Source organism: Staurois parvus, unplaced genomic scaffold, assembly GCF_062004578.1.
Source record: "Staurois parvus isolate SC_StPar_1 unplaced genomic scaffold, SC_StPar_1.0 ptg000154l, whole genome shotgun sequence".
Lineage (NCBI taxonomy): Eukaryota > Metazoa > Chordata > Amphibia > Anura > Ranidae > Staurois > Staurois parvus.
In genome coordinates, this window is record NW_028317950.1 from 6,685,472 (window position 1) to 6,757,560 (window position 72,089).

The 72,089-nt window shown below is 42.3% G+C and overlaps 1 protein-coding gene across 1 annotated transcript; it reads left to right on the plus strand.

Moving 5' to 3' along the window:
• Positions 1-17,131: 17,131 nt before the first annotated feature.
• On the plus strand, positions 17,132-36,604 carry LOC149463451 (CCN family member 1-like). The gene is made up of 5 exons (XM_089674975.1): positions 17,132-17,366; positions 26,027-26,237; positions 28,313-28,684; positions 28,797-28,990; positions 30,555-36,604. The coding sequence occupies exons 1-5, from the start codon at positions 17,307-17,309 to the stop codon at positions 30,855-30,857; spliced, it is 1,140 nt and encodes a 379-aa protein (XP_089531101.1). The 5' UTR covers positions 17,132-17,306; the 3' UTR covers positions 30,858-36,604.
• Positions 36,605-72,089: the final 35,485 nt, after the last annotated feature.

A 72,089-nucleotide genomic window follows, 5' to 3' on the forward strand; every position in this document is an offset into this window, starting at 1 on the left:
ATCAAGTATTTTCTTACTTATACCAAAGCTTTTGTTACATCTGCAGTACCTTATATTTGACAGACCAAAATGAAGTAAATAGTAAACTTTCATTGTTTTATTGTGTTTGTACACACTGTGGAGTACTAATTATTAATATTTGTAGAAGAGTTTGATTGCATGATATTAATTAACACACATATAATTTATATATAGTGAGGGGTCAGAGCTGGCATTGAAATGACAGGCTAGTCACGTCGCAGCATCCACAAGGTTACGCTCAATCTTAACCAACCTGATGAGTGAGATAGCTAAAGATCCATCAACATCATCCGTTCACCACGGATTCTGGAAAAGTAGAATTGGCATGGGTAGTATTTATTGAGTTGAATTGGATACGTGCCATCAGAGAAACGATCAGGGGATGATGATGACGAACTGATGACAGGGAAAAATTTGGACAGCTGCTGACAAGTGGAAGGGATTAAATTAAATTAATTTATTTATAAGTGTGTCAACGAGCATGAGATTTCAGGATGGCCTCTAGTTTAAACACAAAATATAGTCCCGATTGCAAGCCCCTCTTTATGTGTGTCAATTTTTTGTTTAGATGGTGAGAGAAACAATCTTCAAGGATTTTATGGTCTGCAGGACAAAACGAGGCCTCTCTCCAATGACACCCTGCTCCTGTGTCTTCTGGACGACACCAGCCATTGCACAATGCAGTTTTATCCAAATGCCACTGCTCCATTTACAATGTACATTCATTAGTAATCATTCAATCAATCAATCAATGGCAAATCATAATCAGCTGCTGGATAATACTTTGTAACCTTTAGTGCTGGCATTTCTGCAGCAGTAAACAGAGAAGACCACACACTGATCAAAATTCTGCTAAACTGGCTGAGTTTTGATCAGTTTATGGCCTGCTTAACATTTGTCTTTGGATCACCTTATCCAATCTTTATAGCTCAGGGAAACCCATGAAATATTTTTCAGGTCTCAGGGAACGCCTTCTACAATTGATTAACTACTGTAGGGTCAATGGGAAGAATGTCCCCCTTACAGTGGTGGTCAGAATGTCACCCTTAAAGACAGCTAAGAAGATCACTGCTATCATGCCACTGGCTCTGCCAGGTGGTGTTGCATTCAGAATTAAGCAGGCACCATTTAATGGGAGGCCAAACAGCCTCTGCTTAAGGAACCCCTATCAAAACCCTAGGGCTCCATGGAATTTCAGATGAGAATAATTGATCAAGATAGTGTTCTGCATTGCTTAAAAATGAACTCCAGACAATTTTTGTTTCTCCCCCACTTAACTGCTCACTTTATTTTAGGGTAGAGGACAGCTTAGATATACTTACCTGATCCACCGATCCTCCCCACGTAAGACTGGTCTGGCACCACTGCGTTCCAGCGGATTTGCAAATGGACTGTTCCTGACCTCCCCTGGGCCATGGGGAGAACAATTTTCCGGAGGATCAGGTGAGTATAAACTTTGTGAGCACAGCCTGACTGTATGGGGAAAAAAATTGCCTAGAATTGGCCTTTAAGCCAGTCATTCTTCAAGCAAAATTTAGTCAGTTCAGCAGGGACCAATCAACTTCTGTACAACCAGGTTGCTGAATAAATGCCACTCGATCAGCACTGCAGGCTATAGCCAGTAACACTGACCAGTGTATTCTGATGATGGAGAAGTCTCTCCATTGTTAGAACACAATAGCTCAATGAGAGCATTTCCCCCATCCAACCCACTGGTTGAAAGAAAAAAAAAAAAAGAATCTCCTATGGCCAGCTTTACACATCAAGGTGGAGTAGTGTCTCTAAGGAAAATGCTGTATTGTATACTGCTAAAAGAATGTGACTGCCTTTATGTTATATACTATTTAATAGCATGGGGTCTTACCTAGACAAAGCTTTGTGTTATTTACAATACACAAGAATATAGGTTGATTCAGTCTTGATAAGTGCAACCCCAAACATCACCAAACACCCTATATAATATTCAGTGGCTTCAGGAGGTGATCAGAGACTGAAGACATGCTACAGGAGTGCTTGAAGTCAGGGGCCATGTCAGAGATGGTCAGAGAACATGTTACATGAGACTGTTAGAGATCACTGCCATTACATTCTCTTTACAAATCTGAGCTCCTTACAAATCTGTGCTTCCTTTAGCACCTGGTGCCACATTTAATACTCTTCTCTACAAAATCATTAGGGCTACATTGGCGGTTTTGCCCATCAGTGTCAAATGTTGAAGTTTTCAGGTGCCCGATAAGCACATGTGCAGTACCAAGCCAGTGGCCTGTCAGGCTGCAATGCACAGTGGCCGGACACTGTACTAAGTGGTACTCGCATTCAGGAATGTAAGCCCCAAATGCAGAATTCCTGCATTCGGAGCATAGGTCCCTGAACACATATGGCCCTAAAGGGTTGTACTGATCAGTATTGCATCCACCTGCATCAAGCTGTTGCATATATCAGCTGTCAGACTTTGACAGGCTGCTGGCAGCAGGTTTGGACACTACACCTGTGATTCCTGGGTGCCTGAAAATTCCAGGATTTGATGCTGATGGGCCCAACATCTGTATGCATGAGGCTTAAAGGGTCAAAGGAAAACACATACAAAGAAAATGAATGGCTCAGAAAAGTGTTAAAGAAAACATAGCTTTCAACCAACACAATCAGAGCTAAATTATAGGCAAACAGTTACTGTATTGTACATTGTATTGTATTTCTGTCCATCGAGGTCGGAGATTTACACAGTTCTACCATCCAGTACCCCATCTGGTAGCACAGAAGACCTTATTTTTCTTTACTGATTTTAAGTAACACTTGCAGGTCTGGTCCTTCCCCAGCCAGCTGGACAGTGGGAGGAGAGACAACAGACTGATGAGCTCAGCTCCCTGCTCTCTTCTCCTATCCACATATTCCTTTTAAGCACATGAGCAATACAGCACACTTGACTGAATCCTTGTTTTGCTTTCTACTCTTCCACACTGGGTCCTGATGTATGTAGACTGCAATTCAGGTACTTATACAGATTGTGCATTAAACAAATATATGTAATGATGTTGTATTGCCCCTCAAGTTTAGCTAGGGAGCGCTAGTTAGTTTTTTTTGCAGAGGTAGTAGCAGCCTGAGATGAGTCAGCCAGGTTATTCTAGCTCAGGGATGAAGGTTCTGCAGGTCAGTTCCCTGATACCTGCCCCTGCTCTGGAAGCTTGAAAAGTTTCTGGAAGGCAGTGGGTAGCGATGAGGAGGGATTGATCTGCATGCTCAAAAGACTCAACAAGAGGCTTGGCATGCGGTCAGGGTGGACCTTGAGTGTGAGAGAGCCTGATCAGCAGGGGAGTAGCGTGTTGGGTGGAAGATGGAGTGAAGGCTGGAGAGTGGAACCTGGGAGGGGCCACAGGGAGAAGGGCCTTCCTACAGGCAAGAAGTAAAAGGAAAAATTCTCTGCCTCATCGCCCCAAGAGAGAGGACAGCCAGTGGAGCAGGGAAGGAGCTAGCCCAGGGTAAGGCCTAAAGGCAATCACCAACTCACCAAGCTCACAGGAGAGACAGAGTCCGTAATCCTACACTCCCTGGGTCGGATAAGGGGAGAGGGCAGTCAAGTGGAAAACCTAACTAGCTTCTCATCTGGGACTGTTTTGCTAGGCGGCAGTTTCTGGGTCCCCTTACCCAGGGATATCCTCAGGCACCTGGGTGAAGAGGAGTATTCATCTGGAGTCTGAGGAGAGAGCTGGAATGCTCTCAGAGGAGAGACTATTTTGTCTACATCTTTGTGCATATTTGCTAAGCAGTTTGTCCTCAAGTTTGCAGTTCCTTTGGGCATCCAATGCATCCCTCAACTCCATCCAAGTTCAAAACCCCTTAATAAAACATCAAAACCAAGCTTAGGGACTGTTTACTGACTTCAGCGTGCAGGTGTGGCAGAAAATGCGTGTTGCCTGGCCTGTATTAATGATTATAGAACTGCACTGATTAATGTTTGATAGGGCTTAAAGATCGAACAATCAGTACCAAAAAGTGTTAGGCCTCATGAACAGTTAGCCTTTGTTCAGCTCTTCTGAACAACTTTTCCCCTGGCAAAAGAAAAGCAGTATGAAAACGCACCTAAAGTTGCATTTTTCAAATGCATTTAGGCGCATCAGGCGTTTGGGCATTCATTTTTTCTGCCAGAACACTCCTCTCCTGAACAAGCAAGTAATCCTTTTTTCCTTTCTCTAAACGTCCTGCTTCTGTCTGTAAACGTCTATGTATGCATGGACACATGGGCAAACTAAGAGAGGCATTTGAGGCAGAAAAAAAAATCAAGTGCTCTTAAAATTGGCATTTGACACCCAGTGTGCATGAGGCCTTATTATTCTTCAACAGGATAGAAGACTGCATTGTATTTTACAGGAGGAACCTGGCAGAACAATACATTGTATCATATTCATCAAAGTATGGCTGTAGAAAAAAATTGACTTTGTGTACTGTACAGTATCATGGTTATGACCAGGGCTGGATTTATACCTCCTCCTGCCCTGGGACACTTTTCTGATCACTTCCAACCCCAGTTTTAGAATGAAGCTAACAATATTGTATGCCAAGGCACATGGAGACTGGGAGTTCTGAGTCTTAAAGAGGAGGGTTTCCCACTCTGCATCCATACACATACTGTACCTGGGACCAACGGCGAACCTGCACGCTTTTTGCTTATATTACCAATTTTCCAGTCATCAACCTCAGTTCTCTGGCCTTCTGGAAATTGAGAGGAAGATAGCTGTTGGAAGGAGGATTCTACTGTCTCCAGTAACAGCCTACTGTGGGTGAAAGAGAGCAGGAACAGAGGGTACCCGCTGGGGAGTGAGGGTGAGCTGCCAAGAGGTCCACCTCCACTCTCCGTTCCACCATCATGGAACTTGCAGGATGACACTACTATCAGGCACCTTTTGCTGTAGAAATTGCAGTAATATGGAGGAGGATGCAAGCTTGGGACAGGCATGTACACAAAGGAGGGACCATATAAGAAGTGCATGGCAACTAAGAAACTGGGGTGGTAAGAAAGGGTTGTGCCCCAGCCTGTAATGCTCATACCCCACTCTTCAGAACTCTTTTGAACTTCAGAGATGGCCTATCTAGTGATCAATGGTAAGGATTTCCTTGTTCCTCTAGCCTGGTATTCAATGTTATCCTTTCAATTATTATGTATTTCCAGCAGCACTGGTAATCTGCGTTTTTAATTGGAAAGATAAGTACTGAACCTAAGGTGGGAGGCAAAACTCTGCCCAGGGCTCCCCCTACCCCTGAAAACCCCAAAAAGTCCATTGGCCTCCCTACCTACCTCAGAGCTCATAAGCTCCCCCTCCACTCCTACAGCCACACTGGGTCCCCTTTTTTCAGTGCGCCACAAACAGCCCCCCAGTTCCCCTACTTCATTCTACTGACAACAATACCAAGGCAGACCTTTTTGGACTGATGCAGCAGAATTTTTTTCTCTCACTAACACTGATGCAGTCGCAATTTTTCCTTCCACTAACAACAATGCAGCAGGATAGCAAGCAAGGTAAGTAGCAGTGAAGGGTGGTAAGGTAAAGTGGCAGTTTTACTTTAAATAAAATAAAAGTGGGTCTTTTGTTCTCTTATGTACAACTCCACATTATATACCGTTCAATGAATGGATCAAATGCTAGCTCAGTCTCAGTGCCACAGTATTTTCCTAGGTGTGCCTCAACCTATGAATACACGTCTGCACAAACTGCTTTTACATTTCGCAACAATCCACGCACTTCATTTTAGAACATCTTTATATATGACAAATGATCTGTATATAGGAAAAAAAAATCCTTTCATTTTGTTTATAGTAAAGTTTCGCCATGGTTGAAGCAGACCTAGCTGGAAAGTTATTGCACTTTAAAATTATTTTATTAGGCTTGGTTCCCATTTCAGTGATTTTGCCCATGTTGGCAGAAGATTCTCATTTTTAAATGGCGTTGCAGAAAAAATACACAGAGATAAAAATAAACTGTACAATGGAATTTGTGTACTGAACTATCTACTGTATCTATCTATCTATAGATCTATCCCATCTCTTTTTTCTCTCTCTTTCTTTCCCTCCTATTCTCTTTCATTTCTCTCACCTTTGCTCTCCCTTCCCTTTCATATCTCCCTCTGTTTCTATTTCACTTTTCTTGTTGCACGCTCTCTCTTTCGCTGTTATTTCTCTCCTCTCTTCTTTGCTCTCTATCCCTTCCTCTCTTTCTGTTGCAGCCCTCAGTTGCACGCTCTCTCTTTTCATTCCTGTCATCTCTTCATTTTTTTCTCTCTCCTTTCTCCGTCTCTCACTTGTAGCTTTCCTCTTCTAATTTACCTTAGTACTCCCTCTCACCTTCTCTCTGACTATCTCTCCCTTTCTCTCTGTTTTTCCCTACTCTCTGGCTCTTTATCACTTTCTACGGTCTCTCTCTCTCTCTCTCTATCATCTGCCCTCCCATTCTTTCTCCTTTTCTGTCTCTCTCTCTCTTGTAATCTCTCATTTTCTGTCTCTTTCATTTATACCCCTCCATTTCTGTGTCCCCACTCTCTCTTTTTCTCTCAAACACTTTTTTTTATCTCAATCACTTACTCTCCCCATTTTCTTTTCTTTTGTACTTTTTCTCTTCCTTTCTCACGCTCTCTCTATCATCTCTCTCCCTTCTCTTGCTCTTTCTGCATTTTTCTGACTACCACCCCCCACTCTCCATTTCTCAGTCTTTCTCTCTCTCTTTCATCTGCCCCTTTCCCTTTCTCTCTTTTACTCCTTCCATTTCTTTCTCTCTCTCTCTCTCCTCTCTCTCTTATTCTCCCCATTTCACTCTATGTTTCTATCTCTGCATTCTCTCTCCCTCTCTCTCCTCTCCTCTCCTCTCTCTTTCACTCTCCCAATTTCTCTTTTTTCATCTCTCCTCTCACCCCCTCACTCAGTCTTACTCTCTCCATTTCTCTCACTTTCATCTATCCTCCCTCTCTGTCCATCTCTCCCTCTTTCACCTCTCCTATCTCTCTATTTTACTCTCCCCATTTCTCTCTTTTTCATCTCCCCTCTCACCCCTCACTCAATCTTACCCTCCCCATTATTCGCTCTCTTTCATCTCTCCACTCCCTCTCTCCATCTCTCTCTTTCATCTCTCACCCTTTGTGTTTCTCTGTTCCTTTATCTTTTATCTCCCCTATCTTTTTCTTAGCTCTCCCCATTTCTCCCTCTCTTTCTTCCCTTTCTCCATCTATTTCTTTCATCTCTCCGCTCTCCTCTCCCGCTCAGTCTCTCTCTCTTCCAGCTCTCCTATCTCTCTTTCATTCTCCCCATTTCTCTATTTTTCATCTCTCCTCTCACCCCCTCACTCAATCTTACTCTTACTCAATCTTACTCTCTCGCTTTCATCTCTCCATCTCTCTCTTTCATCCCGCCTCTCCCTCTCTTACTCTATTTCTCTCTTTCATCTCTCCTTCCTCTCTGTCCATCTCTCCCACTTTCACCTCTTCTATCTCTCTTTTTTACTCTCCCCAGTTCTCTCTTTTTCTTCTCCACTCTCACTCAATCTTACTCTCCCCATTTCTTGCTCTCTTTCATCTCTCTGCTCCCTCTCTCCATCTCTCACCCTCTCTGTTTCTCTCTCTTTCATCTCCCCTATTTCTTAGCTCTCCCCATTTCTTCCTCTCTTTCATCTCTTTTTTCCCTTTCTCCATCTATCTCTTTCACCTCTCCTCTCTCTCTCTATTTTTTACTCTCCCCAGTTCTCTCTTTTTCATGTCCCCTCACTCAATCATACTGTCCCCACTTCTTGCTCTCTTTCATCTTTCCACTTCCTCTCTCCATCTCTCTCTTTCATCTCCCACCTCTCTCAAGCTCTCTATTTCTCGGTTTATCTGTTTCATCCTCCCTATCTCTTTCTCTATCTCTCCCCATTTCTCCCTGTCTTTCATCTCTTTTTTTCCCATTTTCTCCATCTATCTCTTTCATCTCTCCTCTCTTCTGTCCCACTCTTACAGTCTATTTTTTGCATCTTTCTCTTTCGTCTCTCCTCTCCCTCTGTCCATCCCTCTCTCTTTCATCTCCCCTGTCTCTTTCTTTAACCCTCCGCATTTCTCTCCGTCTCTTACTCTCTCCATTTCTCTCTCTCTCTCTCTCCTCACTCATTTCTCCTTTCTTTCTTTCCATCTCTCGCTTTCATCCCTCCTCTCCCTCTCTTACTCTAGTTTTCTCTCTTTCACCTCTTCTTTCTCTCTCTTTTTTACTCTGTCAGCACATGTGGTAGTGAGCTCTTGTTGATCCTCAACTTGGGGTTCCCCAGGGCGCGGAGTCTAAGCCCCAGCCTGCTTTTTCATCAGAGCCCCTGATGGTGGGGATGGACTTGCAGCAAGCTGGGACCAGGTCACGGCCCCCAGGTACGTCCAGCTGAGGTTGAAGAGACCGCTCGCAGGAGCAGAGTATAAAAGGGAGGAGACAAACAAAATCCAATAGGCTAGCCTAGGCCAGGACAGGCGGAAAACAAGCAAGGTCAGAGAATGAAGCCAGGGTCAGCACACGCGTAGACAATGTAGGATTCAGACAGCAGTAACACATGGGAGCTCACACAACTAGGAAGTTGCTCAGGCAAAGTGCGCTAGACTGAGCATGTCTTATATAGACAAGCAAACTAGGAGGCGGGCCAGGAAGTGATGGAAGGGAAGGACATAAAACCCAGAGGATAGCAGACGACGCCCATAGGTGAGCACAGACAAACCACACATGTGAAAGGAATCAGGAGCAGCAAGGAGGTAAGAATAAACAACGAGAGGCTAACTTGTGACACTCTCCCCATTTCTCTTTTTCATCTCACTTAATCTTACGCTCCCCATTTCTCTCTCTTTTTCATCTCTCTTTCATCTCACACCTCTCACCCTCTCTAATTCTTGGTTTCTCTCTTTCATCTCTACTCTTCCTTAGCTCTCCCCATTTCTCCCTCTTTCATCTCTTTTTTTTGTCTTTCTCCATCTATTTATTTCATCTCTACGCTCTCCTCTCCCGCTCTTATGGTCTATTTTTCTCTGCCTCTCTCTATTCCATCTCTCTCTCTCATCTCTCCTATCCCTTTCATTCTCCCCATTTCTCTTTTTCATCTCTCCTCTCACCCTCTCTCTCTTTTCCTCTCTCCATTTCTCAGTCTTTCTCTCTTCCATCTCTCCTCTCTCTTTTCCATCTCTCCCTCTTTCATCCCTCCTCTCTCTTTTCCATCTCTCCCTCTTCCATCTCTCCCTCTTCCATCTCTCCTATCTCTCTCTTTCACTCTCCCCATTTCTCTTGTTTTTTTCTCCTCTCACCCTCTCTCTCTTTTACTCTCTCCATTTCTCAGTCATTCTCTCTTCTGTCCCTCCTCTCCCTCTGTCCATCTCTCTCTTTCATCTCTCTTCTCTCTCATCTTTCCTATCTCTCTCCCCCCATTTTTTTCATCTCTCCTCTCACCCTCTCTCTCTTTTACTCTCCATTTCTCGGTCTCTCTCTCGCTCTTCTGTCTTCCCTCTCTCTCAGTCCATCTCTCTCTCTCATCTTTCCTATCTCTCCCTTTCACTCTCCCCATTTCTCTCTTTTTTATCTCTCCTCAGGCTTTCGCTCCCTAGGAAAAAAGTGTGATATTCCTACACAATTCAGGAATAGACCTCGGAGTAACTGGATATTAAACAGGCAGCTACTGTACCTTATTAATAGTCTGACGTAAATCTTTCAGCCTGAGACACATTTGCCTGTTTGTTTACTGTTTGTATGAGGGAGATCTTGCCAATTTCTAAGGAGGTAAAAATGACAGTTAGCCCAAAAATGTTGTTTACAATCTAGGACTGTTTACCACGGTGCAGTACAACATTCACCCCGGTAATATCCCAGCCTGCTGCGTCTTTAAAATCCCTGTGACCTGCACTGGATATCCTGTCAAATAAGTCTATTCATTTTCGCCAAGTGCTGTCGACGTCTCATAAAACTGGAGAGCTCGTGGGTCACATGACTTCCTCAGGATTATCTGGAAACGTCAAGCAAAACATATAACCAAGGAAACGTGGACACGTGGCCAATCAAAATGGAGGATTTCCAGACCCAACTACACACTCTGACTGGGTTTGAATAAAAACTAATAAAAATGTGATGTGTGTTGGCTTGTGGTTCCCTGCTGACCACCATTCCATCCTCAGACCATGGTCTTGTCCCATCACACGTGGCCCTGTCCTCATGAACACAGAATAGAGGTCAGTGCCTCATTATAAACTACTTTGTGCTGCTGCGAACATTTAGGATTTCCTTCCATGGCATTTAAATGTCACCTCTGCATTTGTATTGCAGCATAACGTCCAATGTTTGTGTCTGTTGCCATCCATGATACAAATAGCACTAACTCAGCAAATGGCCACCCGTGCCATCACAGTGCACGACACAGAAATAGACGGGACTTGCACACATGCTGTTTATTTAAAGCGTTTGCTTTTCCTGTCCACCAGGCTGGCTGCTTCACCTGGCGCACAAAGCCCTACATCCAGACCAAGCCCTCAATCTGGATTCAGGGTCCTTCAAATCAGATAGAATATGTATACAGGATCTTTGACTGTATAGGACTGAGAGTTCTGACTTCACTGGCTGCATGACTGCTGATTCAGAGAGTACTGAACAGTGAGACAGCCAGGCCACAAGCATTTTCAGGAGAGGGCCACAATGTCAGCTTACATATTTCAATAGCACAACGATAATAAGTATTGCCATTTACAAGATAGGTAAATAAATAAAATAATGTCCTCTGCAAATGGCCATACTAACTAGCAATGCAGTAATAGAAGTCCTACTGTGCAATTTCCATACATACAGAATATGGACAGATACTGAAAATTACACCCAACATACAGGTCAAGAGAATTGCTATTGTGCAGCATTACTGAACATTGAATAAGAACAGATACCGAGAATCACATCTAACATATAGGAGAGAAGGGACACTGTGCAATGTCTATAAATGTAGAATAAGAACAGATACTGAGAATTACACCCAACATATAGAAGGAGAGAAGGGACACTGTGCAATGTCTATAGATGTAGAATAAGAACAGATACTGAGAATTACACCCAACATCTAGAAGGAGAGAAGGGACACTGTGCAATGTCTATAAATGTAGAATAAGAACAGATACTGAGAATTACACCCAACATGTAGAAGCAGAGAAGGGACACTGTGCAATGTCTATAAATGTAGAATAAGAACAGATACTGAGAATCACACCCAATATATAGAAGGAGATAAGGTATACTGTGCAATGTCTATAGATATAGAATAAGAATTGACTGAGAATCACACCCAACATATTGAAGGAGAGAAGGGATACCGTGCAATGTCTATAAATGTAGAATAAGAACAGATACTGAGAATCACACCCAACATATAGAAGGAGAGAAGGGATACTGTGCAATGTCTATAGATGCAGAATAAGAACAGATAGTGAGAATCGCACCCAACATATAGAAGAAAAGAAGTAATACTCTGCAGTGTCTATAGATAAAGAATAAGAACAGATACTGAGAGTTACACCCAACATATAGGAGAGAAGTGATACTGTGCAATGTCTGTAGATGTGTAATAAGAACAGATATTGAGAATCACACCCAACATATAGAAGGAGAGAAGTGATTCTGTGTATTGCCCATAGATATAGAATATGAACAGATACTGAGAATCAGACCTAACATATAGAAGGAGAGAAGTGATTCTGTGTATTGTCCATAGATCTAGAATATGAACAGATACTGAGAATCAGACCTAACAAATAGAAGGAAAGAAGTGATACTGTGTATTGTCCATTGATATAGAATAAGAACAGATACTGAGAATTAGACCCAGCATACAGATGTAGAGAATAGCGACTGTGAAGAATCCACACATACAGAATAAGAAAAGATAACAAGAATTGCACTCAACTCACAGAGCAAGTGCAGTGTCACTGTGGAATTATCCATCAAAAAAATGAAAGCACAGTCCAAATCATTACCTATATACTTTGTCGTACACCGATGATGCCACATGTAATGAAGTTTAGTCAGCTAGCACAAACACACAGTGTCCCCACTTACAGGCCACCATGCTCTAATACGTTTCACCATTATCTCTACAATTATGCCTGTAAGGGTGAAACGCGTTTGGGTGGGGCAGCTTGTAGGTGAGGACATTCTGTGTGTTTGTGCTGGCTGATTAACCATCATCGGCGTACGACCCAGTATCTAGTTATTGATGGTGGGAAAGAGTGGAGATGGGCTCCCTTGGAGTCAGCACCTGGTCTGCTTGAGTCAGAGGAGGGTCAAGGGGGCATGGATCAATGTCTATTTTTGAGAATCTACAAACAGAGCTAAAATCATTGTGTAGCCACTGAGAGAAGGGAGGGCAGCATTAGGAGTCAATCCAGCTCTGCTGCATGCACACGTGCTGACAGGAGGAAAAAGCAGAGGGAGAAAGCCGTACTGTTTTTCCTTCACTGCCCAGTCAAAGGCTTGGGATGAGAAGGGGACATCACTGTATTCCTTCCTTGGAGAAGAAAGGGGTGCAGCAATCCTGGCTGTGCTGTCTGGCAGAAGCGTATTAAGTAAATGGGAAAAAGGCAAAGTTACAAATCCTTTGGCAAATAAAACGGCTCACATGTATATCGCCCATGCATTGAAAGGTTTGCCCACCGCTCAGCTTTCCAAACAAGTAATCTCTATATAAATAAGTGATAGAATTATGTCTGAGAAGCAGTAGAGCACAAAGGATTCTTTGGAAAGGAAACACAAGTACAGGGCACTGATAAGAAATGCACACTGCAATGTATAGCTAAAGGCAACACTTCCCTTTGGATTTGGATAGATTGGAGAGGGATTAGAACCACAGTCAGTTTTTATTGCGGTCTGTGTCCTCACTAGGGAGACACTCTTCCTGAGCGTCCTGATCACCGGGAATGATAGTGACTGGCAATCCAAAATTTCGAGCTTCCACCAGAACAGGAACAGAAGTGAAATCTTCCAAAGGGGACACTTATTCCCGTCACCATACACATTGTGATCTAACCATACAATCTTTGTACAATAAACTTTACATTTGCCATAATGATGTAATATGAAGCAACACCTAAACCATCCAATCAATTTGTATCCAATCAGTCATGCACTACAAAGTTGTTAGTGATCTCGATGAGAATGAACAATCAGATTGTGTCATGTGTGGTGGGCTTTAAGCGGAGCTCCACCCAAAAGGGGAAGTTCCGCTTTAAGCCTTTTCCCCCCACTCCCCATTAAGGATTGACACCTTTGGGGAGCGGGTACCTGAATTTGACAGGTACCTGCCTCCACTTCCGCTGCGATGGCCTAGGCTATCGAAAGAGTATGTTGTCCCCCCTTCCCTCCCTCCCCGTAGTCTTCTGGGATACGTGACAGGTCCCAGAAGACTACAGGGCCATTCACAAAGCGCAGCGCTTCTCACGCATGCACAGTAGGCACCCGGTTTGGAAGCCGCAAGCTGTCACAGCTGGGTGCCCACAGTGAAGATGCCGGTGCCAGGGAGAGAAGTTAGCCGGTGAAACCAGCTATGGTGAGGACACCGCTGGACCAAGGGACAGGTAAGTGGCTGTATTTTAAAAGTCAGCAGCTCAAGTTTTTGTAACTGCTGACTTTTTTTTTTTTCAGGTGGAACTCCGCTTTAAGAGGGGATCTCCCTCACATTGGAAACATATCTTCCCACTTCCTGTTAAGTTTACGGGACAGAAAGTGAAGAAAAATCTCCCAACTGATGGCAAAAATCAAAACTGACAGCGGTTTTAACCTCTCCTACACTTTATCCACAATGAAAGTTTTGGGTTTAGATATAAAGCAGTATTAAATCCCAAAATAAAAATGTAATAGATTGGGGCTCACCAATCCTTAGATATGGTGGTTGTTTTAGTTTTCTTTTTTAGGTGTTTTTTCCCCCTTTATTTTCACCTGGTGATCCAGCCAGTAAGGCATATTTTTCAACATCCTTTAAGAGACCAAGCTGTCCAGCAAAAAATCGCAGTTAGAAACCATTTACCACTGACAGGGGTGTTTACAATCATCAGCTTGTATTTATTTATGCAAAACCTCTAGCCCAAAAGGAAAATAAAACTGTTGCTGTAACTGCTTATTAGGGCTTTCCATTCCTTAGATGTAGTGGTTGCTTTAGTTTTCTTTTTTAGGTGTTTTTTTCTTTTATTTTCACCTGGTGTTTCAGACAGTAAGTCTTATTTTTCAACTTCCTTTAACAGACCAAGCTGTCCAATAAAATTGTCAGTTAGAGGGCTGGGACAAACCATTTGCCACTGACAGGAGTGCTTACAATCATCAGCTTGTATTTATTTATGTAAAAGCTCCATCCCAAAAAGGAAACAAAAATGTTGCTGGAACTGCCTATTAAGTATTAGTTGGAGTTAGGTTTAATTTATTCACCATCTAAATCTTCTATTACATCTAATACTCCCCTCACCCCAGGTTGACAATGCTGCTGTCCAAAGATGTCTCCATTGCCCCTCCATCCAGAGTAGAGTCACTGCTACACTGCTAAAAAAAATTAAAAGAACAATTTTAATCAGAGTATAGCATCAAGTTAATTAAACTCCTGGGATATTGATCTGGTCAGTTAAGTAGCAGAAGGGGTTGTTAATTGGTTTCAGCTGCTTTGGTGTTAATGAAATTAACAACAGGTGCGCTAGATGGGCAACAATGAGATGACCCCCAAAACAGGAATGGTTTTACAGGTGGAGGCCACTGGAATTTTGTTCCCTACTCATCTATTCTGTTTTTCACTAGTTTTGCATTTGGCTAGGGTCAGTGTCACTACTGGTAGCATGAGGCCATACCTGGACCCTACAGAGGTTGCACAGGCAGCCCAACTCCTCCAGGATGGCACATCAATATGTGCCATTGCCAGAAGGTTTGCTGTGTCTCCCAGCACAGTCTCAAGAGCATGGAGGAGATTCCAGGAGACAGGCAGTTACTCTAGGAAAGCTGGACAGGGCTGTAGAAGGTCCTTAACCCATCAGCAGGACTAATATCTACTCCTTTGTGCAAGGAGGAACAGGATGAACATGGTCAGAGCCCTACAAAATGACCTCCAGCAGGCCACTGGTGTGAATGTCTCTGACCAATCAGAAACAGACTTCATGAGGGTGGCCTGAGGGCCCAACGTCCTCTAGTGGGCCCTGTGCTCACTGCGTGGCACCATAGAGCTTGATTGGCATTTGCCATTGAACACCAGAATTGGCAGGTCCATCACTGGCACCCTGTGCTTTTCACAGATGAGAGCAGGTTCACCCTGAGCACATGTGACAGATGTGAAAGGGTCTGGAGAAGCCGTGGAGAACATTAGGCTGCCTGTAACATCGTTCAGCATGAACATTTTAGTGGTGGTCAGTGATGGTCTGGGGAGGCATAACCATGGAGGGACGCACAGACCTCTACAGGCTAGACAATGGAACCCTGACTGCCATTAGGTATCGGGATGAAATCCTTGGACCCATTGTCAGACCCTACGCTGGTGCAGTGGGTCCTGGATTCCTCCTGATGCACGACAATGCCCAGCCTCATGTGGGAAGAGTATACAGGCAGTTCCTGGAGAATGAAGGAATTGATACTATTGAATGGCCCCCACTCTCACCTGACCTAAATCCAACAGAACACCTCTGGGATATCATGTTTTGGTCCATCCGATGCCACCAGGTTACACCTCAGACTGTCCAGGAGCTCATTGATGCCCCTCTCCAGATCTGGGAGGAAATACCCCACGACACCATCCGTCGTCTCATTGGGAGCATGCCCCGATGTTGTCAGACATGCATACAAGCATGTGGGGGCCATACAAATTACTGAGGACCATTTTGAGTTACTGCAATGAAATTTCAGCAAAATGGACTAGCTTGCTGCATCATTTTTTCACTTTGATTTTCAGTCCTCTGTATGTTGATCATTTTTCATTTCCATCAAACGATGGGGCATCCTTACATTCCTAACACATTACCCAGTCCATATCAGTATAGATATCCAGCAGGAGATTTTTTCCCCATTGAGATCTGATGTGTTTTCAAAGTGTTCCTTTCATTTTATTTTTACCAGTGTATAATATATAGAGGACAGCACAGTGGCTAAATAGTTAGCACTTCCACCTGGCAGTACAAGGGTTATTGGTTCAAATCCCAAGCACGGCACCACCTGCCTGGAGTTTGCATGTTCTCCCTGTGCCTGTATGGGTTTCCTCCCACACTCCAAAGACATGCTGGGAGGTTAATTGGCTGCAGTCTAAATTGGCCCTAGTATGTGTATGTATGAATGTAAGTTAGGAACCTTATATTGTATGCACCTTGAGGGTCAGGGACTGATGTGAATGTAGAATATATATGTAAAGCGCTGCATAAATTGACAGCACTATAGAATTACCTGGAATACATAAATGACAGGTACTTCTATAGCACTGTTAATTTACACAGTGCTTTACATACAGTATATTGTACATTCATATCAACATATATACACATATACATATATATACATATATATACACATATACATACATATATACATACATATATATATATATATATATATATACACACACACATATATATATATACACACACACATATATATATATATACACACATATACATATATACACATATATATATATATATTTATTTATTTTTTTCCCTTTATATAAATTTATATTTGTGTTAATATAATAATTATATTTAAATTGCAACATCATATATATAGTAATATTTTACAAATATTTCAAACAATGTAGAAAGTTGTAGGTTCCATGAAACCCAGGACAAAGCACCCCGAGTTATTCACACCTTCAGCGGAGCCTCAGATCCCGTACAAGGAAAAAGAGGAAAAGGAAAAAAAAAATTCCGGGGAAAGAACTTTCCTAAATTCTGATTCCCAGGAATGCAGCCGCAGCGCCCCGAGCGGCCTGTAGGGGGAAGTGCCGAGAGCTCCCGAGCTCCGGGCCATTCTCCCGGCTAGTGCTAACTGACATCAGAGCGGTAGGAGGCGTGGCCCGGACTGGGGGAGGCGTGGCTGGCACATGCCCGTATAAGTAGTGGAGCAGCTGCTCGTTCTTGTCAATGGACAGCTGAGAGTCTCAGGTGGCTGAGCAGGCAGCGGTGGAGCTGACTTGTCCTAGTGTGACTGAGGATCTCCGGTCCTGTGCACCCCAATCACCGCTCCACTGCCTGCCCCATCCTCCTCCTCCTCCTCCTCCTCCTCCTCCTCTGCAGCACCGCTAACCAAGTGTGGACCTCTGTTCACTGACATGTACCCAGGACTCCTTCTCCTCTTCACCCTCCTGGCTGCTGGCTGCCATGGGAAGCTGGTAAGTGACTTGTTCGCAGTCAGGGGTTCCATTCTGCAGATCAGGCTTGCAGCTCTTGTTGGACATTTAGATTTAACCCTTTAACTTGCAGTCTAACAATGGCTAGTTTGATGCCCATGTCTCTTGACCAAGCTGGCCATACTGAACTAGTATCAGCAAGCTGCTGGGGAGGCTGTCCTTGTCTGCAGAGCTTGCAATCAGGGAAGTAACTGCTTAAGACAGACCATGCACCTGTCAAAGAACCTTAATGGGTCCTGTACTCTGCTTACATTGTATATGATAGAAAGAATGTTTGGCAAATACATCCTGGATAAAATGTGTAATTTAGTTTGATATTTGGTATCCCTAGGATTGCCATTGTGAAGGAAACTAAAAGATAAGGGGCCCCTTAATGGTGTTGCAGTGGGGCCCCATCACATAATTGCAGCCTTGCTAGCAGTCTAGGTGTTAGCGGTTTGTTGTCAAAAGCTGACCATACACTATACAAGCAGATCTCCTGTAATGCAAGGACCTGCCTGATTGGATATGATTTGACCAGATGGTTTGCGGTTTGTCCTTGATTTATAAAGATTGTGCAAATCTTTTGATTTACCAAACTGATGTAATCTATAGCTTTACAAAAATTATCTAATAGAAAGACAAACCTTAAACTTTCCATTGAATTCGTATCCAATCAGCTAGACCTTTGCATACAACCAGATTGTATAATAGATGGCCGGTTTAAGATTCCTTTGCACAGTTTTCTGGAAGATCTGCCATCTCTAGGTTTTCATGTGCAAAGATTTGTGTGTTTACCCTTTCGCTTTGTTCTGATTGGCCATTAAAATCGGGGTTGGCTGTCGGTCACGGTACATTTGTCGGCGTCCTAACACTTGTGAGGTTTGATCCGAAAATGGAGAATAGAGACTAGAATTGGGCCCTATTCACACCTGTGCATTCTGTTGCTTGAAGCTACAAAACACTCAAAACACAAAAAATTCTGGATGTCCATAATGCAAAAAAAGCCCAGGAGCTTCTTTGGTAGATTTGGGCATTTTTGGCCCCATTGACTTCAGTAAGAGCACCTGAAAATGCATGTTACAAGGGTTTTTCAGGTGCTTCCATAAGTCTACGGGGCTAAAAACACACCATCCTGATCCAAAGAAGCTACTGTATGGCACATCACGTAAATGGTGTAAAAATCACAAAACAAATCTCCATAACCCTTAGCAACTAGTTCATTGGTTGCTATGAAAAACTGCACATGGATGCAGCCATTGACCTGCTTCATGAGTCTGAAGACCATGCTCTGCTGCATCCCTCAGCTGCCAATCGAAAGTCAACCTTTGTTAGTTTAGGGGGATTCAAGTAAAGGTAGATGACTTAAAATTGGTCAGATCACTATTTTTTGCATGTAGTCAAAAAACTTTAGATGTGCCAAGCAGGACTAGTATGCCTGAAAACAATGACCAACACAATTTATTATTTTTTTTTTTTTTGTAAGGTGCGCTGAGAGCAGCGTGATGCAATGACAAGCTTTTAATGAAATGGTCCATTTTATTGCTGTGCTGAAAGCTTCCCCTTGATATAAGTTGGGTGATGATGAGTAGTTGACCCCCTTACACACTCCACTGCCACCCACGTGTCTGGCAGCAGATAAAACGTTTCCTTCTATAGCGCCATTAGAAAGTTCGCTACTGTTCCATGTTAATCAATCAATGAGTGTGCTGTGATGAGATCAAAGTCTGGTTGTTGGTGGCTCAGATTGGCCCAGAGACGGCTGGAGACTTGTGAGAAGGGGGTGGGGGGTGTAAAAAATTTGTGTCAGTTGACTCTCCATGGTCGGGGTGAATAGGCATAGTTGTAGTATCCTGTTTTGTCTGGCTCTTTTACACTCTTGTGACTTATGAGGACTAGAGACCCAAGGGGGTTTGCTGGCAACTATAGTTCTTTGGTGGCCACCCAACTGGGCTTTGAGCTTGGAAGACCTCTGCTGACAGATCAGTAGCTCATGTGGTTGGGAGATGCAAATATGTAAATTTGAAATTGCCACAATCTAGGGTCCCGCTGGTATTTGGTCATGTGACTGGCGTGGAGGATCGCAATTCAGAAAGGGCCGCTGGAATGCCAATCTCTGATTCCATGTCTGTGGACCATGTGAGTTTATTTACTAAAGTTGGGGGATGTGTAGCAACCAATCAGAATTCATTTCTAGGGAACAAAGTCCTGAATAATTCACTGGCTATTTGCGCAGTCCTTCTCTTTATAAGCGTTCCTGCTTCACGTGCCTGATGTTAAATTCGATGTAAAATTTGCATAAAACAATTAGAGGCTGGCAGAAAATTAGAGAAGTCTAGTCCTGCAATGGCAAAGCCGCCTGTTAATTGAGCCTGTAGCTGGAAATGCTCTTTGAGGACACTTTTCACTCTTAAAGTAAACCCAACAGAGGGAAAAAATAGGGGCACCCAATGCTGAACTATTGAGTATTCCAAGTGTGTGGCCATTATGCTAATTAAAGTATGGATCAGGCAAATCAGAAGTCCTTATGTTCATTGTTTTGGTCAGCAACTCAAATTTTGAAGCCCGAGCGTTGGCATGACAGTCAGCAAGTAGCATGTTGAAAAAAATAATTCTAATGGCAGGCTCCACATTTCTCATGGAAACATTCCTTTAAGCAGGGGTATGTAGATATTCTTTGGCCTATGTTAGAAGTTTTTGTAGTAGAATATTGTAGTTAAATATTTTGTGTGTCATCTACATCTACATCAGATTTCCTCAACCAGAGTATCCTTTGGGTTCCCCTGAGATGTCGTGGGCGCGAAACCCAGTTTGCACTGAATCAGAGATGGAAGACAGGGCTCTGTGATCCAGGGGAAGCGCTGATGTGATGATGGGACTCTGCCATGGAGGGTTCTCTTTAGTATAATGTTAGTCTGAGGTAGAGTGGGAGCTGTTTAGACCCTTGTTCAGGTTTTCATGCACTTTCATTAAAATCTCAACTAACTTGTGACACTGCCACTAGTATGGGAATAGAGATGGCCAATGGGCCACAGGGCAGAAAACTTGACAGATGCTCTACCTCTTCCTGATATAGCTAAAAATTAAACATTTTGGCTGACAATACGTTTAAGCAATATAAACGCATCCTCATTGAAGGGGTTTTTCTAGTTCTCCATTCATACGTCAGCATGTATGCTAAATACAGCCCAATCATCCAATAAAATCTATCACAGTGCAGACACTTTTGGGGCACACCAGAAGAAAGGAGACATGGCCACATAGCAGACATTTGGGATGTTCCTTTAAGTGTTGCTGGAAGTTGTAAACCTCGTGTGCCACACTCGCACTTCTAGGCTCTGGCTGTTTATGTTCAGCGTCCTCTTGCGTGCCGGGATCGCATTTCAAGGCTCCGGGTTTGCTTCATTCTAGCTTTTAGGTCTTTTGGTTCAGAGGGAGCCCACATCCGATATGCAGACTCCACATTCTAAAAACAGGAGGCTGGTGGTTCTGCCCAGTTAGAGCTCTAAAAAGTTTCTGCTTAGTGCTTATCTTTCACTGATGTGTGCTTATGTTGATGCAAACTGGCACACGTCCCTGTTCAGCACTATCACTGGGTGTCTATTTTTGCTGTGATAATATGATATGGCAGAACTTCTAATTGCTAGTGTCGCCAACTAAGATGCCAGTTGAGGCACATGTGTAGGAACGGTTATATCCAAGAAGACTTGCCAGTCTCTTATATCCCCTACTCCTGCTGTGGTACATGACTGCATAGCATAATGAGGGTGACGCCACCTTTAAAAACTGCTGTTGTGATGACTTCGACCACTGCTTCAGCTTCTGTTTAACCGTTTGGTTTATTGGAAAACATCACTGCATTCAGGACCCCCAACCTGAGCTCCCTGGCTCCTGAAAGCCTACTTAAGAACCTTCCTTCCCACCCAGGCACTGCCACTGCAAACCCCATCTCGGCTTACGCTGAAAGATCTTTTTAGGTAAGTATGTTTGTGAGAATGGAAAGTTGGCATAACTGACAAAGGAATATTTTGGTAGATTAAAATGAGTGAACACATTTTCTTGGAGCTTTTCTTTAATTCTAACACTTCAAAACTTTTTCAGGGGTGCTCTGTGAGCGACACGGTGACCTTATGTACTCCATTCCAGCATTGCTTGGCTCTTGTCCAGGAGTCCTCTAGTCAAAGTATTGGGTGTCTCTTGGTGTTCACTGTGGGAGTTCAGAGCTGTAACTACTTCTGACGATAACATTTTATCAGATATTACTAATCCTTACAAACTTTTTGAGCTTCTGGCATCCTTTTTCCAAAAAATAAAATCTAACTACTTCCAGGCTTGTCGTTCCATGCTCTAAGGAACTTCACTTTTATGTATAACACTTTTCAACCTCAGTGCTTTAGCTCAACTTTGCCTTGTCTCATACTATAGAATGGGACATTTTTATAGCCTTTGATTAGCAAGTGCTGGCTTCTGATCGATAGCAATCCAAATTATACAGAGATTGGGGGAGATTTACTAAAATTTTTTTCTTTTCTAACTTCAGCTTGTTCAGTTAAACCTCGGCAATAAAGCCTGGAAGCTGATTGGTTTCTTTGCAGAGTTGCATCAGATTTTGCACGCTCCAGTTTTAGTAAACCCCATTGTGTTTTGGAAGTATACTTTGGGTGTAAAGAATACAAATCTATTCAAGTCTGTGTTCTGAACTCAAAGTGCCTTCTCTTGCTCATGGAGGATATTACAAGATGGCAGAAAAAACACAACAAGAAACCATTTTATGAAAAATAGATTACAAGGTTATTAAGTAGTGGATGGGTATAGATTATTTCTGGAGAAAAATAATATTGTTTATTGTGTCCCTTTAGGCACTAACTATTCTTTATAAGATGCAGACCATTTGCTGAGTAGCATTTTTCTTCTGCAACAATTTTCCCACTCGGGTATTCCCTGTAGTAAAGGTATAGTTATTGGAATGGCTGGGAAAATACAGACTAGTGTGTTGCTGGCTTCCGCATTACACATTGTAGTCCTTGGAGTGGGGGATGTCTACTCCATAGCATCAATAAATCATATGTAATCTCTGGTTGTCAAAGATTATACACTTGAGATTTTAAAAATTTATTCTGATATGTCACAATTGCAGTGTTTCCTGGGCGACATTTAAATTCTTTCCTAAATTGACGATCAATACCATTTTCTAAACCGGTTTCTGCATTTATCATTGATTAAAAGGATTTGGTAAAAATTTGCAGAGCATTATCCCTTTAAGGTTTACCTATGCCATGTTAGGGTTGACAGCTCCTTTACAGACCTTTAGCTGATTTCCAGAGCGCCACTGGAGCACCAATCTGAATATGAATGGTTGTTCTGCTCCCAATCCCAGTTGGCCAACTGACCAGTTGGGTAACTGTTTTTCCATCAACTGATGGGAACACACTTTTTACTAGTGTTTGAGTCTAGTCAATATGCTGACCTGCCTTTGGCACATTCAATTTGGAGTGAACAGCTCCTGAATTCGGTAAGAATTCTATATAGGCAAATACAAATAAATTATTGACTTCCAAATCGGAAGTGCTCAGTTTGTAGAGCATTATTGCCTAAAGTTGTACCTATGGTGTGAAGGTTGACAGGTCCTTTACAGATCTTTAGCCGATTTCCAGGGCTCCTCAGGAGCCCCAACCAGTATATGGATGGTTTTCTGCACCCAATCCCATCAACTAATGGAATACACTTTTTATTAGTGTTTGAGTCTAGCCAGTATGCTGAACTGCCCTTGACAAGTTCAATTTGGGGTGAACACCTCCTGAATTCAGTAAGGATTCTGTATAGGCAGTTACAAATAATTGACTTGTGACTTGTTTAATGTCATATAAGGAACATTGGGAGGCCACCACTACCCAGCTTCTTGAAGTGGCTTTAATTTGAAGGTGATGTATTTCTTTGCACACGTGCCCCCCTTGGACCATTTTGGGAATTAAAGGACAGGAACATCAATCATGTGCTTTGTGACAGGTTCCTATTAAAATGTTTTAAAAGATTAGGGCCTGTAGTTGGAATTTGACCCCCCGACAAAATCCTGCTTTGAAATATCAACTACAAATTGCACACATTACAGCTCAGTGTGATTGGTGGCCTCTCCCAACCACACTTCTTTGTTTAATATCTTACTTGGGGGTCATGGGAAGTGATCTATAACCTTCACCACAAGAGCTGCTGTTGTATAAAGACACCCTGTGCACATAACCTGACTTTATAATAATTTACTGGAGGTTTTTGAATCCTGGCAGTCCTGAGCATTCCACTGAAAAGATTCCATACCTGGGTGTTTATATATAACTCTGGCATTTTCTGGAAACCACACGGTGTTCTATTTTTAAATGAATAGAACCATGTGGTTTAAGAAAATATATTTTCCTCTCCGTTCTTGCGTCGTAACTTTTTTCCAGACGTGAACTGGTTATCACAACACGCGAAGTGAAACAGGGCTCTGTTCCTTTGAGTTCAGCCTGTGCCCTGTCCAATTTGTGCAAGCGCTGCCAGCTTGGAGGTGGGAGATAGCTTGAGTCATCAGGTCACATGGTCATTGTTTATGCCAGTTCTTGGCGGCACATCCAGGAATTATCTGTAATTCAGGGATTAATGTGTAAGGCTTTTATAGTTTACAAATGTCACTTTAGATGGACTTGTGACATCTGTAGCGGCAGTAATTTGTTGGAAGATTTGTTGGCTTTTCAGTATGTGTTGCTTCCTTGGCTTCTTAAAGCACTCTAACCCAAATATTAAAGTGAACCATTTAATTTACTTATTCCTTTAGACATCACAAGGATACTTTTCAATTTTAGATGGTGTAATTACCTGAAATCTGTTCTGTGGCTTTGACAAAACCAGCAGAATTTGGGCTTGACATTTGAGTGTCTGCTCTTAGACGACTACAGGTTGGAAGGTAAAGAGTTTATAAAGATCTGAAGAGTACAGTCTCCCTCCATTATGTAGCCACATAGAACAGCAGGACTGGAGAGATGAGTACATGCATGATGTTACAGATCTTCAGTCGGGTAAAACAAACTGTGTTTTTAGTGCTGCTCTACTAAAACATCAGGGTGAAAGCAGTATAAAAGCATTCTAGTCCATGGACCAATTTAAGCTCAGTTCCCCTACTTCATAGTGGTGGTGGCTCTTTTCAGTAAGGTTTCTATCATCTTGTTCAAACTCAACATATAATATTGGGCTATGCTGTCGCAGTAGCTTTTTCAGGTAAGGGGCCCTAGATAAAATCAGGCACTGTCTTTGAGCACTCTTAACTGTTGCATGGTTATGGCATGTTGCATAGACCTTGACATTGTAGCTTCTCGAGATTTGTGAATGTGAGCTGTATCGGCTTTTGAAACAATTTTTTTTATTCTCCAGATTGCTTTTCTTTCCTAAAACCTCACAACAGTATTGGCATGTGCAAGGTTTTTGTATCTTTTAAACTAGATGTGGTGAGGAGTCTTAAAAGGGGTCACCACGTCAGGCATATCTTTTCCTTGAACTGCACGCACCCTAAATTCTCACAGATTTTTTTTTTTTTCTTTACACTACTTTTAATGGAAATGTAACTTGAATAGAAAATGACTGTTGCTGTATATTGTGACAAGTCAGGAATTTATTAATGCAGACTTGTAAATATATTGAAAGGTCTACTTTAAGGCTTGCTAAGGTGTGGAATATTAGGATCCTTAGTCTTGGGGGTTCCTCAAATATTGGAACAGATTCAAACCCTCTAGTTACAAATAACCTGGCAAAACTATTTTCTAATCTGCTGCCCGTCTGCAGACCAGCTTGTAGTTTAAAAACTTGCTAAACCATTTTCAAGTGGTTTGATGTATCCATTTACTTTGAAGGCCTTTATGTTCTGGTGATGTGAAGAATCTTCATCTTCACTTTGTGAGTGCAGTTAGATCTGGTCATGACTGCATCTCAGAATATTTCAAGTATGTGGCATAAACTACATGATCCAGCCTCTGATATGACATTTTGATGAGGATTGGGGCATAGAGAGGCCTCCCTGAGGGATACCAGCAGGGTTTCTACAATCTGAATAACCCAGTCACTAATTTTCTTGTTTGCATGGCCCTGCTCTTTGTTCTTGCTATCTCTAGCTATGGTCACCTATAGCTATGACTTGATAACACAAGTTAAAAAAAAATAATTTGATTGCTCCCATTTTCATTCACATAAACATGTATGCTCTAATTCTCCATGGTATACAGCCAGACGGATCTCTATGCAGCTGGTTTGGACTAGCATGTTTTGTCTATTTTTTGGAGGACCGTGGTAAACTTTGCGTTACTATAACAGATTATTGGGAAACAATGGTCTACCAACACTTTGCTGAAATACTACAGTGCAATAGGGGATTTTCACCAAATGACTCTCCCTTTAAAAAACTGTTTTGAGATGTTTTTTCTAATGAAGACCTAAACTAGGTAAAATCATCCAGCTTAAGTGGAAAAATTAAAGGGAGAACACTAGGGTTGATCACATGATTATGGCAAACTATGCCTGCACTTATATTTGGCATGAGAGACTGATATTCTTGAGAAAATAGGGAATTTTACTTTAAACCACTTTGTTTTTTTGCTGAAGGTATAAATTGCAAGTGTATAATTTAGTTCTCTTTCTTCCAGGTGGAATCTTGCCCAACAAACTGTGTGTGCCCCAAAGAAGCACCATCCTGTGCCCCTGGCATCAGCCTTGTGACAGACTCCTGTGGGTGCTGTAAGGTTTGTGCCCGCCAGTACAACCAGGATTGTGATCTGAGACACCCATGTGACCACATCAAGGGGCTGCACTGTGATTTTGGAGCTGATCCCTCATCTACTGCAGGCATCTGCCGAGGTAAACACTACAGAGTATCCACTCTTTCAAAACCATTAACTCATTGGATGTAAAATGTCCTCTCAGCTGTTGTGTGTCAATACCAGCTATTCTCCTCTATAAAAAATTCCCATCTCCTGCACACCTTGAGATTTCAAAATGGGCCTGCAGTGAACCTGAATCCTTTTTCAAGAGGGCAGAGACATCTGTCATCCCCTGCACAGCAGCACTAAGGCTGGGAGAGGGATTGGCCACACTAGGAGCCCCACAAGCACTGGTGCATGTGCTACCAGGAAAGTGACAAAGATGGTCCATCAGTAGGTAGCTGCTCTTTTACTGTCCAGTCAGCAACTTGGATATGAGGAGTTGACACTACCATTCCTTTATTCTAACAGAGAAAGTGGTATTGCCCTCTGAGCTGTGGTATATAAAATCACAAAAGTGGTTAGACAAAAATTCAAATATCCAGAAGATAGGGCAGTTCACATTCATGTTTTTGCCCATTTCGTATTTCTTACTGCTAATAAAAACTACATGCTAACATGGCACTCAACATCTAACTAGATAATATACAAATACCATCTTGAAGATGTTTGTTCTTGGTAAAAACTGGCAATAGCACTTCATGTACAGACCAAACGGAGAGGAATAATTAAGATTAATTACTCTGCATGACCCAGATCTGGGTGTAATTACATTTAAACTTGCACCTCTCTCCTACCTATCACAAGTCATTAGTGAAAGATGAGCTGCATATATCCGCTGGGCAAAGGCCTGTACTTGGCGCCACTTCTAACATTGGCAGAGGGGTTTTTTTTAGAGCAGATATAATTCAAGTCAACTCCACACCTGGTGAGATGTTATGGCAGCCATCTACATGTCTGGAGATTATTTATCCTCAAACATGGAACAGTAAACATGCTGAACTTAATTGCCCAAGACTTTTATGACTGAATTGTTGGCACTCTCATAATTTTATCTTTCCTCTATCGAGTAGGGAGTAGGGTTATTGATCTGACAGAAGCATTTTGGTGTAGTATATTTCCAAAGTCTAGCTATCAGGGTGTAATTCACAAGCAAATTGTTTAACCTTAACTACTTCATGTTTAATGTAAAGTCCACCTAGTGTAGCTACTACTGTAAAACACTTGCCTTCAGCCTTGAATGCATGGTGTCACTTGGCCTTCAATATAAATAGTCCCAGCCAGGCTGCACACACATCGTGCCCAATTCATTCCTCTAGATGGCTGTACATAAGGTTGCGTGGTGTGCTTGTGCAGTGGATACCCACCAGGGCTGTTTACTTGCAAGTGTGGCCTCACAGTAAAGATCTCTGGATTGAGTTTGAAGGGGGCAGGCCTTCACAGTAGAACTTACCTAAAAGTACTACTGCCCTTTTTTAACTGAGAGGATTAAATGGTTTTATAAACATCTACATGATGCACCCAAAAAACTAGTTTTTGTGCTCTACAGAGATCTAAAAAGAGGAAAGCCAAAGTGTTTTTGCTTTTTAGATTCTGTGGGGTGTGAGGTGGTGGAGTTGTAAAAAAACAGACAGGGAAGGGGTGGAGTATAAATGTTAGCTTATGCAAGTCAGATTTTCTCCATGTGAAGTTAAAGCATATCTAAAGGCAAACACTTTTTTCAGTTTTGAATGGAGTACATGAGGCTTACAACCACTATGAGTTTGTAGGTTTTTGGGTTGTTAGAAGTTGTTTTCATGGGAACAAGGATCCCGATTTTTAAAGATTATTCCTGTTCTGTTCACAGCTCAAAACTTTTGGATTTACCCTTTCTTTCATTCCTGGTGACATTGGTGATAGAGAGAGCATGAATCTCCCTAAATGGGGGGGGGGGGGGGAGAGAGAGCAATAAAAACAGACAATGGTTTTATCCCCTCACTGCTCTAGCCAAATCTTTTAAGGCTAGCATCCCAAAACATGGAATATATTTAGAGCTCCGATTGCGTCTCAGAAATGCTTCCTGCAAAGTTAGCACAAGGGCAGTTTGCATTCATGCAATTAATGTAGAGCATATATTTGCTTGACATCTCTGTATTTAATACAGCACAAATGCATCCTTTACTTTCTTTCCAGCAAAGTCTGAAGGCCGACCCTGTGAATTTTTTGGCCAGATCTACCAAAATGGGGAGAACTTCCAACCCAATTGCAAGCACCAGTGCACCTGCATGGATGGAGTGGTCGGATGCATGCCCCTGTGTCCGCAGGAAATGGCTTTGCCTAGCGTAGACTGCATCAATCCCAGGCTAGTGAAGGTCCCTGGCCAGTGCTGTGAAGAATGGATGTGTGACAGCAACCACATCTCCGAAGACTCAGGAGACCAAACTAACGGAGACGTAGATGACTCCTTGAAGTCCTCTGAAGAGATGGTAGAGCAAGAAGACGTTGAGCCAGTCTCCAGCAATGAACTCATAACTTTGGTCCGCAATGGGTTTAAAGTGGACCCAGGTAAACAGACAATTAAATGAATGTCACGTATTTGGGAGAATAACGGCAACATTGCTGCCTTTGTTTCCTCTTTAATGTATAGGGGTTTCATTGTCTACCCCTCTTGTTACAGGTCTTGGCCCTCATCCGCAACCTGATCGTTCTAGCTGTGCTATTCAGACCACAGAATGGTCCCAGTGCTCAAAATCCTGTGGCATGGGCATGTCTACCAGGATAACCAATGACAACCCACAATGCAAACTAATGAAGGAAACGCGTCTGTGCCAAATTCGACCCTGTAAGGACCCCTTGCCTACAAAACCCAAGGTATGGCTTTTCTGCTAATGAAAGCATTGCTGCTCTACAATGACTATTCTTATACAGTTAATGAATTATGATTAAAGTGCAAAGTATCATCCAAGTGACAATCTGACTATACTGTTTCTAGGCTGCATATAATTGATCTGTTGAATAACTGATCAGCTGACCGTTTTGTGCTAGGATATATTTATATACCTTAATACAAGACGACAAATGGATACCAATGGGATTCCAAGCTTGCAGTTTAGACAGCATTAATTTACCCTTGTGCTTTGGAGTCACGTGTCCAATGTCCTATAGAGAAAGCCGACACGGAAGTGGCTTTTCTCTACAGGTTTATATGGGCCCCATTTTCTTTATATACTGGTGACCTATTTATGTAGCCATTTATAGATTACAAATAGAGCGCCTGTAAAAATATAATTGAAGAACAATGTACAAATGTAGTATTCACCAGAAATATGAACCCAAAGTGAAGGTGGAAATTATGCTGCTTATCCAAGTTCTCAGTTTCTTCCCTCATTAAAAAAAATACTCACTGCTTTTCCTCTCTCCTCTCCCTTCCTGTTTTTGTCCTTCCCTCCCTAACATAAGGATAGGCACAAATGTTGTGCTCGGCCCACCCCCACACACTTTTATTTGGCTTTTCTCTTGGGCTGCATTGGTCACAGGGGCGGACTGACCATTTGGAAACTCAGGCACTGCCCGAGGGCATGGGGTCAGTAGGGGGGCCCCATGAGATGCCCCTGGTACACTTTTTTTTTTTTTTTTTTCATAGGATTTTTTGAGTTTGGGCAAGGACACGGGCCCCATGATCCCCTATTGCCCGGGGGCCCCATGAGTTGTCAGTCCGCCCCTGATTGGTCACCTATGGATTTTCCATTCCAAAGCCATTTCCTTGCTCCTGAGTGACAACTGCCCTACGGTTTACACATTAGGTATCTGCTTACCATCCAAGACTTTCACAGAGACCTTTGCGACCGATCTGCTGAAGGAAACTGGCTTTTTTGTTTTATTTTTTTACTCTTACATTCCTTGCCTATATTGGAGTTTAATTGACAGATGTGCCTTATTTCCATTTGTGTGTTTTTGTTTTTTTCTTAGAGACACTACTTGAAAATGGGGATACACTGTGTATATCCTTCTGTTCTAATAACATTTAAGCGATTCTGGATTTAATTTCAAAATTGATCTTTGAATTTCTGATTCCTTGGTGATGCCTCACTGGGGCTTCTATTCCTGTAAGATTTCTACTTGTATACCTAAAACTCAATAAAACTTTAGTCTTTAAAAGAAAAAAATGCATACTAGCTGGGGATGATATCTATGTGGTTTCCTTAAACTTGATGGTGTTTCCACTACGGTTTTAAAATATAAGACCACTGGGGCAGAACCTGATGTGAATTCTTGTTTTTTGCTCTTCAAAATGTGTTTCTTATGATAATTTTAGCTAGTAGTTAGTGGCAAATGATTATGAAATTTAGGATTATGATTACTTTAACCTTTTGGTTTGTCTCAAATGGCAGCCTAGCTTGTTTAATTTATGATTCAACTTTTTTTCTTCAACCAGAATGGCAAGAAATGTACCAGAATAAAGAAGGCCAAGCAAGCTGTGTACTTCGCCTATGCCGGCTGCACCAGTGTACGACGGTACAGGCCACAATACTGCGGCTCTTGCTCAGATGGACGGTGCTGCACCCCATCAAAGACCCGAACAATGCGTGTTCGCTTTCGCTGTGATGATGGAGACACCTTCCAGAAAAGTATGATGTGGGTGGAAAAGTGTCGCTGTCACCAAAACTGCCCCTATCACAGTGAGCTGTCTTACCCACATTATCGGTTACACAACGACATCCATAAGTTCACGGATTGAGTGGGGACATGATATACCCTTTGGACTTATGGGGCGGTGGCCATAAACTATGGCTCCCCAACTTTCAAACCGTTTCCAACTTACAGGGCCTGATCACCAGGAACTTGGTGGTGAAGCAGGAATGGTGCGTCTATACCCAAATGTGGTCTAGAGACCTGTGACTTTCCATTCACCTTCTTATAAGCTCACCAATGTGGAAGTGTGGGATGCATGACCCTCAGCTTAGTCATGGTAGCAAGGCAGCATTGCTGACTTATTACAACATGGGTGAAGAAAACACAGCTGATTAGTCAAAATGCTGTATGAATTGATATTTTGCATCTGGGGTAATGCACATGATTCACAATTAAGGGAAAATTCAGTATACCTTTGCTGTAAGGTTGTAAGAACGGTATTATAGAAGAATAAGTTGGAAATGTCCCACCAAGTTGGTGCTGGGTTGACCAGTTCTTGTTTCCTGGAGGTGTGGTGATCAATGGAGGATATAAAGATAGCACTACTTGTCAAATTGCCTTTCATACCAACGTAGATCATTATATGTTTGGATCTAATCTAAAGTCCCTATGACTAAGGTTCTAACGGAGTACCTAAGTTAAGTTAATTTTAGCATTGGCTAGCAAAACAGTGTAGTTAGTACAGTCACTGGAAGACTTCATGATCTTCTGAGGCCAGGACTAGTGGTGAAGAAACACCACCACCACCTTAAAACTGTGTGACTCTAAAGAATAGACCAGAGGCTCTTAGCCTTCCAAAGTAAGAACCCTACAACTTGACCCAAAACAGATCAGATATGTGATAACCTTATATGATCTTGAACTGTAGAAAAAGCATCCTGACGAAACTATGAAACTGAAAGTGGACTATAGCGGATATAATGTCTAGTTTGCTTGATTAAATGCTCATTATGTAGTTAAAAGGATGGCTGATTAGATGAGACAACGATAAGTTTTATGTGCCACCAGATACAGTGGGGCAAAAAAGTATTTAGTCAGCCACCAATTGTGCAAGTTCTCCCACTTAAAAAGTTGAGAGAGGCCTGTAATTGGCATCATAGGTAGACCTCAACTAAGAGACAAAATGAGAAAAAAAATCCAGACAATCACATTGGCTGATTTGGAAAGAATTTATTTGCAAATTATGGTGGAAAATAAGTATTTGGTCAATATCAAAAGTTCATCTCAATACTTTGTTATATATCCTTTGTTGGCAATGACAGAGGTCAGATGTTTCCTGTACGTCTTCACAAGGTTGGCACACACTGTTGCTGGTATGTTGGCCCATTCCTCCATGCAGATCTCCTCTAGAGCAGTGATGTTTTGGGGCTGTCGCTGGGCAACACGGACTTTCAACTCCCTCCAAAGGTTTTCTATGGGCTTGAGATCTGGAGACTGGCTAGGCCACTCCAGGACCTTGAAATGCTTCTTACGAAGCCACTCCTTCGTTGCCCGGGCGGTATGTTTGGGATCATTGTCATGTTGGAAGACCCAGCCACGTTTCATCTTCAATGCCCTTGCTGATGGAAGGAGGTTTGCACTCAAAATCTCACGATACATGGCGCCATTCATTCTGTCCTGTACATGGATCAGTCGTCCTGGTCCCTTTGCGGAGAAACAGCCCCAAAGCATGATGTTGCCACCCCCATGCTTCACAGTAGGTATGGTGTTCTTTGGATGCAACTCAGCATGCTCTCTCCTCCAAACACGACGAGTTGTGTTTCTACCAAACAGTTCTATTATGGTTTCATCTGACCATATGACATTCTCCCAATCCTCTTCTGGATCGTCCAAATGCTCTCTAGCAAACTTCAGACGGGCCCAGACATGTACTGGCTTAAGCAGGGGGACATGTCTGGCACTGCAGGATCTGAGTCCCTGGCGGCGTAGTGTATTATTGATGGTAGCCTTTGTTACGTTGGTCCCAGCTCTCTGCAGGTCATTCAATAGGTCCTCCCGTGTGGTCCTGGGATTTTTGCTCACCGTTCTTGTGATCATTTTGACACCACGGGGTGAGATCTTGCGTGGAGCCCCAGATCGAGGGAGATTATCAGTGGTCTTGTATGTCTTCCATTTTCTAACTATTGCTCCCACAGTTGATTTGTTCACACCAAGCTGCTTGCCTATTGCAGATTCAGTCTTCCCAGCCTGGTGCAGGTCTACAATTTTGTTTCTGGTGTTCTTCGACAGCTCTTTGGTCTTCACCATAGTGGAGTTTGGAGTGTGACTGTTTGAGGTTGTGGACAGGTGTCTTTTATACTGATAACAAGTTCAAACAGGTGCCATTGATACAGGTAATGAGTGCAGGACAGGGGAGCCTCTAAAAGAAGAAGGTACAGGTCTGTGAGAGCCAGAAATCTTGCTTGTTTGTAGGTGACCAAATACTTATTTTCCACCATAATTTGCAAATAAATTCTTTCCAAATCAGCCAATGTGATTGTCTGGATTTTTTTTCCTTATTTTGTCTCTCATAGTTGAGGTCTACCTATGATGCCAATTACAGGCCTCTCTCATCTTTTTAAGTGCTAGAACTTGCACAATTGGTGGCTGACTAAATACTTTTTTGTCCCACTGTACAAGTTGTTAGTTACCAATAGTTTGGTTTTCCTAAGAATTATGGTGGACAACTTTGTCTTGACCTAAATCATGGGCTGAATAGTTCATTCCGAATAAATTTGGCACCTAGTTGGTGCTCGGATTGGGCTGTGATTGGTGGAGACAGCCTTACCCATTGCCCTTTTTTTTTATATATATATTTTATTTTTTTTTGTAGAATTAAACAAGGGAATTTTTAAGATTCACTTTTTGTTTTCATGCAAAAGCACTTTAAAAATGCATATTTTTGCATCAGAGAACCTTTGATTTGTCAGTTACCCCAATGACCTCAGCAGTAGTTGTCAACCATAAGTTGGCACCTTGCTGAAACAAAAGCAGACCTTCCCTCCAAAGAAGTGACTACAGTATCTTTAGCAATAAAGATATATAAAACAAAAATATCTCCTTAAAATTGAAGTAGAGAATTTCAATAAAGCTTCTGGCCTGGCAAAGTTTTGGGCAACAATTGCATAATGCGACTACTGCACCATTGTGGCAAAAAACAAAACTAGTATTCGGTTTAAAGAATCTTTTCTTGAGTGCAGAACCAATTAGAATTTACTATCCTGACGTATGGCCAGTACAGGATGAATTTTAATTGGGTACTATAGGTTAGTGTACTTAAGAGTAACTCCATTTTTGTGGGGAAAGAAAATGTGCAAAAGAAAAAAAAATGCATATATAATTGCTACAGAAGTTATTGTAATTAAATGTTATTAAAAAGTACCAGTTTTCAAATTGCAGCTCTGTAATTTTCTTTAATATTCAAAGCAATATGGCAACCTGGAGGCATTCCTGACACACCATTTCTTTCTTGGTTAAGAAGTCATTTTAAGAGGTTAAGAAGTCATATTTGGTGAGACACTCCCTAGGGGTTAAGCACTTCTGAAGGGATGAAGATGCAGTAATTTTTTACATCTGAACACAGAAATTGCATCAGCTGATTATATATTCATAATTGATGTCTAAAAGGCATTGAAATAAACAGCTTTTTCTACAGAGCAGAAAAAGGTAGGAATCTGCAACAAAATGTGTTAAAAATCCCTACATCCCCTCAACAAAAGTGGAGTTGCACTTTAAGAATTAGAAATGAACTGGGGAGGAGGGGGTAGCCAAAATCAGTTTTTTTTCCATGGGTTGGTGTTTGAAGAAAGTTTTGTTCCACCTTACTGAAGCTTATAGGGTGGATCCTAGGCCACCATTTTGTAAGAAAATATAACCCTCTTATAGAAACTTGTGAATGCCTTGAGATTTTCTGTTACAGAGAAGGCAGTCTATCAATCTAACCAAACTGAGAGCTAATTACAAAGGGAAATGAAGCAGAAGTGAAATATTTGCATAGTGACCACCTTGCAAGTTCTTAGAAGAAAATCTAAAATCTGATTTGTCATTTGTACTTTTTTTTTCCTCTTTCTCCAGTTTTATTATAAATGGCACACTGTGACAAGTAAAAGGGCACTGTTGGTTTCTAGGGGGCGGTATGCTTCAACTAAAAAATGGCTTCCAGTGTGTTTGCAAAAGGTCAGAATGATTATACTCCAAGCACTTTCATTGGGTGTCTTCTGTATTTTGGAGTTGATATATTAAGTATGGTAGACTATATGAACCTGAAAAAGTGCCTATAAGTATGTACTGTTTAATGGATCCCCACACAGACCCTTCAAGGTGACTTTCCAAAAGGCACAAAATTGTATGCTCTCCAACTTCTATCATATGAGCTGTGGAACATATTGATATCCTACATTTGCTCCCCCTTCCCTCAACAAACTATTTATTTGCTGGGATGTTTTCCTTGAAACCCCTCCTATTGGCTTTTTTAGCTGCTCCATTTTTTTTTCCCAGTACTTTCACTGACATCCACAGCTGCTTCTTAAATTTCCCTTCATTCCTTACTAGTTTCCTTTGAAAAAGTGACGTGACCTACCCAGTTGTTTAAGGATGTGCAGGATTTGCTCATCTGCCTTCCACAATGCAGGACTGAGGATTGGCAATTGAATACTCCGGTGCCCATTCCTGTCACATAGGCAGTGGGAGAGTCCTCAACCCCTGAGTAGGTTTAAAGTTGGTTCTTGTGCAGGGCTTCTCTTTCCTCCAGCTAATGAATGGAACCAAAATGTAGTGAAAGCAACATGTAAGCAGGGCTGGCATTAAAGGGAACCTATCTTACCATGCAGAGGCAAAATTAGTTAATACTTTGCCCTCTAAAAGCTTTGGACCCCCTTGGTTATTGATCTGCCAATCCTCAGGGGCTCTTATGTGGCATCCCCCCTTAACATGAATGCACGGCCAAATATTTTTGGTCTACCTATTTGGGGGGCTGCTGCATTGGCTTATCACAGAAAGGAACAATAGAACTTGGAGAAGGTACACTATCCTGACTCTTCTTCCGTCCAATAGATGTCATACAGAACTAAAAATGATACAAACATATGGCCTGTTCCAGATAAATGTCAACTCTGCCAGGGGAATGTAACCAAATGTTGAAAGTTCTGAAGCATATTTTTTTTCTGTATGGACGTTGTCACATTGGAGGGTCTGCACGTAAAATGCATAATATACTGTAAAATGGGAGCAGGATAGCAGCTGTGAGGTCTGTACTGCTCATTTTGTGTCCTATAAAAAGATCTATATCTGTGTTTGTCACTATCTTTGTTATGTCACACTGTCACTAAGCAATATTTGTGTCTACTCTTTTGTACTGTTTAATATTAGATTTTCTTTTCCGGTGTTCATGTGTAAAATGTTTGTAATGGATCATATTTTATTTTTTTGCATTTAAATTGTGTTCTGTAGGGTTTTAAAAAAAGCCTCTTATCAAATTGAAGGAAAAAATGTGCTTTTTGCCTGCAGCATCCAATAGTTTTCCCAGTGCACTATGGGAGAAAGGGAAAGTTGCTTGCTTTGGGCCAGAAGGTTCTTGTTTTCACGTGCTAGGATACATAGGCTGATGTATTTTATATGTAAAGAGATTTTATGTGTTGGTACTCAAGTGCTAGTTGGGCACATCTCTATCCTTTTTTTGAACATCTTTCTGCCCAAGTGTGTAAAGTATTTGGGCAAGCTCTCTTCCTGGTCATGTGATTTATTAATGCTACTGTATAAGGCAACATGGCGTATGCTTTATATGCAGATACCTTCTCAAATATACAGTCCATTGAATTTAAAAAAAAATGGTAATTTAAAGTGCCTTCAAACTTCTCTACATTCCTTATAGTTATCATACTTCATATTCAGAGGTGAACAGAACCAGGAAATTGCTTATGAAAAATTACTCACTCGTACAATCTGAGGCTTGATGCCATCTCACCCTAGTCCCCTAGGCACTGGCCCACAATTGTAAATGCAACCTTGCCTATACCATTAAGCCCAGACTGTAATTTTCTGATAGGAGCTGTGTAATTGGGCAATAGATTGTAGCCCCCACAAACACAACTATCCCTTCCCCCACATCAATTTGGCCATAACTGTGTAAAACAGAACCCATTTGCAATCCTCTCGTTTCCTAAAATCAGGTCTGTTGGTAAAGATGGGGACATACCACTTAAAAGCAGAAAAACGGGACCATAGTGGAAAAATCACTTCCCTGCAATAGTCCTGTTTTTTAAGGTGCTGTCCCAATTGTTAACCACTAGAGGCTGTTGATGCCATCAACATGGTTGTGCCCTGGTAAATTTTAGGCTGAGCTTGGATTAAATGGCCTTGTGTCCTAGATGGACTAAAAAAATGGTTCCATAGTAGGAGTCTGTCTCCTTTTTTTGTTTCCTATTTTAACATGTTACAATATAAAAGGAAAATCTGGTACCTTGTTGGCCTTTAAAGTTTTTTTTTTTTTTTTTTTTTTTTTTTTTTAAGCTTGCATGCAAGAGGCACACCTTAAAGGATGAGATAGATGAGCTGGACTAGCACCAGCTGTACAAAGGCATACAATTCCTTTTTAAGGCCTTTATTACTGTGATTTTAATACATTAAACCTGTATGTTCAGCAGTATTACAAGCTTTTATATGTAAAATGAAATAAAAAAAAAATTCAAATTTTTGTTTCTGTGAATCATTATAAAGATATGCAGCCTTTATAAGGATCTTCTAAAGAGCCAAGCATGTAGTATCCTATCAATTCTGTTGGTGATCTGACCTTATAGGATGGAAGGTGGGGTGGATCACTGAAAGTCAATGAGCAATGGCTGAACTCCAGGAAAATGGTCAAATACAGATGGAATGATTTTACAGATTTGCCGTTTAGTTTGGCCATTTTTATGATTTCTATATCTACCACATTATATAGCCAGGAGGTGATGCCAGTGTAGCTCCAGACTATACTGGATTATGAATGGGCATCACTGATGAGGTCATCACTGTACGTCACCCATCCTATAAACGCATTTCTTATATGGTGGTATGTGTACCCAGGGGAAGGGACTACTTGATGGATTTGGTAGGGGCTTGTTGGCAAAAGCATATGTAGTTTAGCATTTTAGAGGATTATGTAGATGAGATTTGTTTTTCTGCATTCTAAAATGCATATAAAGTGCAGACCAAGCAAGGGTTGTAGGTTCCTATTTACAACACATCCAATCTTTGCTATTCACAAAGGGGGTTATTTACTAAAACTCGAGAGTGCAAAATCTGGTGCAGTTCTGTAGAGAAACCAATAAGCTTCCAGGTTTTATTATCAAAGCTGAAGTTTTTACTTTTTAAAGCTAAAATATTTAGTTTTTGGATAGTATGGAAGGGTTAGAATAGCCTTTTTCAACAAGGGATCCTCCAGAGGTTGCAAAATATTATGTGCCTCTTGGATATGTAAGCACTGACACCAATGATCTTTTTAGCTATCTGTAAGGGTCACATTCATCTCACTAATCACCAACAAAAGAATAATTCTTCACAATGAGCACCAGGCTAAAATACTGGGATCTGCAAGCTGAAACTATAGTAGTTTTTGGCAAGGATTCCCTGAAACCTGAAAGTTCCTTCAAAAAGGTTGTGAGAAGGGTTAGAACCTCCTGTTAGGTTTTTATAGCTGCCTGTCCCCACTTGGAACATTGACCTTCGCTACTTGCCCTGGTGACCATGGTCACAAAAAATGATTTGGGGGGGAAAAAAAGGCTGAATGAATCTTTCAATAGGGGCTCTATTAAGAATAACTCTTTCAATGGCAGACGCCAATTCTGACTACTCATTCCTTACTCTATGGGAATTTTTTTAAAAAGTGATATGTGCAAAAATGAAATTTTATGAAAAATGGTTTAATATGTTTGCATCTGTCTTAAATAAAGATCTTATGGGCAAATTAGGACTGAAAACATTAAGAATCAAGACCACTGATCCTTGAGAAGGTGATAATGTTCCATCTCCACATTCATATTTGACCAGAAATGTGTTGCACATAAATATGGCTGGATTTTGATGCACTGGATAAAAGATGGACAGTAGGACAGTCTTGGTAAATATGCCAAAAGATTATTTTCATAAAGAAATCCTTTTTTCCAACAACAATGCGAGGTTGTCACGTACCAGACCCAGTGCCCTACATGGTCTATAAATGAGCCTTCCGCTCCCCTGTCATTCTCGGAACATTATCAAATTCCACAACACGATGCGGAACGGAGACCCATCCCAGAGGATGCATGCTTCTGCTGTATTATAGGCATTGCTGGTTATACATGTTTCCTGTGACCATCTGGAAGGGCATGATGCATTGCAATCCTATCACACCACATTCGTGACCATCGGGGTTTTTGTTTTTGTTTTTGTTTTCTTCTCCCTTTTGACTGCAAGCCAAATTAGTATTTCAGCTCAAAATTCTGACTTTAAAATGTCAGATACAATACAGAGATTTCTGAATTTAGTGCCTTACAAATCAGTCAAGCCTTATTATGATGTTTCTAGCAATGGGGTTTATTTACTAAAGCTAATTGGTGCAAAATCAGGCTCACTTCTGTATAGGAACCAATCAGCTCCCAGGTTGTATTGCCAAAGCTTAACTGAACAAGCTGAGGTCAGAAGCTGATTGGTTTCTATACAGAAGGAGCCTGATTATGCACTCACCAGCTTTAGTGAATAAACCCCAAAATGTCTTAAAGTGGTATTAAACCCCAAACAAAAAAATGCAATATATTGCAGTTTACCAATCCTTCGATGTGGTGGCTGCATTAGTAGTGTTGTGTGTGTTTGTTTTTTTTTTTTTTTTTTTTTTGGTCAGGTCTCTTCTCCCCCCCCCCCCCCCCCCCCACCCCACGCACACACACACACACACACTTTATTTTCACCTGGTAGTCTGGCCATTAACACATCTCCTGCATTGGAGATTGGAGAGCCCCCACTCTGGATGAAGGAGCACAGGGGCATTAGACAACAGCATTGTCAGATGTGTTAGTATATCTAAAGCTGCTTATACACCTAACAAATTTAAGCTGATACTTTATAGGTAGTAACAGTTTTTTTTTCTCTTTTGGGATGACGGTTTTACATAAATAAAAGCTGAGCATTGTAAGTGCCTCTCTCAGTGGTAACTGTTTGGCTCATCCCTGTAACTGCTTCATCTTCAGGATAGCTTGTTCTTTTGAAAAACAACAGACTTACTGGATAGGTCATCACAAATACATCATACACAGAATATAACTGGATATAACATTTATAGGTAAAGTTTATCCAGGGAGTATCCAATTGCCTCTTGGGGGATCAGGAAGGAATTTTTTTCCCAGCAGGAGCAAATTGGATCGTGCTTTACTGCAGGGTTTTTTTTTTTGCCTTCCTCTGGATCAAATGTGGGTGTAGGATTATAACTTTTTTTTTTCTATGGTTGAACTGGATGGACTTTTGCCTTTTTTCAGCCAGACTATGTAAAAATAGAATGAAAGACTAAAAAAGAAAAACTAATGCAGCCATCGCATCTAAAAACTGGTAATCCGCAATATGATAAATGTTTGCTTTTGGGTTGTATACTTCTTTAATCCCTGCCTTCATGCAAAATGTAAAGCTAAACTCCAGGAAAATGGCTAAAAACAGATGACATCATTTTGGCAGATAAATAGCTCTCATATGCATATGTATTTGGCTGTGCATGCCTGAGATTTACACAGAGCAGTCTTGCCTGGCAGGGGAAGAGGTTAACAAATTAGTTTACCGGGGGTTTATTTTACTGTGATCCATGTGTTAAGCTAAAAAAAAAAATGCTTAGGGTTTATTACTACTTTAAATGGGGTGTTAAATAGATTGCCTGATTGGCACATAGCCAGCCACTAGACTAGAGTTGACTACGCAAATCTGTCAAATCAGTCTACATTACTATTGAGATAGAAAAGTACATGTATTACAATAGTTTAGATGCACCAAAAGTACAGAATAGCTTTACTTTAAAGGCAATAGTAATACTTTTGGTATATTTAATTTTTTCAGATCTTTGATTTGGAGATTATGGAAGTAAGAGGAGCACTTGATAGCTGCCATGTGCCATTGTGTATCTTAAACTGTTGCTGGTGTGTCTGGCACCATATTTGTCTCTTCCAGACCCCTGTGAGTTTTCACCCAGAATGGTGCCGCAGACATTTGCTACGTACATGGAAACATTTTCCCCAGAGTCGCCCATCCAGGCCCTAGACGGATCTGGGTTTGTTGTGAAAGCCAGTATCTCGAAGTCTGGGGCTGCTCTCGGCCTTGACGCACTTCCAAGCCAGCTTGAGAAATGGCAGTCAGGACTGTGGCTTGGTATGCCCAGAATTTCGGAGCGAGGCGAGATGTTTGCCGTGGGCTCGCACTTCACTGGGAGGTACCTGCAGCTGGCCAAGCAACTGACTCAGCAATCTTTAGGACAAACTTTTAATGTGTGGGAAATTTTTTCATGATCTGAGTTTACGAGGAAAGGAACCTGCAACGGGAATGAAGCCTAATTCAGTTTAATGATCTATCCATCATAATTTTACAATCACAATGACCCTTTGCTAGCCTGAGCAATAAAATGTGTTCGATGATCAGTATAAGATATGGCCTTTCCTGTGAAAGCGCTGCAGTCTTTTTTTTTTTTTTTTTTGCTTTTGAAATAAGTTTGTTTTTGTGATCAACAGCAACACAGATGAGTTCTGTGGCAACTAAAATAAATGGTAATAAAATAGAGGATGTAATATCTCACCATGCAAATCTCAGCTGGATCTTGTACTGATGGAAGAAGGTGGTAGCTTCAAGTGGGGCTTGTAGTTCCTCTGGGCCTGCAGAAAGCTCTTTAAAGGGTTAGTCCCCCTTTTCAGAGAAACTTGAAGAGGAGCTCCAGCCATTTTGTGTTTATTAAAAGTCAGCAGCTACAAAAACTGTAGCTGCTGACTTTAAAAAAATAAAGACACCAAAAAAATATGACACCAAGCTGTGCAGTGGAATAACGTCCTTACAGGATGTCTCCAACTTACGAGCCAACCTCAATGCACTCTTTAATTGGGCAACTATGTGGCAAATGAGGTTTAATGTTGATAAATGTAAGGTTCTGCACTTGGGGACTAAGAATATGCATGCATCATATATACTAGGGGGGGTACAACTGGGAGAATCAATGGTGGAGAGGGATCTGGGGGTTCTGGTAAATGGCAAGCTAAAGCGAGCAAAATCCTCTCTTGTATTAAAAGAGTCCAGAGAGAGAGATATCATATTACCCCTGTACAAATCATTAGTAAGACCTCATCTGGAATATGCAGTTCAGTTTTTGGCACCAATTCACAAAAAGAACATTGGGGAACTGGAGAAAGTACAGAGAAGGGCAACCAAACTGATAAGAGGCATGGAGGAGCTCAGCTATGAGGAAAGATTAGAGGAACGGAATTTATTCTCTTTTGAGAAGAGGAGATTAAGGGGGGATATGATCAACATGTATAAATACATCAGTGGTTCATATAGTGAACTCGGTGTAGAGCTATTCACCCTGAGGTCATCACAGAGGACAAGGGGGCACTCTTTACATCTGGAGGAAAAGAAATTTAATCTCCAAATACAGAAAGGTTTCTTCACAGTAAGAGCTGTGAAAATGTCTAATAGACTCCTCAAGAGTTGGTTCTGGACAGCTCAGTGAATTGCTTTAAAGAAAGCCTGGATTGTTTCTTAGATACACAGAATATAACTGGTTACTAACATTTATAGGTAAAGTTGATTCAGGGAATATCCAATTGCCTCTCGGGGGATCAGGAAGGTTTTTTTTTCCCCTGCAGGAGCAAATTGGATCATGCTTTGCTGGATTTTTTTGCCTTCCTCTAGATCAACTGTGGATATAGGAGTATAACTTTGTTTTATGGTTGAACTGGATGGACTTTTGTCTTTTTTCAGCCAGACTAACTATGACACTCATTTGTTCTAGGTTGTGCTCACCCAAACCGTCCCTTCCCTCCATCTTCTGTCCCCAGTGCCAGTATCTCACCTGTGGGAAGCTGGCTGGGACAGCTTGTGACTTCACAGTTGAGTGCACACTGAGCATGTGCGAGCCACGCTGCACATTGTGAATGGTCCCAGTCTTCTGAGACTTGTCACGTGTCCGATAAGACTGCGGGGGAGGAAGAGAACTTCTGCTTCTGATCGCCTAGGTGGTCGGAGCAGGTACCTGTCAAAATCCTTAAAGTAGAACTTCCCTTTTTGGCTGAAGCTCCACTTTAACGTGAACTTAATCATGGTATACATGTATGCAAAGATCCCTGCATACATGACAGTGGTACACACACACACCAAAATATTTGGAACATATATAGCATGCAAGCATACATGAATACTAGTGTTGCACCGAAATTAAAATTCTGGTGCCGAAACCGAAAACAAAAATTCAACATGCACTTGGCCAAAACCAAAAACCTGAAATGCGCAATTTTTAAAAATGAATATATATTTTTGTAAAAAAATACACTTTGATTAAAAAAAATAAAAAAATATTAATTTTATATATATATATATATATATACACACATATACACACCAATTTTCTAAAATATAAAAGTGGATGTTACGGCGAGTAAATAGATACCCAATGTCACGCTTTCAAATTGGCCACGCTTGTGGAATGGCATGAAATTGCAGTACTGAAAAATCTCCATGGGTGATGCTTTAAAAATGTCTACAGGTTAGCAGTGTAAAGTTACAGAGGAGGTCTAGTGCGAGAATTAATGATCTTGCTCTGATGTTCGTGGCGATACCTCACGTGTGTGGTTTGAACATCATTTATATATATATGTACAAGCACGGGGAGACGGGGACACTTTAATCTTTTATTATTACACTTATTTCTTTTTTGTTTTTGCAATGTCCCTTTAAAAAAAAAATGTAATCACTTTTATTCTCATCACAAGAAATGCATGCATCCCTTGTGATAGAAATAATTAGCGACAGGTCTTCTTTATGGAGAGATATGGAGTCAATAAGACCCCACATCTCTCCTCTGCAATGGAAAGCATTAGATAAAAAAAACAAAAACAAAAAAAAACAAAAAAAAAAAAGCATTGATCTAGTGCTTTAAAAAAAAATAAAAAATGTCTGGAACCAGAAGTGACATCGCTCAGGTCCTCCAAGGGCATAGAGATGAGTGGAGGCCATCTTTCCTTCACTCATCTCTATGCCCAGTGCCAGGACCGCTCGATGGTCTCGGTGCACCTGTATCGGTGCTTATTTTCATTTCAGCCGACGGCTGAAAGGGGTGTTTTCGGCCGAAATGTTTCGGCCACCGAAATTTCGGTGCATCCCTAATGAATACCCAACTCTTCACCCTCTTCAACTCCTCGCCCCCGGTGCATTTACCATGGGTGATACAGTTTCATCATACATGCAGCCCAATGCAGCAGTCCCGGGGTTTGAAAACCATGGTTCTTCTTCACCAAGGGATGCTGGGATGGATCAGAGCAGTTCTGTTTCTTTAAGCTTGGTAGCAAGCTGATGCTAACCAATCAGAACTGCTCTAATCCATCTTGGTGTCTTTAGAAAAGAAGAGGAAGAACAGCACAGTTTTCAAACCCCAGAACTGGAGAAACTAAAACCCTCATAAGGGTAACGAAGTGGGGAGTATAGGGTGTTCGTTCACCATTGCTTTTTTATGAAAAGGTGAACTTTCCCTGATTCCTTCTTCTGCACCCCACCCCCATCAACAGGATAATGACATTTTTAAATAAGATTTTTTCATTCTCATAACTTACTTTGATTTGGACCTAGTGAGATAAGCACTGGGACTCTGTGTTTTTCTATGCACCAACCATAAAGACAGATTGTGGCTGGGGAGAGGGGCCTGCAGGGTTCTGAACCTCCTAAAAATATCACATCACCCTGCCTCAATATGCCATCAGATATGATTAAAACAATGGGCTGGGTGAAGTTATGCAAAAATCAAATGATGGGTGAATATCAGTCTGGAAGAGTGGGTATTCTTAGTCAGATTGCCTTAGGTAACACCCACATCTGATGCTGGACCTCCCTGACTAAAAGAACTGAAATTTAATAAAATGAAGGGAGTGGTCCAGAGACAGTCAGGCTGGGGAGAAAATGCTAAATAATGATGAATGTCCTCCAGAGATAAAATGACTTGCTGCTAATCCAGACTATATCATTAATGAACAAATTTAACAGCATTGGCCACAAGATAGAACTCTGGGACACACCACTCTCATCTTTAGTCCATTCAGAAAATGAGCCATTTATCACTACTTCCTGGACCCGTTCATGTTACCAGTTTCCAATCCCTGTGCATATAATCTCATCAACTCCAACAGACTGCATTTTATAGATTAAATGTAGTGCTCACTCCCTAGAGGGCCCACTGATTTGGTCCCCCGGTTCTTCCCCCAGTAGGTGCACTAGTAGACAGGTGCACAGTCTTAGTCACTCCTTCATCTCAATGATCAGTCTAGGGGTATTATTTTTTATGCTTTATTGGAAAAAAAAACTTGAACTTGTACTTGGATGGGTTCAGAGTAACTGTGGGATAGTCCACAAATGTTAAGTAGTAACTTGAGAACACCTATCTTCCACCTAAAGATTTTGAGTATAGTTCTTGCCGCACAAATAATAGGTTGAGCTACACAGAGACACCATGAACAATGTCCACTTATAAGCACATGCAAGGACAGCATCAGCACACAGTCACTGAGATCTCACACACCGGTCTTTACTCCCTAATGGCCTTAGGCTATTGGATGCCTCCTTCCAATATCTGTAAGACACATCTGTGAATTCCTCAGACCAGATCCCCAAAAAGTCCCTCAGTCAGCTCCAGCAGAGTTAAGCAGCATAGACCCCCCTCAGCTAGCCAGCTGGGACCTCGAACAGATGAAGAAGCACAGCTATAGACCTCCCTAGAAGGGCAGTAGCCCCTCAGGATAGGATCTCCTCCACAAGAAGAACCCCTCAATTCCAGGCTCCAAACTATTTATGCTCTCTCCCAGCCACCATCTAGACACCCTGCTCCAGGGATTGGATGTACATGGCTAAATATTCAGGATGTGGATATGAATTTTCCAGCTCACTACTTTGCAAAACCTTCCAGGAGGCAGGGGGAACCAGTAAGCTGCAGAACAGCCCAAACAAGCACAAGCAGCTCAAATGATTACAATAGAGCCAAAGAACTAAATTTGCCTAGCCTAATTAGCATCCTAACTAGAAGGGTGCTATAGGAGGTAAAGTAACAAATGCCTTAGCAAAATCTGGATAAACTACGTCCTCAGGACTTCCACAATTCAATCCCTGAAAAGAATGATAACAGGTTGGTCTGAGAAGACCAGTCTTTCATACAGTAAATCCATGCTAGTTGTCACTTATAACAACTTTGTTGCAGACAAATTTCTCTGTGGAGTCCCTTTCCATTCCCTCAAATATTATCCATACTAATGCGGTTAGGCTGATTTGTCTGTCTTTTTTGTAAATTGGTTCCACATTTGCTCTACACCAATCAGTTGGCATAATGTCATACTGGGCACCAAGCACTGCATTGTGGGGGACCAGAGGGAACCTATACGAGTGCTCATACCCAGATGTTTGGGTCTTTCATTGGGATTTCACAGGCAAAAGTATACTGTTGTTCTGTATGGTTTCTTCCATACAGAGATAGGCTTATTTTTTGTTAGTGACCAGGTTTGCTTTAAGAGTATTAAACAGTGTTCTCTAGAAATTACAAAGTTGTGCATTTGTATTATTATAACATACTACACACATGAATTCCAAATCAATGTTCGTAATAAGATACTTTGTATATATAGATATCTCAAACTGTGCCCCTGTAAAGCTACATCTCATTTACCCTTGTTTATTTTAGTAATCACCTATGAATGTCCTGGAGTCTGAATACCTCATTCAAACAATATATAGATATTTCCAAGGTGCGCGTGTCATGTATTTAAAGGGCAACCATATGTCAGCGTGGGAGGAAAGCCTTGTTGACACAATGACATTTTCCGATGCCTTCCTTTACGACATTGGTGATTATGGTGAGGCGGGAGGATAAAAATGCCATCTAAAAAAAGGTTGCATAAAATATTGTCCCTAGTTTTTAATGTATATAGTAAGCACACCACATAGCCAAACTGCTTTAGCAATACTAGTATAGTATTAGGCATATACAGGTGAAACTCAAAAAATTAGAATATCATGCAAAAGTTAATTTATTTCAGTAAAATAAATGAACTTTTGCACAATATTCTAATTTTTCGACTTTCACCTGTACAGTACATACAATCACCTAGCATGTACAGATAACCAAGTATGTCATCTAACATCAAGCATAATACAACAAAGATGTACATTCCATTGTTGAATAACAGCAAAGAACATGCATGCATATAGGTGCAATGAGCTACACTTAAAACATAAAAGAGCTGATGTTCAGAAATACATACAGGGGTACAATACCCAGAATAGAGTAAAAAAGGAAAGCTGAGCCAGACCCTGGTGAAAAGAGAGGAGGAAGAAGAAACCAACGTTTCAGGGATCCAAAAAACTCCTTTCTCAAGAACCTCCTACCCTAGCAGTTTGGCTTTGTGAGGTGCGTACTCTATACATTAAAAACTATTGTACTAACTGATTGATACACAGTTGAGATGTTTAAGCACCCTAAATAATCATATATTGTTGGTTGTTGAATGGTGTAGTGTTGTGCAGACCTTTATTGCCAATTATAAATATTGTCCCTACCCATTATATGGAGTGCTAAAATAACTTCAGATCAGGTTAGTTCCATGAGGTCCACCCATACTGTACACTCACCAGCCTCTTTATTAGGTAAACCTGTTCAATTGCTTGGTAACAAAAAATACTAATCAGCTAATCAAAGAGCAACAACTCAATGCATTTAGGCATCTAGACATGGTGAAGACGACTTGCTGAAGTTCAACCTGAGCATCAGAATGGGGAAGAAAGGATTTAAGGATTTAAATGACTTTGAACATGGCATGGTTGTTGTTGCCAGGTGGGCTGGTCTGAGTATTTCAAAAACTGATGATCTACTGGAATTTTCACACACAACCATCTCTAGGGCAGGGGCGGACTGACAACTCATGGGGCCCCCGTGCAATAGGGGATCATGGGGCCCCTGTGTCCTTGCCCAAACTCAAAAAAGCCTATGAAAAAAGGTACCAGGGGCAGCTCATGGGGCCCCCTACTGACCCCAGGCCCTCGGGCAGTGTCTGAGTTTCCAAATGGTCAGTCCGCCCCTGCTCTAGGGTTTACAGAGAATGGTCAGAAAAAGAGAAAATATACAGGGAGTGGCAGTTGTGTGGACAAAAATGCCTTGTTGAGGTCAGAGGAGAATGGGCAGACTGCTGGCTGCGACATTCAGATGGTACGGTCAGAATTTGGCATAAACAACTTGAGAGCATGGATCCATCCTGCCTTGTATCAACGGTTCAGGCTGGTGGTGATGTAATGGTGTGGGGGATATTTTCTTGGCACTAGCAAGGTGCACCTAACAAAATAGCCAGTGAGTGTATATAGTAATTAAAAAGAAATGCTAGTATTAAAAGCGTATGTAAAAAACTAAAATTTATTTATTTATTGAAATACTGTATATGTTGAAATATATTGAATACGGCCAAAATTGTAGTATTTAAAATATATGTCAATATATTTGGGGAGTATATTTTTAAAATATATTTCAAATCTATTTTTCTTCTATGTGGGAGAGTAGGTGCTGAACTGTTTAGTTAGCATTCAGCACAGGCTAGCTTCCTAGTAAAAGATATCCCTCATTCCCATCTCAGAAAGGTTGTGACGTTTGTTCTAAACTAGACATAGAGAAATGTATACCCTAATTTTTATGTACACATGATGGAGAGGCAGAAGTGGAATGCAGGGGGTGTTCTGTTCAACATTTACTTCAGCATCCCAGCCTCTGACCTTCACCCTTCTTGTGTTTAGCAGTGGTCAGTCAGTGTGGCCAGCACCAAAGAGTGCAGCTATTGGCCACCATATGGTATTCCATATAGAATGCCAACACTGGGGAAAGTCAAGAGAAGGTCATTTTTCCTGTGACATTGCTGACTAGGCTATCAGTCTGCAGACCCTACTGAGTGTAAACAAGACTTGGGATGTCTAGAGCAAAAGGTATGGATAGAAAGAAATCCAATATGATAAACATCCAGATTCCTGACCTCACTGCTTCAACCACAGATTCTTTATTGAAGAGGACTCCTATGGTCATAGTAGGGATGAGATTAGAGTCAGACGTGTTTGAGGCGAACCAATCTTGATTGCGATTTGCAGACCTGGATAACTAATATGGCTGTTCGCTCAACTGAACCACTGGATGCTGTGATGTAAACAGATCACAGGGAAACATTTTTCAACCAGGATCCCTGGCTCTGTGTTTACCACAGTTTTGGGAATCTGTCAATTACCCATGGAAGTGTGATGTGTACACATCTGTAGGTGTCAGGTCATTGTGATTGACAATGGGTTGACATCACTGGATGCCAGGAAAATTTTTAAACTTTTTAAATGTATTTTTTGTAATGCAATTAAATATTTTAACCGCTTCCCGACCGCCCTATAGCAGAAATACTTCTACAGGGCAGCACGGGTGCACAAAATCGCGCATATATACATGATTTTGCATTTCCAGGTAGGGGGTGCGCTCAAGTCCTACCCACCATTCGCAGCCACAGCTGTCAGTCATCAGGTCCAGGCCCGATGATTACCGAGGATCTCCGATGGGGAGGAGGACTGTTTTGTTTACTAACAGTTCTCCTCCCTGTCGGCTCCGGCACATTGCTGTGGATAGCTGTGCACAGCACAGCCATACAAAGCAGTGTGGTTACAGTGAAGCACACTGACACGGCCCCTATGTAAAACAATCCCTGCTCACAGTTATCTCTTTGATCGCCCCTCATGTTAACCCCTTCCTGCCCAGTGCCATTAGTACAGTGTCAGTGCTTTTTTTTAGCACGGATAACTGTATTGGTGTCACTGGGGATGTCAGTAACACCAAGTCAGTTTCCCCCAGTGTCAGAATGTCCACCGCAGTCCTGCAGTCCCACTATAAGTCGCTGATCACCACCATTACTAGTAAAAATTCCAGTATCTATACCGCCATTTGTAAACGCTATAACTTTAACGTAAACCAATTAATTTACATGATTGGGATTTTTTTTTTTTTTAGCAAAGAATAAATTTTGGCCTAAATTTATGACGAAATTTGATTTTTTTACTGGACATGTTTAATAGCAAGAATGTCAAAAATGTAGTTTTTTTTCTCAAAATTGTTGATCTTTTTTTTTATAGTGCCAAAAAATTAAACCCACACAGGCAATCAAATACCTCGGAAAGAAAGTTCAATTTGTAGGGGAAAAATACCACCAAAAGAATGCTCTATTTGATGAGAAAAAAGGATGTAAATTTAATTTGGGTGCAGCGTTGCATGACCGAGCAATCGTCAGTTAAAGTAACACAGCAGCATAACGCAAAAAATGGCCTGGTCAGGAAGGGGGGTAAATCCTCAGGAGGGCATGTGGTTAAGGTGTGAGTTTATTTACATATAGCTTTTGGGAATAGGTAATGAGTATCATTGTTCCTTGTACTCATCCCCCTAGTAGCAGGTAATACAATGGGGACTTCCAGATTCTACTTTACGTCCCCCTATATTATTCACACCTCCTTCTTTGGGCATTGGAGGTGGGAAAGGGACCCTTATCTCAAAATTTGGACAAGGGTGCCTTGCAAGGGGAAGGGGGAGGTTTTGCTACCCCTTCTTTGCAAGGAACCTTCCCCCTCAGTGTTGAAACCTGATATGTAACCTGATTTAGTACAGGAATGAGCTCTGTTCAAATTTGCCCTTTAAAGACCCCTCACTGAACAATATTTTTTTAAACATTTTATGCCATGCTACATGCCCCCATGACAGTGCCCAGCTACCCATGCCTTTTTTCAACAATAGCATGCCTATTAGCTTTAAAAATGATTCGAAAATATAAGATTTGCCTCCTATAGACTTCAGTAGGGTTCAGTACCATGTTTCATGTGCGTGGACACCATTGAACCTCCTGTGAGAGCACCCATCTTCTCTTGCAAACCAGATGAAGCTACAGATCAGGCCAACAGAAGAAGTGCCTCAACTAGTGTCTGCATTGTAAGAGAAGGTAAGAGAGTGGGAGTGATTGACTTCAACTGTTATTGCATCTTCTCTTATTTTGTTCTGACTTATTAGATTTACTCGAAATTTAGGAGAATTTTTTTTTTAAACCTGACACAGTTACTTTTTTTGGCCCAAATCTATATCAAAATACAATTTTTTTAGTTATACCGTATACTGCTACCTTTTCTAAAACCAAGATGTACCCGCATATCTATTGTCTTTCGTTTGGAATCAGCTTTAAACATTAGTTTTATAGTCATCAGAAATAGAAAGTTATTTTTTTGTACTGGATCTGACCTTAGTATCCATAAGACCAGATGGAAATCTGTGTGACACAGTGCTCAGGAAAATTTAGAGGAGGCCAGGATACACACCCGGAAGCAGGACTGCTGTTAGAAAACACGGGGACCCCTAACAGTCAACTTGACAGGGCCCCCCCCCCACCAAAAAAAAAACCCAGTTTACTATGCTTCAGTTACGAATTAACATAGTGATTGATTGATACCGATCACTCATTGTGTTCATTCAGGAAAGGAAGGGCTGGTAAATGTGACATATTTACTGGACCCTTCCCCCACTCTCCATCCTGAAGGATCCCATTGTCTGCTTGCAGCTGCCAATGAGAGACCGTCAGCACTGTGGAGGTAGGGCACTAAGGGGGGCCTGGGCGGCAAGGGGAAACATATGGTGCACAGTGAAGGTAAAGGGTGCAGCAGGGGGGAAATTACTGGAACCGATCCCCTGTATGTCTCCCTCTGCAGCAGCTGAAAGCCAGCAAGAGGGAGAAGAGAAGAAGCCAGCTTTCAGCTGCTGCAGAGAGAGCCATACAGAGGATCAATTCCAGTAATTGCTCCTCCCCCTGTGCCGATCACCCTTCCTGCCCACACCTCATTCACCAAGCTATCTGGGCCCCCGTGCTGGCCTGGGCCCCATACAGGAGGACTGGTGGTACCTACTTATCCACAGCCCTGTCTGGAAGCAATAGTAAACTTGGAAATTGTGTTCACATTAAGGTCAAAGTAGCAGAATAATAAACAGTACTTATACAAAAAAGAACAAGCACACAATACAGTTACAGTAACCAGCATCATTTAGAACTGCCTAGGAGACATTTTGCATTGTGTGCTGGAATTCCCCCTTAGGTAAGTGTTAATTAGACAGCCGATGACATTATTAAGTGATATGATTAGTGGGATTCCCAGCGAGTGACTCGGGATAACGTGTGCGCCCAGCAAAGTGTAATACAGGGTGTGTAAATGATTGCAGAGGCTAAAAATACTGTATGGGTAATGCACTTGAAGAGTGACTCCCAAATATTTAGGCTCTTCTTACTCACCCACAGCCCAGACCCACTAAAGCCATTTCTGTGACTGCAAATAGTAAACTGCTTAGACTAATCACAACACCACATTGTCATTTCAGAGGAATTGCTACATTTTCAGAGCAAGAAAGAACCATTACAAAATCCGGAGCTGCACATTGTCCTCAGCTTAAACCAGCAAGCCACAGACAAAGCCACACTCACTTAAACCATGAGATTATCCAACTGTATCTATCAGCTGAACTATTGCCATAGTAGTCCACACAGCTGCTATGGGCCTGAACTGGAGGGGGTCCAGATTGGGCATGAAGGTTGAAAATCATTAACCAGTTAGCCTGGGCCATTAAATCCCATCTAGAGTTCTATAAGTGCAGGACCCTCATAGGAAATGACACAGAAGTGAGCAGGGGATAATTCCTGCCAGCTTCTGTGCTTTCAAATGCCTCATACCATATGCATCGGTATTCATTCTCTATTCCACAATGTATGAATTCATATGCCATACTGTACATTCCTTACTGCTCATCAGCAAGGCTTCATATCATAGATCAAGCTAAACATTCCCTATTCCACACCACCTCATTCTTCATGCCATGCTATATGTTCCCTAGTCCACACCACCTCATTCTGCATGCCATGCTGTATGTTCCCTAGTCCACACCACCTCATTCTGCATGCCATGTTATATGTTCCCTAGTCCACACCACCTCATTCTGTATGTCATGCTATATGCTTCCAAGTCCTCACCACCTCATTCTGCATGCCATGCTGTATGCTCCCTAGTCCACACCACCTCATTCTGCATGCCATGCTGTATGTTCCCTAGTCCACACCACCTCATTCTGCATGCCATGTTATATGTTCCCTAGTCCACACCACCTCATTCTGTATGTCATGCTATATGCTTCCAAGTCCTCACCACCTCATTCTGCATGCCATGCTGTATGCTCCCTAGTCCACACCACCTCATTCTGTATGCCATGTTACATGTTCCCTAGTCCACACCACCTCATTCTGCATGCCATGCTATATGTTCCCTAGTCCACACCACCTCATTCTGCATGCCATGTTATATGTTCCCTAGTCCACACCACCTCATTCTGCATGCCATGCTATATGTTCCCTAGTCCACACCACCTCATTCTGCATGCCATGCTATATGTTCCCTAGTCCACACCACCTCATTCTGCATGCCATGCTATATGTTCCCTAGTCCACACCACCTCATTCTGCATGCCATGCTGTATGTTCCCTAGTCCACACCACCTCATTCTGCATGTCATGCTGTATGTTCCCTAGTCCACACCACCTCATTCTGCATGTCATGCTGTATGTTCCCTAGTCCTCACCACCTCATTCTGCATGCCATGCTGTATGTTCCCTAGTCCACACCACCTCATTCTGCATGCCATGCTGTATGTTCCCTAGTCCACACCACCTCATTCTGCATGTCATGCTGTATGTTCCCTAGTCCTCACCACCTCATTCTGCATGCCATGCTGTATGTTCCCTAGTCCACACCACCTCATTCTGCATGCCATGCTATATGCTCCCTAGTCCACACCACCTCATTCTGCATGCCATGCTATATGTTCCCTAGTCCACACCACCTCATTCTGCATGCCATGCTATATGTTCCTTAGTCCACACCACCTCATTTTGCATGCCATGCTGTATGCTCCCTAGTCCACACCACCTCATTCTGGATGCCGTGCTGTATGCTCCCTAGTCCACACCACCTCATTCTGCATGCCATGCTGTATGCTCCGTAGTCCACACCACCTCATTCTGTATGCCATGTTATATGTTCCCTAGTCCACACCACCTCATTCTGCATGCCATGCTATATGTTCCCTAGTCCACACCACCTCATTCTGCATGTCATGCTATATGCTTCCAAGTCCTCACCACCTCATTCTATATGCCATGTTACATGTTCCGTAGTCCACACCACCTCATTCTGCATGTCATGCTATATGTTCCCTAGTCCACACCACCTCATTCTGCATGCATGCTGTATGTTCCTTAGTCCACACCACCTCATTCTGCATGCCATGCTATATGTTCCCTAGTCCACACCACCTCATTCTGCATGCCATGCTATATGTTCCCTAGTCCTCACCACCTCATTCTGCATGCCATGTTATATGTTCCCTAGTCCACACCACCTCATTCTGCATGCCATGCTATATGTTCCCTAGTCCACACCACCTCATTCTGCATGCCATGCTATATGTTCCCTAGTCCACACCACCTCATTCTGCATGCCATGTTATATGTTCCCTAGTCCACACCACCTCATTCTGCATGCCATGCTATATGCTTCCAAGTCCTCACCACCTCATTCTGTATGCCATGTTACATGTTCCGTAGTCCACACCACCTCATTCTGCATGTCATGCTATATGTTCCCTAGTCCACACCACCTCATTCTGCATGCATGCTGTATGTTCCTTAGTCCACACCACCTCATTCTGCATGCCATGCTATATGTTCCCTAGTCCACACCACCTCATTCTGCATGCCATGTTATATGTTCCCTAGTCCACACCATCTCATTCTGCATGCCATGCTATATGTTCCTTAGTCCACACCACCTCATTCTGCATGCCATGCTGTATGTTCCCTAGTCCACACCACCTCATTCTGTATGCCATGTTATATGTTCCCTAGTCCACACCACCTCATTCTGCATGCCATGCTATATGTTCCCTAGTCCACACCACCTCATTCTGCATGCCATGCTATATGTTCCCTAGTCCACACCACCTCATTCTGCATGCCATGCTATATGCTCCCTATTCCACACCACCTCATTCTGCATGCCATGCTGTATGTTCCTTAGTCCACCCACCTCATTCTGCATGCCATGCTATATGTTCCTTAGTCTACACCACCTCATTCTGAGTGCCAAGCTATATGTTCCCTAGTCCACACCACCTCATTCTGCATGCCGTGCTATATGTTCCCTAGTCCACACCACCTCATTCTGCCTGCCATGCTATATGTTCCCTTGTCCACACCACCTCATTCTGAGTGCCAAGCTATATGTTCCCTAGTCCACACCACCTCATTCTGCCTGCCATGCTATATGTTCCCTTGTCCACACCACCTCATTCTGAGTGCCAAGCTATATGTTCCCTTGTCCACACCACCTCATTCTGAGTGCCAAGCTATATGTTCCCTAGTCCACACCACCTCATTCTGCATGCCATGCTATATGTTCCCTAGTCCACACCACCTCATTCTGTATGCCATGATATATGTTCCCTTGTCCACACCACCTCATTCTGCATGCCATGCTGTATGTTCCCTAGTCCACACCACCTCATGTTGTAAACCATACTCTGTACACTCTGTTCTACACCACCTAATTTTGGTTTACCATGTTATGTTTCCTATTCCACGCTACCTCACTTCGTCTACCATGCTAGGTGTTCCCTATTCCAGACCACCTCATGTCATATAACATGCTATACTTTCCCTATCCCACAAAATCTCATTTCGTATACCATGCTATATGTTCCCTAGTCCAGACCTCCTCATTCTATAAACCATTCTGTACATTTCCTTGTCCACAGCGCCTTATTTTGCATATCATGCTGTACATTCCCTGCTGTTCTTTCCCTTTTCCGCACTGTATACTTTACAAAGCATGTTATAAATCTCATTTTACACTTCCTCATTCTGTACGCTGTGCAGTTCATTTCATATTCTACATTTACCCATTGTGCACCCTGTGCTTTTGGCTGCATTTACACCTGAGCGTTGAGTTTTTGAGTGTTTTTTCAGTCGTTTTTTCACATGGTTTTGTACAACATTTTAAAATCGAGCTTTGGTGTTTTCCTAATAGCCAATAGAGAAAAATGTCATCCGTTTCATCATATGTTACTAGGTTTTTCAGCTGTTTTTAGTTTTTCCATCAGCTTTTATTTTTTATTATTACTAATTTTTTTGCTAGGGTAAGGGGTTAGAGTTAAGTTTAGGATTAGGGGTTATAGTTAGGGTTGGGTTTAGAGTTCGCAATAGAGTTAGGATTGGGGGTTGGGGTTAGAGTTGGGGTTAGAGTTAGGATTAGAGTTAGCAATAGAGTTAGGATTAGGGGTTGGGGTTAGAGTTGGGGTTAGAGTTAGGATTAGAGTTAGCAATAGAGTTAGGATTAGGGGTTGGGGTTAGAGTTGGGGTTAGAGTTAGGATTAGAGTTAGCAATAGAGTTAGGATTAGGGGTTGGGGTTAGAGTTGGGGTTAGAGTTAGGATTAGAGTTAGCAATAGAGTTAGGATTAGGGGTTGGGGTTAGAGTTGGGGTTAGAGTTAGGATTAGAGTTAGCAATAGAGTTAGGATTAGGGGTTGGGGCTAGTGGTTAGAGTTGGGATTAGGGGTTGAGGTTAGAGTTAGGGTTGGGATTAGAGTTAGCAATAGAGTTAGGATTAGGGGTTGGGATTAGAGTTAGGATTAGGATTGGGGATAGGGTTTAATATACAGTAATATTTTATTGTCATCTCCCTTTCAGGAGTTTTGGTGCACTTTCAGAAAGTGCACCAAACCCTCAGGATATAATGGAAGTCTATGGTTCTGTGCAGCTAACCCGCAGGTGCATGGCTCTGCACCCGCGGATCAGTGTGAAAGCAGCCTAATCGTTAACCCTTTTATAGGTGCTAATATGTTAATTGCATAAGCACAGTGGAAGGAGGCTTAGTCATGCCATGCCAGGAGCAGCCATCTTTACATGTGGTATTAACAGACGTTTATCCTTCAAGGAGGCAATCTGTTTGTAACATTTAAATAGGCAATTCATCTTGTGCACTGGATCTTTCAGTGCACTTGCTTTATGAGCAGTTTTAATCTTTTGGGTTTATTAACCTCTTCCACGACGCCCTATAGCAGAAATACTGCTACAGGGCGGCATGGGTGCGCAAAATCACGTATATATAAGTGATTTTGCAGTTCCGGGTAAGGGGTGATCGCACCCTACCCGCACCGCCATTCACAGCCTCGGCTGTCAATCACCGGGTCCCGGCCGGTGATTAATCGCCAGCACCCGATGATTGCTGAGTATCTCCGACGGGGGAGAGAACTGTGTATAAACAACACAGGTCTCTCCCCTGTCAGCTCCTGCACACTGCTTTGTATGGCTGTGCATAGCACAGCCATACAAAGCAGTGTGCTTACAGTGAAGCACACACACAGCCCAAGTAGTGAAACAGCACACAGTTAACCCTTTGATCACCCCACATGTTAACCCCTTCCTGCCCAGTGCCATTAGTACAGTGTCAATGCTTTTATTAGCACTGATCACTGTATTGGTGTCACTGGGGAGATCAGTGACACCAAATCAGTTCCCCCCAGTGTCAGAATGCCTGCCGCAGTCCCGCTGTAAGTTGCTGATCGCCGCCTTTACTAGTAAAAAAAACATATTATATTTACCGCCATTTGTAAAAATTTGATTTTTTTAATTTTTTTTACTGGACATGTTTAACTTGCAAAAAGTAAAAAATATAGTTTTTTTGTCAAAATTGTCAGTAATTTTTTGTTTATAGCACAAAAAATAAAAAACACACAGGCGATTAAATACCACCAAAAGAAAAGTTCTATTTGTGGGGGGAAAAAGGACATAAATTTCATTTGTGTGCAGTGTTGTATGACCGCGCAATTGTCAGTTAAAGTAACGTAGCACCGTATCGCAAAAAATGGCTTGGTCAGGAAGGGGGGAGTAAATCTTCAGGAGGGCAAGTGGTTGAGGATTGGGTGTTTATTTACTACACAATGAGAGTTTGTTTTTTCTTCCAGGCTTGATGTGCTATATCTTGCATCCGACCATAAATGAATGCGATACCTGAGGCTGTTTGAAGAATTGCTGCAGATTTCCAACCCAGTGTGGCTGGGAAAGCGCTTCTGACTTTACCTGAGTGTGGGTCAAACTGTGGGGTAAGAGGCTGAAGTGACAGGTGGTGGGCACTGCGGTGGAACACAGACTTCTATATATTGTGGATCACAAATGAAAGTTTTATTAATAGCAAGGAGTCAGAAACATGAAAACACATTTGATGAAATCATGGTTTACCGTAAAGCGGAACTTCACTCTCTAAATCAACATGGACTATTTATAATCCTTATGCTGCTAACATTAGTAAATAGATAGGAAAGTGTATCAGATTTACTTGTTTTAACCTTTTTTGCATTCCTTCATTTACTTCCTGGTTTCCATGCCTATGCAAATGATGTCATACTTCTCAGGAGTCTTCAGGAGGGGAGGGTTCTCCCAATGCCCAAGTTGAGGACAGATTGATTCCAGGAAGTAACTACTACATAAATCATCTGCCCTTACTCAAAATGGCCACTGCCAGAAATGCCAGGAGGTGTTTTTCAAAATTGTTTCTCAGCACAATAAAGCACGGACACATGCATGGATAGAGGGGTTTGTTTTGAATATGAATTATATAGCATTTTTGGTTTGTGGTACCAATTTTTTGATGTTTCTTTCATTTATGGTGTAATAATCTTTGTTATTTTGCACATTTTATTTAAGTTGTTAAGATTGTTGCGCTGCACTTTGAATTATTTTTACTTATGTGTTCCAGCTTCTGCTGGCATCACTCTCCGTCTCCATTCTGCTAGAAAGGTCCACTTGGTATCACTCTGCCTGGGACAGGAGCCGACACTACAGAGAAAGGATCGGCTTATGCAGCCCCTGCTCCCTTCACTGCCAACGTTGGCTCAATGCGCTCTGATGCTCTGGGATGGCGGGTCGGCAAGCCCAAATGGGGATCAATGGGTTGCCGACCCCAGGCGTGCGCGTCCCTAGTTTGAGGGCAACGGCATCAGAGGGCTTCGAGGACCGCAGGTTGACCACCCCTGATTTATGCACCCAGAGTCAGCCTTGCTAATTCAACCCACAAAAAGAAATGTTATGAGCTGATTGGACGAAATTGACTGGAACAGGGCCAACCTGACAAGGCCCCCCAAATGATGAGGGCAGCCAACCTAACAGGGCCCCCCATCCCCACAAAACAAAGTTTACTATGCTTCAGTTATAAACACAGTGAGTGATTGGTACTGATCACTCATTGTGTTCATTCAGGAAAGGAAGAGACTGGTAAATTACTGGAACCGATCCCTTGTATATCTCTCTCTGCAGCAGTTGAAAGCCAGTGGAGAGGGGAAGAGGAGGAGAAGAATCCAGCTTTCAACTACTGCAGAGAGAGCCATACAGAGGATCGGTTCCAATATTCCCCCCCAGCTGCCTGGGCCCCGCTACTGGCCTGGGCCTCATACAGATGGACTGGTGGTACCCTCTTATCCACGGCCCTGGACTGGAATAACGAATGGAACAAAATTAATTTGTTGTGCTGCAATTCAGAGATTTTGATGGATCCACCGTCATCCAACCCAAACACAATAATTACATTTTATACCTTTCTGTATTTATTGCAATATGCTTCCATTTTTTTTTTTTTAGAAAAATGGTAATGCAAAATAAAACTGAAATGGATCCAAATCAATTTGTATCATTTGTTATGTTGTCACATTATTTCAAATGCTTCAATCATTAACAAAAAGGTCCAAACTATCGCCTCATGTCATCCAAATTAAACTAATTCATTCATCATTTTTTATAATTTATTTCAGATTCATTGAAATTCGTTATGATTGTGATTTGGGGATTCGTATTCATCCGAATCTCTGAATAATGAAAATTTTGTCCGAATTTCGATTTGTAATTAAACGAATCGCACGTCTAATGTCAAGCTACTATTTATCTGTAATCTATCTGATCTATTCTTGTGCACATATATATTAAATAATAATAATAATAACAACTGATTGCATTTACATCTGAACAGTCATAGAAACTATCAAAAAGTTTGTTTTAAAATGGAGTTCCCCTGTAGGGAGCAATGACACAGACCCTAGAACTGACTAATTGCCTGTCAGAATGACAACTGTCTACATACAGGGTCACCCTCAGGTGAATGTCGAAAAGGTCCACACTTTATACGGTTATGTAAAGTTACAGGGGACGCCCAGGGAACATTTTCCTTACCTAGCAAGGCTGTCAGCGATTTGTTTGCACTGATAATCAGAGCACTGATTATCAGTGTGCGCCCAGCAGTGCCCATCAGTGCAGCTCATCAGTGCCCATCAGGGGCGGACTGACAACTCATGGGGCCTCCGGGCAATAGGGGGATCATGGGGCCCCTGTGTCCTTGCCCAAACTCCAAAAAGCCTATGAAAAAGGTACCAGGGACATCTCAAGGGGCCCCCTACTGACCCCGGGCCCTCGGGCAGTGCCCGAGTTTCCAAATGGTCAGTCCGCCCCTGGTGCCCATCAATGCAGCCAATCAGCACCGCTTATCAGTGCAGCTTCATCAGTGCAGCCTCATCAATGAAGAAAAATTACTTATTTGCAAAATGTTATAACAGAAACAAAGAAAAAACATTTTATTTTTGTCAAAATGTTTTTTCGTTCGAAAAGTATTTTTCGTTTGTTGAGCAAAAAATTAAAAACCCAGAGGTGATTTAATACCACCAAAAGAAAGCTCTATCGGTCTCAAAAAAATGATAAAAATGTAATTTGGTTACTGGGTTGCATGTGCAATTGTCTAAATTGATAGTGGGGAAAGTTGGAAATTGTTCTGGACAGTGAAAGTGCCCAGTATTCAAGTGGTTAAAGAAGTGCAGAAATATAACAAAACAAACATATACTTACCTGCCTGCTGCAGCATTGGTTCCTCGTCAGGTTCACTTGTGATTGACATGAATGGATTTCATAGCCAAAGGCTAGAATATTCACCCACTTCTTGCTGTCACTCACAAAGGGAGCAAACCTGATGGGGAACTAGTTTCTCTGAATCTCCATCATGATCCACACACCCAGCTACAAAACTCATAGGGCACTGTGCTGTCTGTGTAGATATTCTGGCCTCCAGACGATAAATGTTGGTGCTCGCCCCGAATTCATGTACCTATTTCCAAGAAGTACACAAACTTGGGGCAAACACAGACATTTGTCATGCAGTGCCATGATGGGATCTAAGGTTCATTGTGAACACGCTTTATGAATACCCAAGAACAGGGCTTTTTTTTTCAATGGGAACGCTGTTCCAGTACTGAATGTATGTAATGACAAGGGCTACTGGGGTGTGCTGGAAGGACTATTGATGCTGGCTGCTGGGGATCTGTTGTCACTGGTGGGAATCTATTTTTGCATTGGGGTCTATTGTTGCTGGGAGGGTCTTATGTTGCTAGGGGGGTCAGTTGTTGCTGGGAGGGATCTCCTGTTGAGGGAGGAGTCTATTGTTGCTGGCTGCTGGAGGGCCTATTGATGCTGGCTGCTGGGGGATCTGTTGTCACTGGTGTGAATCTATTTTTGCATTGGGGTCTATTGTTGCTGGGATGGTCTTATGTTGCTAGGGGGGTTAGTTGTTGCTGGGAGGGATCTCCTGTTGAGGGAGGAGTCTATTGTTGCTGGCTGCTGGAGGGCCTATTGATGCTGGGGGATCTGTTGTCACTTGTAGGACTCTATTTTTGCATTGGGATCTATTGTTTCTGGGAGATCTGTTATTGCTGCTGGGGGTCTGTGGTTTCTGGGGTGGGTCTATTGCTGCTGGGGTGGTATTTTTTTGTGTGGGGGTCCATTGTTGTGCGCAGCACCTATTGTTGCTGACTGCAGGGGATCTACTGTAAAAGTGACAGTGCTTGGAGGTGGGTAGGGGAAAGAGACAAGGGGCGACTGAAAAGGTGGGGAGTTCCTGCACCTATTTTTTGAGAAAAAAAAGCCCTGATCAAGAATATGTGTATTATTCGGCTGACATGATTTTTCTCTGTCGTCAGAGACTATGGTACTGATGTTCATAAACAAGCATAGAAAAAAGGTTAGTTACCTCACTTACAAGGTGTGCCTATAAAATGTTGACACTAAAAAGGTGTCCCTCTTCATCATCACAGAATCGTGGGAGGTACGTTCCTGATATCAAAGCATATTACATTACATGTACATGCTTCTCCCTGTAATAACTTGTAAGAAAGGTACATTTCCATAATGATGTCATTTCCATTGACTGAGCCTAGCATGGAACCCACGCAAAGGAACACGTGCGGCTATACAACGTACAAACCTGATTATCTAAGTACATCTAAACCAAAGGCACTTTGGAAAGATCGATTCACCTCCTGATGTCTCAATAATAGTAAGGATAATATAATTATAGATGTGTGAGTGCGAAATGAAAGCCGCCTAAGGAAAGAATGCATTGGAATATTTCCTTCTCCGACCACTGAGTCAGTAGCCACAGTAAATTATTAAGACAAGTTATGATTAATTGGGGGACATGGCAGGGTCAATGAGGTAGAAATTTAAAGTGGCTGTAAACCTCAGGCATGAAATATGAACAAAGCATTTCCCTCTATAGTGTATACTTATTTCAATTTAGAGCACTGTCATTTCTGCCTGCTACTTTGTTCCTCTACTATCAGCATGAATCACTTTTGACAAGTTTTCCTGACACCAAGAGGAAAAAAAGGTGACAGGGGAGGGAGATGCAGCAGAGTGATGACTTCAGCTCTGTTCCTGTCTCATGTGTGGAGGGGGTGTGTCCCTTCCCTCCAATCAGCACCCAGAGCTCTCCTCACTGAGCTCTGAGAATTGTAACCTCAGCTCTCCGCCCCCTTTTTCTGAACTCTCAGACAAGCTGTAAAGTTAGCACTTTGAACGGATGTAGTGAATAGATAATCAGGAGCAACATATGTATTTGTTTCATCCCTGAAACAAAGGTTTACAACCTGATCGGAGACTGGAGACGTACAGCAGGAGATGATCGGAGACTAGAGACGTACAGCAAGAGATGATCTGATAATGGAAACGTACAGCAGGAGCAGGAGATGATCGGAGACTGGAGACGTACAGCGGGAGATGATCGGAGACTGGAGACGTACAGCGGGAGATGATCGGAGACTGGAGACGTACAGCGGGAGATGATCGGAGACTGGAGACGTACAGCGGGAGATGATCGGATAATGGAAACGTACAGCAGGAGCAGGAGATGATCGGAGACTGGAGACGTACAGCGGGAGATGATCGGAGACTGGAGACGTACAGCGGGAGATGATCGGAGACTGGAGACGTACAGCGGGAGATGATCGGAGACTGGAGACGTACAGCGGGAGATGATCGGAGACTGGAGACGTACAGCGGGAGATGATCGGAGACTGGAGACGTACAGCGGGAGATGATCGGAGACTGGAGACGTACAGCGGGAGATGATCGGAGACTGGAGACGTACAGCGGGAGATGATCGGAGACTGGAGACGTACAGCGGGAGATGATCGGATAATGGAAACGTACAGCAGGAGCAGGAGATGATCGGAGACTGGAGACAAACAGCGGGAGATGATCGGAGACTGGAGACGTACAGCGGGAGATGATCGGAGACTGGAGACGTACAGCGGGAGATGATCGGAGACTGGAGACGTACAGCGGGAGATGATCGGAGACTGGAGACCTTCAGCAGAAGATGGACAAAAAAATGAAGATAGGAGGAAGATAAGATCAGAGACCGGAGACACACAGCAGGAGATGATCGAAGACTGGAGACACACAGCAGGAGATGATCGGAGACTGGAGACACACAGCAGGAGATGATCGCAGACTGGAGACACACAGCTGGAGATGATCGCAGACTGGAGACACACAGCTGGAGATGATCGCAGACTGGAGACACACAGCTGGAGATGATCGCAGACTGGAGGCACACAGCTGGAGATGATCGCAGACTGGAGGCACACAGCTGGAGATGATCGCAGACTGGAGGCACACAGCTGGAGATGATCGCAGACTGGAGGCACACAGCTGAAGATGATCGGAGACTGGAGACACACAGCTGGAGATGATCGGAGACTGGAGACACACAGCTGGAGATGATCGGAGACTGGAGACACATAGCTGGAGATGATCACAGACTGGAGACACACAGCTGGAGATGATCGCAGACTGGAGACACACAGCTGGAGATGATCGGAGACTGGAGACATACAGCTGGAGATGATCGAAGACTGGAGACACATAGCTGGAGATGATCACAGACTGGAGACACACAGCTGGAGATGATCGCAGACTGGAGACACACAGCTGGAGATGATCGCAGACTGGAGACACACAGCTGGAGATGATCGCAGACTGGAGGCACACAGCTGGAGATGATCGCAGACTGGAGACACACAGCTGGAGATGATCGCAGACTGGAGGCACACAGCTGGAGATGATCGCAGACTGGAGGCACACAGCTGGAGATGATAGGAGACTGGAGACACACAGCAGAAGATGGACAGAAAATGAAGATAGAGGAATAGATGATCAGAGACTGGACACATACAGCAGGAGCTGATCAGAGACTAAAGAAATACAGGTGGAGATGTTCAGAGATTGCAGAGATACAGCTAGAGATGGTGTGAGATTGGAGACATACAGCAGGAAATGGTCAGTAGGGATGAACTAAACTACCCAAGGTTTGGTTCAAGCAGGGTTCAGAGAGCTTCACATAAATAGCAGGGGAGGACAGTGGTCACTGATCTAGAGAATAGGAACTACTGCAAAAAAATATTTTTAAGAATGCAAAAAAAAAAAAAAAATTCCTTTCAGCTGAGAGCAGTGATTTTTTAAAAACTTAAAGAGTAAAACATGAAAAATGCATAATTATTGTGAAGAGGAGCATCTCTGTGATGTACATGAAAAGTGCTGCAACAGCACTAACATACAGTCAGTTCCATAAATATTGGGACATCGACACAATTCTAACATTTGTGGCTCTATACACCACCACAATGGATTTGAAATAAAATGAACAAGATGTGCTTTAACTGCAGACTGTCAGCTTTAATTTGAGGGTATTTACATCCAAATCAGGTGAACGGTGTAGGAATTAGAACAGTTTGCGTATGTGCCTCCCACTTGTTAAGGGACCAAAAGTAATGGGACAGAATAATAATCATAAATCAAACTTTCACTGTTTAATACTTGGTTGTAAATCCTTTGCAGTCAATTTCAGCCTGAAGTCTGGAACGCATAGACATCACCAGACGCTGGGTTTCATCCCTGGTGATGCTCTGCCAGGCCTCTACTGTAACTGTCTTCAGTTCCTGCTTGTTCTTGGGGCATTTTCCCTTCAGTTTTGTCTTCAGCAAGTGAAATGCATGCTCAATCGGATTCAAGTCAGGTGATTGACTTGGCCATTGCATAACATTCCACTTCTTTCCCTTAAAAAACTCTTTGGTTGCTTTTGCAGTATGCTTTGGGTCATTGTCCATCTGCACTGTGAAGCAGCATCCAATGAGTTCTGAAGCATTTGGCTGAATATGAGCAGATAATATTGCCTGAAACACTTCAGAATTCATCCTGCTGCTTTTGTCAGCAGTCACATCATCAATAAATACAAGAGAACCAGTTCCATTGGCAGCCATACATGCCCACGCCATGACACTACCACCACCATGCTTCACTGATGAGGTGGTATTCTTAGGATCATGAGCAGTTCCTTTCCTTCTCCACACTCTTCTCTTCCCATCACTCTGGTACAAGTTGATCTTGGTCTCATCTGTCCATAGGATGTTGTTCCAGAACTGTGAAGGCTTTTTTAGATGTCGTTTGGCAAACTCTAATCTGGCCTTCCTGTTTTTGAGGCTCTCCAATGGTTTACATCTTGTGGTGAACCCTCTGTATTCACTCTGGTGAAGTCTTCTCTTGATTGTTGACTTTGACACACATACACCTACCTCCTGGAGAGTGTTCTTGATCTGGCCAACTGTTTTGAAGGGTGTTTTCTTCACCAGGGAAAGAATTCTTCAGTCATCCACCACAGTTGTTTTCCGTGGTCTTCCGGGTCTTTTGGTGTTGCTGAGCTCACCGGTGCATTCCTTCTTTTTAAGAATGTTCCAAACAGTTGTTTTGGCCACGCCTAATGTTTTTACCATCTCTCTGATGAGTTTGTTTTGTTTTTTCAGCCTAATGATGGCTTGCTTCACTGATAGTGACAGCTCTTTGGATCTCATCTTGAGAGTTGACAGCAACAGATTCCAAATGCAAATAGCACACTTGAAATGAACTCTGGACCTTTTATCTGCTCATTGTAATTGGGATAATGAGGGAATAACACACACCTGGCCATGGAACAGCTGAGAAGCCAATTGTCCCATTACTTTTGGTCCCTTAACAAGTGGGAGGCACATATGCAAACTGCTGTAATTCCTACACCGTTCACCTGATTTGGATGTAAATACCCTGAAATTAAAGCGGACAGTCTGCAGTTACAGCACATCTTGTTTGTTTCATTTCAAATCCTTTGTGGTGGTGTATAGAGCCAAACATTTTAGAATTGTGTCGATGTCCCAATATTTATGGACCTGACTGTATACAAAGAAATAACAGCACATAGACGCACCAAGGGTCTGCTATGTATTTTGAGAGACCTTTGGAGGTTTCGGTGTGTGGTTTTTCATTCCTTGTAAATGTTGCATTTGCTGTAGCATGTCCTACAGCAAGAAAGATTTTGGTTTGGAGTTTAAGGGGATACTTCACAAAAAAACAAAACAAAACCTGAGGTCCCATAGGAAGTCCATACCCTTGGGCCCTAGTACAGATTGTAAAGGGGACTCTACGCAATTAAGATGCATGGCTCCTCCTAAAAAGCAGTACAGCATTATCATATAACTGTGGTGGTAATCAGGGAAACTGACTGGTGACAGTACGGAGAAAAAAAAATATTTTAAATTTTATACTTTTCTTTTATTATTTTTTTTTCATAACACACTGTGACCAGAGTAGTATAATGTTACCATAGTAACATTGTACTACTCTGGGGAAGTGATCAGTATTTTTTTTTTTTTACACATTGTGATTGTTATAGCAAAGAATTTCTTTGCTATAAGCAAGCATTTAACTGAATGAAATTAATTCATTCAGGGTTTTTTTGTTGTGATTAGCTGTGATTGACCACAGCTAATCACATGACACAGGTGGGCTGTGATTGGCCCACTCTGTTCATTTGATCACTGTGATCAATCACAGCTAGTGACACAATTGTTTACAATGGATGGAATGAAAGGAAGCCTTCCATTGTTTGCAATTGTCATGTGACCTGCTAGGATTAGTCCTAGCAGTCACATGGTACTGGCCATGGGTCGGTACACAGATCTGTCATTGGCGGAGTCTGAGGTACACAGTCGGTCCGATCTCACTACATGAGCATGAGCGATCCGGCAAGACGTCATATGATGCCCACCCAGGTTGACAAGAGTCCTGCTCAGTCGTCATTTTGCTACAGGCCGGGCAGAAACAGGTTAAAGTATAACTTAAGGTAAAAATTTTTTTTTTAGTTTTCGATCCTATGTAGAGGTATTAGAACACCTGTCAGGTTTTTATTACTTTCTGTGCCCCTGTTGAGATAGATTCACCCTCTCTATTTGTCTTGTTTACGGTTTATCAAGAGTGAAAGAGAAAGAAAATCCCAAATTTTGAGTTGTTACATTAACAGAGATGGAGGGAAAAATTACACAAAAAAGGCAAACAAAAAGTGACAGGGGGTTAACCTTGCCTTATTCTATTCAAATTGAAAAAAAGGTTTTGCCTTTAGTTCTGCTTTAATATTTGTAGGTACCCTCATGTACTGAAAATCACTTGTCACATACTTGGTACATCACTGGACTTCAAATGGTTGTACCGGGAGCATGCCTGAAGCTGCAGGCTTCATCCCGGTACCGTTTTTTTAGAGCCGACGGTCGGCTTTCTTGTAATAGTAATTGGAGCAGCTAACTAGCCACTTGATTGCTATATCAAGAAGCAGGAGAGGATACCCCCCCCCCTCCACCTTCTGCGACTTTAATGGGATCTCCCATCCCAATGGGAATCCCAATCAACCAGTTGACACCACCAACGGCTGACCACAGAGCTAAACAAAGACCAGACCAGCTTTGTTCGGCATTGTGATATAGTAACCCAGAAGCAGTGACCGGACATCGCTTCCAGTTTAGTCAGAGCTAAATGGTGCCATTTTTAAAACAGAAAAAGCATTTAATCACACTGATCTGGGTGTGATTAAATGCCTTTAAGGGCATAGGAGGGATTTGGGGTCTTTTTGATGCCAGATCTCTCCATAAAGAGTACCTGTCAAATGCCTATTGCTGTCACAAGGGATGTTTACATTCCTTGTGATGGTAAAAAAGTGATCAAAAATATATTTTTTTTGAAAGCAACAGTGTAAAAAAAATGAATTATAGTGCCTCTGTCCCCCTGTGCTTGCATGCAAAGGTGAACGCACGCATTGGTCCCACATGCAAGCAAACAGTGATTGTCCCACCCATGTGAGGTATCACTGCGAATGTCATATCATGGACACCAGACTTCCTCTGTAAATCTAAAGTGGTTACCTGTAAAGCCTTTTATAGGCCTATGGATAGTAAAATGTACGTTGTTTGTCGCCGTTGCACTGGCGTGCACAAATTGTATGACATGTTTGTTATCCATTTACTCAGTGTAACATCATGTTTTATATTTAAAAAAAATATTGGCTTATGTATGGTGGGGGTTTTTTGCATTAATATTGGAAACAGTGTAGTTTTTCCCAAAAAAATGCATTTGAAAAACTGCTGAGCAAATCACATGTGACATACAAAATTGCAAAACCCATCAATTTGTTCTCTAGTTCCTCTGCTTTATACTGCTACAGGGCGGCACGCCCTCATATATATACATAATCTTGCATTTCCGGGTAGGGGGCACGCGTGCAACCTACCTGCGCTGCCATTCGCGGCCGTGGCTGTTAATCACTGGGTCCTGGCCGGTGATACTCGATTGCCAAGCATCTCCGACAGGGAGGAGAACTGTTTTGTTTACTAACAGTTCTCCTCCCTGTTGGCTCGGGCACACTGCTGTGGATAGCTGTGCACAGCACAGCCATCCAGAGCAGTGTGCGTCACTGTAAGCACGGCCCCTGTGTAAAATACTCCCAGCACACAGTTAAACACTTGTAAACAAAACAGTTCTCCCTGTCGGCTCGTGCACACTGCTTTGGATGGCCATGCACAGCAGTGTGCTTACAGTGAAGCACATGGACACAGACACAAGTACAACAGCACACAGTTAACCCTTTGATCGCCCCTCATGTTAACCCCTTCCTGCCCAGTGTCATTAGTACAGTGTCAGTGCTTTTTATTAGCACCGATCACTGTATTGGTGTCACTGGGATGTCAGTGATACCAAGTCAGTTCCCCCCAGTGTCAGAATATCTGCCGCAGTTCTGCTAGAAGTCACTGATCGCCAGCATTACTAGTAAAAAAATAAAGAAAAAAAAATCCCAGTATATACCGCCATTTGTAAACGCTATAACTTTCATGTAAACCAATTAATTTACAGGTATTGGGATTTGTTTTAGCAAAGACATGTAGCAGAATACATTTTGGCCTAAACTTAAGTCGAAATTTGATTTTTACATTTTTTTTACTGGCCGTGTTTAATAGCGAAAAAAGTGAAAAATATTGTTTTTTTCTCAAAATTGTCTGTCTTTTTTTTTTTAATAGTGGAAAAAAAAAGCGCACAGGCAATCAAATGCCACAGAAAGAAAGCTCTATTCCTGGGGAAAAAAGGACGTAAATTTCATCTGGGTGCAGCCGCATGACCGCACAATTATCAGTTAAGTAACACAGAGCTGTAACGCAAAAAGTGGCCTGATCAGGAAGGGGGGTAAATCCTCTGGAGGGCAAGTGGTTAAAAAATTATATAATGTTTGGGGGTTCTAAGAAATTTGTTACATGTAAACAAAAAGTGCCAGAAAAGGCTTGGTCTTCAAAGCTCTATAGTAAATCAAAGACGAATTCTCCTGCGCTCTAGGACTCAGACAGGTGGCGAATAGATGGAACCAGGCCTGGAGGGATCGTCCACCAATGCATAAAGGGCTGTGCGGCTCCAAAACAAGGCTGGGGAAGCCCAATCAACACTGCAGAATGAAATGAAAACGAGAAGCGCACCAACCTTGCGCATTACCTCAGTAACCAAAATTTATTATTTGTAAAAAATATACTCACAAACAGCGAATAAAATCAGGCATGTAAGTCCTCACAGGGACTTGAAGATAACATGAGTCCCATCAGGGGAATGGGTGTTCAGTATAGCTGACGCGTTTCGAAGGGGGTCCCTTCTTCATCAGAGCTAACTGAACTGTGAGTGCTCTCTCCTATATATACTCCTGGACTGAACCTAGGCCCTCCCCACTGGGTTGGGCAGTCTCAGGTTAGTAGGAGGGGCCAAGATATCATCAACAGACAATCACTATTTGTAATGCCATCAGAGAGAAATAATATAGACAAACGTAAAATATAAAATATATAAAACCACATTTTGCATACACCACTTAGTATGCATGTAATATATCAACTTAGCGATGACACCAATGAAGATGATGATGATAGATAATACATGATGAAACATAATAGATAATAAATAGTTAGTCTTATTCCATGATTCATTAGTGAGCGATGTATCAAATGGACAATTCATCCAGAGGGCTTGTCATGATGCTGGATGAGTATATAGCATATAATGTAAAAATAAACATAAATTGTTAGTCAATGGATGTCTTAATGGATAGGTGTCCATAGTGACACAAGCACATATATATATATATATGTAGACATATACACCCACACACAAACCTTCAACCAGAAGCTGTGTGATGTGTGCTACCAGGCAGCTGCATGTGCTTCATGATCGGATGATGGAGAATCCATGTCTCTGGTGGATAGTATTGGATCAGTAATATTGGATCCGTAATATTGTATAGTCAGCAGCAGAGGGAGATCTTATGCTTCCCTCTATTGCTGCAGGCTCACCCTGTGTGTGGAACGCACGCTAGTATGGCATGGTCATGACTGCGCATGCGTGGACCAACATGCACATGCGCAGTATGAGGAGGACAGGTCCGTCGGCGCGATCACGTGAGCGCGCATCACGCGCATCTGACGGCCACTGTGTGCGCGTACAACAACACCGTTCTATTGGGCAAGATACCAGACCTGCCACCCCGCCCCCATCCTCTGACGAGGCTCTAGTTGGGGGAACTGTCTGGGGATTCCCCTCTGACGAACTTGCTGTTGAGTCCACGTCATGTCCAATCAAATCAAATGGGGTGGTCAGAAGGCCCTGGCTGCCGCAATACAGAGGTGTAATAGTGAAAGACATCAGCAAGAGCATATGTATACATGTGTATACACTACATACACATGCGTGTATCACCTTAGGTGGATTTGACAGTGGTGTTGCCGGTGGATATAAGATATGAGACATATAAGCATGTGTCCACATGAACGCCATCCATGCATCATGTGTAAAACATATATAATACATGATGATAAAAACAATATATAATGTGATAAATACAATAAGATAAAATAGTAATATGATATAAGATACAACTAAGACTCTATACACATAATTGCACATTGGATATAGAGGTAAAAAACACGATATTAAGCGCTTTAGCACCCTAGTACTGATAAAAGACATTAAAATGATATAATGATAATACTACTGATAGTGAGAAAGCCTAATATTAGGATACTATGATCTAGCATACAAGGCCACCACTTACACCTCAAACCTAAAGCAATCTATTATTTTTTGGTTTTTGGTTTTGTTTGTTGATAGGGTGAATACTAATACAACTGCATATGTATCGAGAACCTGTATAGAGGATATATATATTAGGTGTAACAATATAAAAT

What these genes read in the sequence shown, in the direction of transcription:
- LOC149463451 (XM_089674975.1), top strand. Translation starts at nt 17,307, where the DNA reads ATGTACCCAGGACTCCTTCTCCTCTTCACCCTCCTGGCTGCTGGCTGC. An exon ending in CTGGCTGCCATGGGAAGCTG is followed by an intron (nt 17,367 to 26,026) that starts GTAAGTGACTTG and finishes TCTTTCTTCCAG; the next exon opens with GTGGAATCTTGCCCAACAAA. An exon ending in CCTTGCCTACAAAACCCAAG is followed by an intron (nt 28,991 to 30,554) that starts GTATGGCTTTTC and finishes TTCTTCAACCAG; the next exon opens with AATGGCAAGAAATGTACCAG.